Source organism: Phalangium opilio, unplaced genomic scaffold (assembly GCF_054372755.1).
Source record: "Phalangium opilio isolate 3A_F unplaced genomic scaffold, DU_Popi_V2 ptg000077l_1, whole genome shotgun sequence".
NCBI classification, from domain to species: domain Eukaryota; kingdom Metazoa; phylum Arthropoda; class Arachnida; order Opiliones; family Phalangiidae; genus Phalangium; species Phalangium opilio.
In genome coordinates this window covers 1,063,425-1,135,513 of record NW_028324185.1, presented here as the reverse complement: position 1 = coordinate 1,135,513, position 72,089 = coordinate 1,063,425, and the positions used below count along the sequence as shown (strand labels likewise).

The 72,089-nt window shown below is 37.3% G+C and overlaps 3 protein-coding genes across 3 annotated transcripts; 2 read left to right on the top strand and 1 right to left on the bottom strand.

Annotated features, from left to right (window-relative positions):
• Nucleotides 1-1,676: 1,676 nt before the first annotated feature.
• On the bottom strand, nt 1,677-6,592 carry LOC149656703 (uncharacterized). The gene is made up of 5 exons (XM_089844529.1): nt 6,440-6,592; nt 5,465-6,377; nt 3,273-5,423; nt 2,681-3,228; nt 1,677-2,306 (listed from the first exon to the last, which is right to left on the bottom strand). The coding sequence occupies exons 1-5, from the start codon at nt 6,590-6,592 to the stop codon at nt 1,677-1,679; spliced, it is 4,395 nt and encodes a 1,464-aa protein (XP_089700655.1).
• A 27,654-nt stretch (nt 6,593-34,246) lies between these two features.
• LOC149656702 (uncharacterized) lies at nt 34,247-35,710 on the top strand. The gene is made up of 5 exons (XM_089844782.1): nt 34,247-34,450; nt 34,693-34,904; nt 35,022-35,264; nt 35,375-35,461; nt 35,528-35,710. Exons 2-5 carry the CDS (start codon nt 34,847-34,849, stop codon nt 35,641-35,643), a joined length of 504 nt encoding a protein of 167 aa, XP_089700908.1. The 5' UTR covers nt 34,247-34,450; nt 34,693-34,846; the 3' UTR covers nt 35,644-35,710.
• LOC149656701 (uncharacterized) lies at nt 35,652-37,693 on the top strand. Its single transcript, XM_089844526.1, has 8 exons — nt 35,652-35,691; nt 36,176-36,337; nt 36,593-36,670; nt 36,735-36,812; nt 36,873-36,935; nt 37,002-37,231; nt 37,287-37,446; nt 37,535-37,693. The coding sequence occupies exons 1-8, from the start codon at nt 35,652-35,654 to the stop codon at nt 37,654-37,656; spliced, it is 933 nt and encodes a 310-aa protein (XP_089700652.1). The 3' UTR covers nt 37,657-37,693.
• Nucleotides 37,694-72,089: the final 34,396 nt, after the last annotated feature.

The following is a 72,089-nucleotide window of genomic DNA, read 5'->3' as shown; positions in this document are numbered from 1 at the left end:
CCGGTCAAGATCGGGGAATCGCCGTCGCCCTTGGACAGGCATCCCGGAGTTTGTCTTTAGGTAAACGCTCGCGTTCCCTCTATTTTTTGGCTACGTGACTGTTAACACGTCCACAATGTCGAGTAAACGAAAGGATTCGTAGAATCACGCGTGCTTCTTGGAATTGCGCTGATGGTTTAAAGTTCAAGGGATAATGAAACGTTTAAAGGGGGAGTGAAACCAAATAATTTGTTACAGACATTATTGAACTTCTAGTAACAACTCATTGGCTGTCCATCAGTATCCTTCGGTATTGAACTTCTAGTAACAACTCATTGGCTGTCCATCAGTATCCTTCGGTATCTTGTCATAATTAGTCCACAAATCAGATGTAGACCGCTTTTTCCGGGGTTTGGGAAACTGGCCGGTGTTTTGCGGGTGGGAAAAAGGCGAGGAATGATCTTTAAGGGAGTTTTTGAGGACCTCGTTTTCTTGGGGACCGCATGTTCAGTCTTTTCATCTGGTGACTCTTAATATTTTATATATTAACATCACGTTTAGAACGGTTATTTTATTTCATTTATTTATCGTTTTGATGTATTTGATTTAATGTTTCAATATTTATATTCTGAGGTTTCAGAATGCTGCTAACTTTAATTGACAGTGTAAAAATATGCGGCATCGAATATATATTTGGTTACTTAGTTTTAATAATAAATAATAATAATAATAATTTAAGTCGCGTTTTTAGGAATGAAATAAAAAAATCGAAAATTTATTATTCACAATATGTAAAATATTTAAGGTAAGAAATTTAAGGTAAAATAAATTAATAATTTTGAAATTTAAATATTACTTCCCTTTGAGTGATCTCGATCGTCTAATCACTCTTTAAAGGCCGAGAAAACATTGTCAATTTGAATAAATTCAGTATAAATAAAGAATTTATTCAAATCAACATTCTTTGTCCCTCTAAGTTATCTTATACACTCTCGAAAGGCCAACAAAACAGTCAATTTGAATAAATTCAGTATAAATAAAGAATTTATTGAAATCAACATGTTTTGTCCCTCTTAGTGATCTTATACACTCTCGGAAGGCCGAGAAAACATAATCGATTTGAATAAATTCAGTATAATAATTTATTTCAATCAACATGTTTTGTCCCTCTGAGCGTAGCTCTGAGTGATCTTATACACTCTCGAAAGGCCGAGAAAACAGTCGATTTGAATAAATTATGTATAACAATTTATTCCAATCAACTTGTTTTATCCCTCTGAGCGTAGCTCTGAATGATCTTATACACTCTCTTAAGGCCGATAAAACAGTCGATTTTAATAAATTAAGTATAATAATTTATTCCAATCAACATGCTTTGTCCCTCTGAGTGATCTTATACACTTTCGAAAGGCCGAAGAAACATGTTCAATTTGAACAAATTCAGTATAAACAAAGAATTTATTCTAATCACATGTTAATCTCCCTCTGAGTGATCTGGACCTAGTTTATCGAAGGTCATTTCTGGTCGAATTACAGATTTTCCCATGCATTATCGAAGGCTGCCTTTAAGTCTGTTTAAAAATACAAATGGATTTGTGAAATGAATAGGTTGATTCTCTATAATCAGCCCTATATTTCTGGATTGGCAACGGGTTTCCAAAGGCTAAGTCAAGCTGACTCCCTTTATTGGTTGAAACCTAGCGCTTTAACCCGGGCATAAGTTCAATTTCCCATGGTAAAAAGAACATTGTCAATGCCTGTTTTCCTTGTAAATAGTCAACATTAAAATCACCAACAACCATAGTGGGTATGGTTGAATCGTATTTTTCTGGAAATTGCAAAGTCAAATCGTCCAATACCAGTTGTAAGCTGGCTTGCGGTGATTTGTATAACAGTACCACAGCAATTGTTTCGCCCTCAAATTTAAAATCAAGCCCAATTCGTTCAAGACGAGCTATGGGCGATGGCTGACCATTTGGAAGCCAACCTCGAGTGACTGTACTATCCAAAGAATGTTCAGTCACGTTACTTTTTCCGTAAATAGTCGATCCATAGGACCGCCTTTCTGGGGCATCAATCAGGAAGAATATTCCTCCAAAATTCCGAAATTGTGGAATGCTTAAATCATCTTGCTCCTTTGCACGTATTTCCACGAAGAAAAGCAAGTCGGCGCTGAGAATGAAATCATCTCGTCCGATATCCTGCAAATGGCCTCTTAAAGACTCGGGGTTATGAAAAAACATAATCTGTCGTGAGAGCAATGTTGGCACAAAGAGTTGCGCTTCTCTTTCCATTCTCTCCATTTCTATTTTAACGACGTCATCGTCCTTTGGAGGTTCAGGAGATACAAAATTTCCGTCAATATAAGCCCCTGAGCGGAAGTGGCTCGACTGCAAGCGATATATAACATTGGCCGTTGCATTTTCCTGTTTTTGTTAATGTGAACGACCACGCATTTATAGGTATCTCCCTGACTCTTATGAATAGTTATAGCTTCAGCCACTTGTAAAGGAAATTGTCTCCTAGAAACGGCAACATCTTTATTTGAGTGACGAAGCGTGAATGATTTCACTGTTTTCTCAAGGGGTGTCCAAGTTGGTTCGGCTTTAAAAGTGGTAATCAAACTGGCACTTTTAGCTCAAATGTCTTTTCCCACTATTTCGTGGTCAAAAGAAATCCAGACTCTGATAGGAACACGAACCCCGTCAGGACGCACTCCGTAGTCAATTTGACGGATTCTTCCAGTGGCTCCATTAACAATTCCATCTTCAATGTTGTTGGTAACCATGTAGCGAGCATTGATTTGTAAACGAATATTTTCGCTCAAACCGTAAGTGGAACTGCGCTTCAGTTGTTTCGCTTTTTCCAGGATGTTTTTTCGCACACCTCCTTGAAAGTCTCCTTTGACGGTATCGAAAGCCAAAGACTCGCAGAATTCAGTATTGTACTGATTGAGACGCAGCTCATTGAAATCTGCGGCACTTTTGTTCTTGGCGTACAGGTGAATGGCGTGGAGAGGAGGATCACCTTTGACATTTACCTGCTGTTTCTGTATAAGTAATTCGTCATCGATTTGCATTTTCCCAATAGCCATTCGATTCAGAGGGACGGCGAATGCCTTATCTTCCTTTTGACGCATGATCTCGGTCAAGAAGAAAACCTTAAATTCTTTCCAAATCGGATTATTATCCAGTAATCCGGCATAAGGGGTGTCACGAGCTTTAAGTACTTGAAAAGCAAAACTGTCGCCTACTGGTTTTAGTTGATTAAAATCGCCAACACCCCAAAGTGACAGTCCACCGAATGAAGCTCAGACCCCATAATCTCTTGGCACCTGGAATTTACTTTCGTAAGAATTCCAACGCCAGCCATAGAATTCTCGTCCATAATGATCAGTTTGAGGTCCTTCCAGGCAACCCTCATTTTGTTCAGCGTTTCAGATTCCAGTCTCGACATGGGTCCTCCATATTGGCTAACTGGAAGCGAGAAAGCCGTATGTAGAGTGGTTCCCCTAATGTTAAACGCGGCTTTTCCCGTGAAGGCGCACTTTAAGGCAATAACGTTGGAGTTGTCAGCCCCTGGTTGTTTGTGGAAATAGCTCGTGACGCCCTCGTAAACAGCGTTTATCAAAATGCTTTTACCTACTCCGGCTCCTCCAATGACAAAGAGGCGTAGTGGCTGCCCTAGCTTTGTTTTAAAATGTCCCAGAATATGGCCAAAACCCTCTCTCTGCCTTACGTTTAAACTCTGTACCATTTTTCCATACTCAATGTCCTCTACGATACGAACATTTTGCACGATTGTATGGTCTGGTACACTACCATCCGGCATTTCCCGTCCAATGTCTGCATCACCATCTCTTAGAGCCAAAACGACGAATTCTGCGTCATCCATCGTGTATTCACGATCTCTTTCATCTTGATGTTCCAATATTGGTTGAACATTAGATACATCTACCTGGGCTTCGTTTTGAGGGAATTCCACCCTGGCCCTTTCAAAGTCTGCTTCACCAGCTTCATTTATAAATTCTTTTCTATACAGCGAAATAAACTCCAAATTTGCTTCGTAGGCTTCTTTGAAATCTTTATCCAAAATATCAGTGGCCTCATCGCGCCAAGGATAGAACAAGAGAAGCTGCTCCCTGTAGAAATCCAAGGTATCTTTTTCGATGTTGTAATTTCGGTATCGAATGATCTTAGCTTGTGTACGTTTGCGTACAAAACCGCGGCCTTGGTTCAAAGGGATCCCAACCGACGGTAAGGCTGATTGCTCCTCGCTTTCCATTTCTTCATCATCATTTAGGCTTGGAACCCGTTGGCCTCGTCCTTTTTTCTGGTTGAATTCGTACCAAGCTGCAAATTCAGCAAGGCAGATTGAACCCATAGATTCCGACCTTAAAGGATAACGATCGATTAGGCCTTCCGAAAAGATGTCTGTACTCTCTTCCGGTAAATCATCTAGTTGAGACTTTGGCCGGAGAATATGAAGTCTTTTCTCCGGGATATTTGTGTTGATAAAGATGGTTGATCTACTGGACTTCGACACAGTCATCTGCAGGCATAAGTACGCCGCTTCTTGCGCAGAAATTTCTTGACCGCTGAGAAACTTGTTAGCTATAACTTTCAGCCTTTGTTTAACAGTAGAACCCGCTTGTCTGGCCGCTTTCATAGCTTCCATAAGTAACTGGGAAACTCCACGCTGTGATTTTCCAATGTACGCGATGACGTACATAATGCAAGCGTAAGGATCCAAAACAAATTGAATGTCCATATTGGCTCTCCACAATCTGAGAACGTCTTTGTTGTAGGCGTTCACTCTTACTTCCTGGGGAGACCTCTTCAGCAGCATGGTTTTTCTCTTGAGTTTAAACGTAACACAATCAATATACACCTGTTCCGTCATTTGAAGTGGGCTTAAAAATTCTTCAAATGTTTCAGGTGCATTTTCTAGTGTCAAAGCCGCTATTGCTTTTTCAACTTCAAAATATTTGGATTCAATGTGTTTACCGTACTGCTTTGTCCAATCTCTTAAATCAGGGTCGTGAACATACGTTTTTGGCATTGGGGGCCACGGAATTCCAAAACGGCAATGGGTCTCTTCCCCCCGCTTCACCTTGCATGTTTTCGTGTGTTTATGCGTTTGAAGTGGAATCAGGTTAAGCAAATCTTCGTCTTCAGACTTGCAGCAAGAAACGTATTGGTCAACGAAGATCTCAACTTCAACAGCGTTGGAAGCATCCGTTCTCAACTTTGGAGCACCGGAAACCCAAAATAAACTGTGTACATGAGGCAACCCACGGTGTTGAAATTCCACTCGATAATAGTAACCCACCACCGACCCCAGTGGAGCAGCCTTGCTTCTGAAATACTTCAATAGCGCTCGAAACCTGTATTCTAAGTATCTGGCAGATGTAATCGGGTCCTCCTGGATTAACTTTGCTTTATCTTTGAAAGACATATTTTCAATTTCTTCGTTGTCATATTACTTTTGATAGAAGTGACCAAGAAAGCGTTGATTAACTCAGGCCATCGTGTTTCAGCAGCGCTTACGGTCAGGAAAAAGGTGGGAATGCCAAGTAGTCTGGTCATGGCGAGAAGGTCCCTCGACTTTCGCTGCCAAAATGCGGGTGAATTTCGAAGAGGCTCCAATATCCTGAAACCATCATCGTGGTGAATTAGCGATTCAATCCCACCTCCTAATCGTAGTGTTCCCGCTGTTTGTCCTCGGCCGTCAGAAGCCTTAGTTTTGCGTAAGCAGGTTTGAATGGCTTGACTAATTTTCATGGTCTCAGTCTTTAACCATTTGAAAAAGAGATTGGTAATGTCGCTAGCGCATCTTCTGTCAGAGGACAGCAATGCCAATTTTACAAAGTCCTGGTAGCTGCTTTTGATCGTAATTTCCATTTTCTGCCCTCCGTAAACTCGGGGAATTGATAGTTCTTCGCAGTCTTCATCGTATAGCAAAGACACGGGGCGGCTAGCTTCTCCCGGTGTAAACGTTATCGTAACCTTTTTGTCCAATAAATCATCAGCTGACAAAAGCAAGGAATCTCTAGCTCCACAATTGACTCTTTCATCTTCCTTTTCCTCAACCCATTCTTCCTCACTATCAATTTCCTGTTCACCAGCGTTTATATCCGCTGGTGCAACGCCTTGGGCTGAGGTAGCCTCTTTCGGGTGTGATACTTCAGTTAGAGCAATGTTTCGGTCATTTTCAATCACGACGAAATCAACGCTTTCATCCACCAACGTATCCATTAGACCCTCAGAAAGGGTGATGGAATGTTTCTGGTAAAGTGGTGATTGCAGCAACGACCTAAGCGCTGCCAAAATGTTCTTAGGACGTACTGTTTCAAACAAAAATGGGTTATTATACTGCATTCGACGCATTAATTTAACCTGTATTGTATGCGTGTTGTCAAGCAACCTTGGTAAAACAGAACAGGACGTGTCTACGTTACATGGTACGTTAACAACTGTACCCTTCGAACCTTTTTGCAAGTCGCAACCAAGAGATCGTATTTGAATGAATGGAATTCTAGTGCTAACAAGCCGTTGTTCGAGATTAGCCAATCCTGTAATAACCTCGCTTTCGACCGGAAAACGAAAGCCATTAAGGGGACTATATTTGGGAACCAACCCTTTAGATAAGGATGCATAACAAGCCTAGTGGTAACAGTAACGAACTAGATGTTTGGGGTCGAGGTAGTTACTTGACGGCAGCTGACTGAGTAAAAACCAAAGGTCTAGAAATTGTAGCTTCGGTACACTGTCGTCTGCAACGGTAGGCCTAAACCGTTGCAATGGCCACTATCAGTCTTGGAAATAAGGATTTTTTTAAACTAGTCCTCGGGACTACTGACCCCCAGCGTCTACAATATTAAACTGGTTTTTGGGACCAGTGACCCTATCCCTAATTTATTTTTCACTAATCCTATTAAAAATTTAAGTGGGTATTTCGTTGATGCACAGCCCATTCGATCACACTTTGGCTTCACGGGCTATAGAAGCCAATTGGCCTCAAAACGCCAAATACACAAAATTATATCAAAAATCAGAGTTTCCGTCAATGGGAGGAACACCGTTTTATGGTACTAATTTTGAAAATACTGGTTGAAATTTTAATGAGATTTGCAAAATAATGTTTGGTATTTTTGTGCGAAGTTTTTCACTTTCAAAGCTTTTTGTAAGAACATTAAAGCTTAAGTCTCAAACAGTTTAAATTTGTTTCCTTCACTGGTTCGAATTGAAATTTCAGTGAGACACATATTGTTTTAAATTATCGTGCAAAATTTCGAAGTTTTATAACAAATAGTTCTTTTCCTAAAATTTCCCTAAGCGACTAAATAGGTAAAACAAAATTTTAATGAATTTTTTGGAAGTGAATTGTTTGTTTGAAAACTTTGCATCATAATTTAAAACCCTTCAATATGCCTCTCATTAAAATTTCAAGAGAATAGATCAAGTGAAACGAAAGAAATTCATTAAACCGTTCGAAGACCAAGCCCTTTAATTAGGGCTAATTTTCGTTCTAATATTTATACAAAAAACTATAAGAGGGAAACTTTCGAAAATTTGCACAAAGTAGCAAACGTTGTTTTGCACATCTCTTTAAAATTTCAAGAGATTTTAACCAGTAGTTTCAAAATTTGGGGCTAAATAACTGTGTTCCTCCCATAGCCGGTAATGTTAAAAGCTGGCTCTTTGGATTGATCAAGCGAAAAAGCCCAGAACTACCAACACGCGCTTTTACATAGGAAAAACATTGTGTGTAGGGGCTTCCATAGCTTGTTTAGCCAAAGCGTGATCGAGTGGGCTGTGGTTGTAGTAAGGAAGGCAAGAATGAGTACCAGTCAAGTCTAGGAGTCTATATCCGTGGAGTAGAATTTTTAACTGGTCCCTCCTGAATTTTAATAAAAGTTCTCAATTAATAAACTGGTCCCGAAGACTAGTAACCCCCGGATTTCGAATGAAAAACTGGTACGAGCAATTAATAAACTGGTTTTGGATCTGTGGAATATGGACCTGTGCTCTATCCAAGAGTGGTCACTATCCCGAAAATCAATCAAAAACAACTGCTGTAGAATATTAACCACCATTACTGTTTTATGGCTAATCCGTGTATCCCGGGAATCTGTTTAAAAAATTAGACGACACTGGATGCTCTGTAGCTAAGATCTCGTCCTTAAGAACAAGAAAATCCTAAAATTAGAAACTATTGTTCAAGCTTTTACAATAACCCATTGCATAGAATCACTCAATAGTCTGCCTAAGTAAGGCACCTTAAGCCTTGGTCAAAACTGAAATCTAAAAAATAAATTAAAACGGCATCTTAAGTAAATAATTTCAGAGACACATAACTAAACAAAAATTAGTCTCGCCAGTGAAGGTTTTAGTAAATATAGTGCTATATTAACTGAAAAATATCAAGTAAAAGTTTCAAGGCGGTGAAATGGCAAATTAGCGTCGTCTACAGTAGAGTAATGAAAAGTTAGCGTCGGCTGCTGTAGAATTATCTTTTGAGGCACTTACATTTTTAATTAAATTAACATACTTAGACTTAATTGATTTTGATGAAACTTGAAAAAGGCACACCTTGAGTAGTTACATGTTAATTTGAAAGTATTCCGAAACGTAACTTCGCTTTAGTTTTTAAATGATTCGATGTGCTGGAGCACCAAAAACCCCATGTTATTCCTCTGGGAAAAAAAGCTAAAATCTGTGAATTTTCATTTAACATTACACGAAGGTGTGGGTTCTTATCTAGAAGGGCCTACCGGCCCTCTAGAATTAATGCAAAAGTGCCATAACATCTAACAAGCTTTATTACGACAAAGATTCGATACTCGATTAAGAATTATCGCCACTCTAACCAAAGTTGCCATATTTTGAATAAAGGCTGATTACTCGTGACCAATTCATCCGAATTGAATTTGGTGAAAACTTTTCAAATATGAATCGCCCCCGAAGGAATCCGAAAATCAAATTTATAACTTCAAAAATCCAATATTTTCAAAGTTGATAATTTTGACACTTCCAGTTTCCGGTATAAGTACGCGAAGGACAACTGTGAAACGTGTAAAATATGAAAGAGGAATGCAAAACTATTATAGCGCACTTTATTTCAGAGCGCTAGCTTGAATGGTTTTTGAAATATAGCAAAATAATTGAGAAAACTGCAACACGCAAGGACTTTTTTAACAGTCTGTACAAGACGTATCCTTATTGGATGTAAAATGAAGTCTGCTTTATTGTATATTCGCTAGGCTTATAATACTGCTTTAGTAATTCATAAATTTTAACGTCTGCAATTGCTCATCAAAAAAAGAGGAATAATTTTCTTCCTCTCCTTTCCATCCAAGAGAGCAGATTCAGAGAAATCGAGACGAAATTATACACCCGATGTTTTTACTAACCCGACCCGCTCTGTTCTCATTTTACCGTGAAACTTTAGTACTCTCCGTGTCGTCCAAGGTGCACAAAACAGCCGCTTCGGAAAGATTAGAATAGAATTTTCATACCCAATGTTAATTTTCCCTTAGGGTATTATACTCCATGTTATCTCTATAACAAATTTATACCCATCCCGTTCTCTCATTTATATACTACTTATAACAATCGTAGTTTAATGTTATTGAACTATTAAATTACAAATGAATTTTTTCAGTTCATTTATTGAGCTGAATAGTCTGGAGCTGGGAAACTGTTGGAAATGGATCCCGAACAAGAAACAGAAGGCTTCAGTCGGAATTAATTCAGGTTTTGTTGGAACTCCTCCAATAATGGAAAAAAATAACCTACTAATATGTTATCGTTTTTTAATTTGTCACATGTTTTTTATATTGTACATATATACCAAAGTTTAACAATGAAAAAGGGCATTCGGTCCGATGGCGTTCTTATCTTAATAAAGTTGTTTTGGTTGTTACCTCTTGCGTTCTCTCTCTCTTCATGAGCCGTTACAACAGTGGTGTCAGAAGTGGGATCACTTTACGGTCTTCGGGAATAGTCGCGTTACGGTTTTTCGGGTAAAGTCGCGATACTGATTCCGAAAACATGCCGAAGCAGGAAAGCGGATCCTCCGAGGCCTCCTCCTCGTCCGCTCTGGGAGACGTGTTGAACGCGTTTATGCAGCAGCAAATAGCGTCCCAGAAACAGAACCAAAGGATCATCGACCTTCTACTCCAGACAACAGGAACCGCCGGTCCCGCCGGTCCGTCAACCTCGACTCCAGCACCCACATCCACAATAGCTTGCCTTGACATTCCAATCTTCGAGCCTGATGAACACGATGGCGACAAACTGGAACAATGGCTGAAGAGATTTGACTATCTCGTGGATATTAGTGTCCCTAATCTGACCGACGTTGCCAAAGTCAAGTATCTGGTCTCGAAGCTGTCTAACGAAGCCTTCAGCGAGTATTATCGGTCCTGTATGCCCAAAGAGCCAACCGACTACCCGTATGCAACGACAGTAGAGAACCTCAAGAAACTTTTCGGGAAGAAACAGACACTCTTCATAGAAAGATTCAACCTAATGCGAATCCAGCGTCAATTGGATGAAGATTATGGCCCGTATTTCAACCGCGTTAAACTACTTCTAAAGCGCTTCAATTTCTCCGATTTGACCGAAGATCAATTCGGAATTCTGGTTTCCCTATGTGGATTGTCCAGACCAGAAGACGAATCCATACGAACCAGAATCCTGCAACGGTTAAATACCGAGGCCAACATTGAACTCAAGAATGTCATTGACGAAGTCCTGACCATCGTCGCTACGAAGACTGAACAGACGGTTTTCCAAGCAAAGGCCACGCCGATCAACAGCTTCCGTCGTCGGAAGACTTCTGTACGGCATCCTTCCAGATCTTCCGAGAAGCGGAGAGCCAAGTCATCTCAAAGATCTTCGAAACCGCCACCATACGCCTGTTTTCGATGCGGAGAGATGCACTGGGTCAGGGAATGCACGCACGCTAAGACTGAATGCCATAAATGCTCTCGAACAGGTCACCTCGCTAGTCAATGCGAAAATCAGAAACGAGTATCCGGACACCGGAAACCAGACAGAAGCCAGATAAATACAGTCAGTCTGAATTCCATGCGACCTTCGAAACTCATAACGGGGGAATTCTTGGTTAACGACGTTCCCGTAGTTTTCTACTTGGACAGTGGAGCGGAAGGCAACATTATCAATGAGGCGACTTACGAACGAATTGGTAAGCCGAAGTTAACCCCCTGCAGCGAGCAAGGAGTGCTATTCGATGGATCAAGCACCACATTCCTTGGGAAAGCAACGGCAAAATTTAAACTGGGACCAGCAGAAATTCAACACAGCTTCTACTTGGCAAAAGACGGATCCCTAAACCTAGTGGGAGCGGAAACCCTGGATTTCTTCGGTCTGCTGGATAGCTTACGACAATGCTCCCGACTCGGTACTCAAGCCATTAACCTCTGTACTGCCTCACCTGTCGCCGAATGCCTTGCGACGCTGAAGAACGAGTTTCCGGATGTCTTTGAGGACGGTTTGGGGCTGTGTACCAAAGCGAAAGCCCGCCTTACTCTCAAACCCGGAAGCACTCCAGTATACCGTAGAGCCAGGCCAGTTCCGTTTGCCGCCCGCAAAACTATCGAAATGGAGATCAAACGCCTGGAAGAGTCAAATGTCCTGAAAGCCGTCGAGCACACTGATTGGGCAGCACCAATCGTAAGCGTAAGGAAACCTAACGGCACTACCCGTCTTTGCGCAGATTTTTCCACCGGCCTGAATGAGACCATAGAACTCAATCAACACCCATTACCGTTGCCGGAAGACATATTTGCGACCCTCAACGGGGGAAAATTTTTCTCCCAATTGGACCTATCTGAAGCATACTTACAAGTAGAACTGGACGACGATTCTAAACCGCTTTGTACCATTTCCACTCATCTGGGAAACTTCCAATATCAGAGACTTCCGTTTGGGGTGAAATCCGCTCCGGGGATTTTCCAAACCATAATGGACCAAATGCTTGCTGGACTTGAATTCGCAACCGCTTACCTCGATGATATAATCATTGTCAGCCGTAACTTCGAAGATCACCAGCGACACCTCAAAGAAGTACTCTCCCGTATTAAAGACTATGGATTCCGCCTTCGCCTCGAGAAATGTAAACTATTCATGACACAAATAAAATATCTGGGATTTATCATTGATAGCGCTGGTCGACGACCCGACCCCGAGAAGATCAAGGCTATTGTCCACATGCCAGCACCAGTTGACCTGCCAACATTACGTTCATTTTTGGGAATGGTGAACTATTACCAGGTTTTCGTTAATAATATGCGTTTCATGAGACAGCCACTGGACGAATTATTGGAATCCAAACGGACTTGGTCTTGGACACCTAAATGCCAGAACGCCTTCGAGGAACTGAAGATGACGCTTCAATCAGATCTCCTTTTAACGCATTATGATCCTACACTGGACATCATTGTCGCTGCTGATGCCTCCGATTATGGACTTGGGGCGGTCTTCCAACATCGCATGCCAGATGGGTCAATTCAAGCTGTAGCTCATGTATCACGGGCATTGACCCCGGCGGAGAAGAACTATAGTCAAATCGAGAAGGAAGGTCTCGCGCTTACCTTCGCGGTCAAGAAGTTTCATAAAATGCTCTATGGGCGCCGCTTTACTCTGCTCACGGATCATAAACCGCTGTTAGCAATCTTTGGAAGCAAGAAAGGCATACCGGTCCATACGGCTAACCGTCTCCAACGCTGGGCACTCATTCTTATCGCCTATGACTTCAAGATAGAATATCGCAAGACTACCTCTTTCGGGCAGGCCGACGCCCTGTCCAGACTTATCTCGTCACATTCCTCTCCGGACGACGACATCGTACTCGCAAGTCTCCAAGTTCCAGACGATGTGGAGGCCATAGTCCGACAGCTTCCAGTCACTTTCCAAGACATTCAATCCTCTGCTCAGGCGGATCCAGTCTTACAGAAGGTCGTCGGGTATATTCGGAATGGGTGGCCGACATTAAAGAATATCCGAGCGACACCTGAGGCAACCACCCTCGAACAATTCCACAGAAGGAAGGACCTGCTTACTATCGAGCAGGGTTGCGTGCTTCTACAGAATAGAGTGGTAATACCTTACCCATTACGAGCAACCGTCCTGAAACTACTTCACCGAGGACATCCTGGAACCAGTAGGATGAAATCTTTGGCTCGCGCTCACGCCTACTGGCCTTTTCTGGACGCTCAAATTGAAGACTTCGTGAAGAAATGTTCCAAATGTCGCTCTGCAGCAAAGTTCCCTGTCAAGACTCTGTTGCATTCCTGGCCGAAAGCCGTGAAGGCCTGGCAGAGGATACACATCGACTACGCCGGTCCCCATAACGGCCACCAGTATCTTATAGTCGTCGATGCCTATAGCAAGTATCCCGAGATTTTCGACATGAAAACCACCACGTCATCCGCCACCATATCCGTCCTGAACAACCTTTTCGCACGCTATGGTTATCCGGAAGTACTGGTGAGCGATAACGGAACCCAGTTTGCTTCACACGACTTCGCCTCGTTCTGTTCCCGAAAAGGGATCCAGCATATCTTCTCCCCGCCGTACCATCCGCAATCCAATGGGCAGGCGGAACGTTTCGTGGACACCTTCAAGAGGGCATTAGAGAAACTCAAGGGCGAAGGAGATGTCCCTTACATGCTAGACGTCTTCCTGCTGTCCTATCGCTCAACCCCTAACTACAGTATAGACCAGAAAAGCCCTGCAGAACTGTTCTTGGGTCGAAAACTTCGTACCGAGCTAGACCTTCTACATACTCCGGCCTCTCCGTCATCAGAGCGCAATCCAACCATGGAGCGACAATTCAACCGTCATCATGGGGCTCGACGACGCACCTTCAAAGTCGGAGACCTAGTCTATGCTCGGCAACACCAGTCAAAGACATGGTATCCAGGAAGAATTCAAGCGGTCAAAGGCGTAGTTTATGATGTTCTTATGGATGATGCCACTAACAAGAAGTTCCATGCCAACCAACTTTACCACCGTCTGAATAACGATCAAAAGGGCAATCCCTACTCCGTATTCATGGACACATTCGATCTACCCATCCCTGACCGAAGAGTAAATCCCGATCGAGTTCCTGCTGGGACCACAGTGCCCGCTCCCGAACGCCATGTACGGTTCAACATACCAGACTCCGACTCCGAGGATGGGGAAGTACGGCGGTCCGGACGAGTAAAGAAGATACCCGAGCGCCTCAGTCTGGATCCCCGCCAGAAGTCCTACGATTTTACTTAAAAGGGGAGGTGTTGGAACTCCTCCAATAATGGAAAAAAATAACCTACTAATATGTTATCGTTTTTTAATTTGTCACATGTTTTTTATATTGTACATATATACCAAAGTTTAACAATGAAAAAGGGCATTCGGTCCGATGGCGTTCTTATCTTAATAAAGTTGTTTTGGTTGTTACCTCTTGCGTTCTCTCTCTCTTCATGAGCCGTTACAACAGGTTTTAATAAGTTATTTATATTTATTAAGCGTTCGAGTGCCCATATTTAACTACCGTCTTTGTTAATCATTGATTTCTCTTTTTATATTTTCGTTCAGCGTTAACAATCAATTTCGATCTCAAGCGAAGAGAATATCATTTGACCAAATACATTTCAAAGGAATTTGGCATGCGAATTTCAGTCGGAGCTTCTCATCGTTACCTCGATTTAGAAAAAGAGAACAATGTGATTCTAAGGGACCGAACTACCACCGTCATATCAATGAAACAGGTGTGCTTCATCGGTATATTTTGAAACAGTGTAATTTAATACTTATTTATTTTTTTAGACTACAATTCGTCGTTTGAAATCGCCTTACAGAGATGACTGTAGAGACTACAAAGATCAAATGCAAACGGTAGGCTAATACGTCGTTTACAATTTCCCAGTGTAATGAAGATCAACTATTTTTCTTAAACCGTGAATCTATATTACAATATGTTTTAGATTTCTGACACATTTAGACTTGATCTAATTAATTGTATTTTGCAACAACTTAGAGTTTAAAAGTTACGGCCAATCAAAGAATTCTCCTTTAGTATTAGAGGCAGTATCAAGTAGGGTTCGAAAATTACGGTAATTTAGGAAAATGTTACGGTAATTTACGAAAATTAAAAATTAAATTATATTGATCGTTTTTAAGCTAAATAATGAAAAATATCACTTGAACACAGCTATTATTTTTATAGCATAGTACCGTACATTATTTTAACACCGAGATTTGATGTTTGCAGCTCCAAATACCTTTGAACAGCTTCTTCTTACCAATTTTGCGAATTATTGCTATTTCATGAATTTAGAACAAAATTCTAGAGAAGGACCGATATATCGGTTTAGTCAAATTTCGGTGTCGATATATCGGTATGGGCCCACGTCTAGAAATTTCTAACAACTACAGCTTTCCAGCTGACGAAAACGAACTCGACAACAAGAATAGACGAGAAAATCTAATTTCATTTCCTTAATCAAGTTTTCCCACGCTTGCCGTTTGACTTTTTATGACTTACTCATGTCTCATGGGAAGAAATGTGTGCATGCACGGGTAGAGCAAAATATGGAGCTTTTAGACCGTTTTCAAGGTGAAAGAAATGAAAATTCGGTGGTAAACTACCAGCGTAAATTACCACAGTAATTACCAGGGTAATTACCGTTTTCGTAATTTACCCGAGAAAATCGTAAATTACAGTTACCGTGGTAAATTACCGTGTAAATTACCATGGTAATTTACCGATTTAGAACCCTAGGTTTGACCCCTATTAACAGATAAATTAGTGTTGTATATTAAAATGGATATTAGAGGAATGAATTTAGAATAATAATAGCATTGTATTTACGTTTCCTGACTCACGGTTTGAAGAAGATTACTTTGATCGTCTTGAAGATGTATAGGTTGATCGCCTGAAATATTTAGTCATCAATTCCGTTGGTTACGCGGAGAATTATTTTAGGCTGCACATTTAAAGTTATTTGGCGACGAGGATAATTCTTCACGACCGCACATTTTTAATTTAGGTTTACGCCCTGAATTCAGGGTCAGAGTTCTTGACCACCTTCTTCTTTAGCTCCAATCTAACTCTCTTCGTCTGAACTTTTTCCTTCTTCTTCTCCGCTCGTCATGTGCTGAACTTCTCACTCTTCGGAGTTATGTGTGCCTCAAAGGGCCACTCAACGAGTTGATCCTAGGGTTTTTAACTATCTTCGTTTCTTTCGGCTCAGGCACGAGGGTTTCAAGCAGCCAGGTAGATTTCGACAAATATGTGGAAATCCAGTCATAGGGATATTTTGGTGTAAAAGTAGGCTTATACTTAATTTTGCTTCATACACTACCCATAGGGAAAGTTAAATACTTCAAAGATTAAGGACGTCACATGATCATGTGATATACTTTGTCACTCACTCACGCGTGTACCGGCAATCTCATCGTTCATGCAAAATTAAGACGAGTGGGATATAGATTAGTACCCTGAATATTTTTATTATCGACGAATCCTAGAATATCGGCTACTTGTCGACTTAAACTTAGAGGGGACTTCGTCAGAATCCTCAACGTGTTTCATTTCAACATGCCCGCTAATTTCGTCATAATGCAATCTGATATGAGTTGATCTACATATTTCAGTATCGTTAATTTGCAATTAATGAATGATAGATTGATAATATCCATGCAGGTGGAATATCAGACACGTAGTTTTTAAGAACTTTTTTCTTCATCAACTTCCGAATTTTTTTTTTCTTTTTCGCTTCTCTCTCTTTCTTCTCGGAACTAACAACGATTTCTAGGGGTGGAGAGGTGGTGGTGGTGGCAGAACAGCGATTGGAAGGGAGAGGTTTTTAATTTTGTTTCCTTCTTTTGCGCTCTTTTGAATGCATTTCTTTTTCTTCAAAATTTTTCTTCTACATTTTCCTTTAAAACGTTAAAGAAACAGTTTGTATATATAATTTCTACTAAAGGTACTTTTTTATCGAAACTTTCTAAATTAATGGGATTAGTTAATTTTAAAATAAACGAGGAGATTTTGTTCGAAGGGAAAAAATTCATAGAAGAATCAACGACAGCGTCAGGTAAAATCCCGATTTGTTCGACATTTTCGGCTAACACCCAAGAATTTTGAGTTTGGTAAACCTAAAAATTTCACGAATTATTCTATTTTTCCTTTACCTTTTGTTTTCTTGAGAATAGACTTTATTTTGAAGCTACGAGGCTGGGAGCATTTAATGAGTTGTTGACTGTATAAATACCTTTTTATATCTGAACCTTCCAAATCTTGCAATTTACATAAATGAGGAACTCACGATTTTAAAACACCAACAATTTTAAATACTTCGATCGAAAAATTGGCTTCGTATCCTTAAAAGCAAAGGCCAATTTCAGTTTTGACACGCATACATAGTCCCCCAATTGAAATTTACTAGGCTTGACGCTTATTTTCCTCGTTTTCTCGACTTTATATATATATATTTTTATAAACTCTCAAAATATTGGTATTGTTTACGTCTTTTGGAGCCATTTTTAATACTCGAATGATAAGCCGAATTATAGCCGTTAAGAAAATTATCAATTTGATCGATGTCTCTGTAAGGTACAATCTATCTTCTTTTATTTAGGAACATAGATAGTAGTTTTTTCATTCGGGAGAATATTAGTTCTAATTCTACATTCCTCGGGACAATTTTGACTTAAATCGAATAATAGATAAGAATATGGATTTTTGGTAGCGTCTTTGCAACTTTCTTGAATAAATTTCAAATTATATGGATCTATTTGTTTGAATAAAAAATTGACTTGCATTTTATATCTAATTTGTCTAAATAAAATAATAAATTTAGAGTTCAAAGATATTTCTATTATATTTTTATGAAATAAATTTTGTACTAAGAATAAAACCGATATAGATCTATGATGACTATATTTAGTAAATATATCGGCTATTAAAATACTTTTATTTTCGCTCATTAAATCGTCAATTATTATTAATATATTTTTAGAGCCGTCGTAAATAGTAATATCATCCGGTAATCCTCGAATAAAATTAATATTACTACTTTTCATATCGTCATAAAAAGGTTGCCATTCCGAATAATAATAATCAATTTGATCAATTTTAGGTTTAAACATACATTCAAATTTTTTATCAATTCTATAACAGAAAACTGTTTTACAGCTACCGGAGCTACCGGCTAACAATATCGATGCTGGATGTTCCAAAGGTATTATCATACGTCTTACTTCGAACTTTATATTAATACGAATGAATCAAAAATAAGAAATGTTATTAAATAAATAATTAAAGCGTTCGCGTACGAGTGCGCGGAAAAATTAATATTATACGCGACCGGATGGAGGCCAGCCCCACACCCCAAAAATTTTTTTTTTCCATTTTGTAAGAAAACAAAGATATCTGCTTCTTGACTATTTACAAAATTCTTCTTCTTCTGCTCTAACCTTTACCACCAAAGTTATCATTAAGCTGACAAACCTTTCTTGACCTACATATAATGGGGGGGGGGTTGTTACCTCTCCGAGTGACGTATGTCACGGAGAGGTTCTAATTTCGACGTGTCTGTGTGTCTGTGTGTCTGTCTGTCCGTCTGTCCGTTGTTACACCCACGTGACCGCGTTCGCAGTTTGCAAATCGGAGCAAACGTGTATTCAATTTCCAGACCGCATTTACAGTCCCGGAAATTGTATTCCACTTACAGGCTATTACTCCATTGTCTGTCTAACAACTCTGTTCATTTGTCCACCCCACATGGACATCAGTCTGAACTTACTAGCTTCTAAACACCACCATCTTCTAGTCTTTCGCCCATTCCACATGGACACCAGTCTGTATTTACTGGCTTCTAAACACCACCACCTTCTCGTCTTTGTCCATTCCACATGGACACCAGTCTGTACACCTGGCTTCCAACACCACCATCATCCTTAAGGTTAAGACATACGCGGCGATAAGGTTAAGACATACGCGGCGATCGGCTAGGGTTACGAGAAACGTCTAGCCTTCCATTGACGGGGTCTTCCGCCAAGGTTCACGCAATTGCGATGTTCTTATCCATAGCTGCGATTCGAAACCCTTATATACTACCTATTTGAGTAAGGCGAAGCAACCGGCGTATGCTTCATTTCAAACGCCAATATTAGTCAAGTCTCTCAAGAATGTTTAATTGTTCTTTTTTAAAACGATGTAACGTTCAATAAGGCGAATAACTAACGAAGAAAATATTAAATATTAATTATATTTATTTTAATATTTAAGATAATCTTGTTTCTCAATTCAAAATTAATACGGAAAGAGTTAAAAAGCAGTCTATGTTTTTGTCTGTGTGTGTCCGTCCGTTGTTACACTAGTGCACTGCGTTAGAAGTTCGTTTTGTTTTGATGTGTAAAGAAATCCTACAGAACCATAATATTCCCTTTATCCTTAATATAAAGTGAATATGTGCAAATATTTTTCGTAATTATGATGCATTTAGTACTTTTGTAGCTTTAAAGCTCTGTTTCATTTTGATATTCCAAAGAGTTTTTTAATATTATTATTTGAAATGGCTGTTTACATATTACTTAAGCTTCCCACGTGTCATTAACATTTTGTTGAAATAATTTATTATCTGTTGATAATAAAAGATTATTATTATTATTATTTTAAACCATTTTTAAAACTGAAACTACAAATTTACATTATCATTTAAATTTAAAATGTAAAATAATAATTTGAGATCGTCCATTTCGATGTAATTTGTTTCGTCAATCCTTTTAATTTCCGTTTCATTTCTATTCGTCGATAAAAATCCTGAATCGTCGGATTCCCATTTTTGTATCACTCCTGAACACGATAAAATACTTAACCTAAAAACAAGGTTAGTTCAAGTAAAGGCAAAGAAAGTGAAAGTGCAATAAGATCACACCATTTATCGATTTCATCTTTGCACGGTAACGATTTATGAAAAGCGGCGGCAATTTGGTCGACGAATAGATTCTCATTGGCAAAGTGAAAGGCTTCGGGTGGCAATCCCATGTCCAAGATGGTGGATTCCAGAGTGTCTTTCGGCATAATAAAACCGTACGATTTTTGTAAAACTAAATTTAACCCTTCCTTTGGCGTTTTTGGTAATTTGAAATCGCCTTTTTCAGACGAATTAGCGAATAAGTTAAAATAGTCGATGTCGGAAGTCTAAATTTAAAGGGTGATTTGAATTGATAACATACAAGTTTTCCTGCACTCTGCTATATCATACCATAATACTGTACTGCAGAGCGCTGCCTTCTACCGAACTGACAACGTAACCTTGTGATTTGATTAATTGAGAAATTTGTTCGAAGGTGTCAATTGGTAAAGTGACGGGAGACAAACTCGTAGTCGAAGTCAAGTAAGACCCGTAGAAAGATTCCAAAGTTCCGAAAAATAAAATAGTGCTAATGAGAAGGATCAAACTCGTTGATTGCCATTGATCTTAGGTACTTTGAATTCCTTATTTTAAACAGAATGTCAGAGAAAATTTTCGATCCACGGACCTCTGGGTTATGGGCCCAGCACGCTTTCACTGCGTCACTCTGCTTGCATCACTATTTTAGGAACAAACTAACTTTTATCAAAAGAGGAAGTTCTCTTATGAATTAGTTTAGCACAGGGTTGTTGATTTTTTTTATTGATTTAAATCGGATTTTTTTTATTTTAATTGATTTATTTGATTTTTATAGAACTACTAGATAGTAACTTACCAACATGAAAACTTTTGAGTCAAAATTAACCACAAGCAAAATAATCATGACATAAATTTAAGCAGCTATTGGATATATTTCCTATTCAAATGCTTGTATAAAAAGATTAGCTTGACCGCTATTTCATTTCCTAGCCTTTCCAGCAAGACAAACTAGAGTTCTGGGAAAAACTTAAACTGAAATATACCAAAACCATGATTATTTTTAATTTTAGGTCTTTTCTAGTTAAGTTTCTTCTCGAGTTTCTTAAACTACTTCTTGGAATCTTAGAAAACATTTTTTAAAAATAAAAATATATTCTTGATTTTAATCAAATGATTTTTTTTTTTTAAAAATCGCTTGATTTAAATCATGATTTAATTCAGTGATTTAAATCAAACTGATTTAAATCAAACAACCCTGGTTTAGCAGAGCGTGGTTTCGGTCCACGAACCTAAGGGTTATGGGCCCAGCACGCTTCCACTGCGCCACAATGATTGCATCACCATTGTATGAACAAACTATCTGATATCAAAATGGCAAGTTCTCTTTTGCATTACTATAGCAGAGCGTGGTTTCGATCCACGGACCACTGGGTTATGGGCCCAGCACGCTTTCACTGCGCCACTCTGCTTGCATCACTATTTTAGGAGCAAACTATCTTATATGAAAATAGCAAGTTCTCTTATGCATTAATTTAGTAGAGCGTGGTTTCGATCCACGGACCTCTGGGTTATGGGCCCAGCACGCTTCCACTGCGCCACTCTGATTGTATCACTATTGTAGGAAAAAACTAACTTATATCAAAAGAGCAAGTTCTCTTTAGCATTAATTTACCAGAGCGTGGTTTTGATACACGGACCTCAACGTTATGGGCTCAGCACGCTTCCACTGCGCCACACTGCTTACATCACCAATGTATGAACATACTAACTGATATCAAAATGGCAAGTTCTCTTTTGCATTAATTTAGCAGAGCGTGGTTTCGATCCACGGACCTCAAGGTTATTGGCCCAGCACGCTTCCACTGCGCCACTCTGATTGTATCACTATTGTAGGAAAAACTAACTTATATCAAAAGAGCAAGTTCTCTTTTGCATTAATTTACCAGAGCGTGGTTTTGATACACGGACCTCAACGTTATGGGCTCAGCACGCTTCCACTGCGCCACTCTGATTGCATCACTATTGTAGGAACAAACTAACTTATATCAAAAGAGCAAGTTCTCTTTTGGATTAATTTAGCAGAGCGTGGTTTCGATCCACGGACCTCAAGGTTATTGGCCCAGCACGCTTCCACTGCACCACTCTGCTTACATCACCATTGTATGAACAAACTAACTGATATCAAAATGGCAAGTTCTCTTATGAATTAGTTTAGCAGAGCGTGGTTTCGATCCACGAACCTCTGGCTTATGGGCCCAGCACGCTTCCACTTCGCCACTCTGATTGCGTCACCACTGTATGAACAAACTAACTTATATCAAAAGAGCAAGTTCTCTTAAGAATTAGTTTAGCAGAGCGTGGTTTCGATCCACGAACCTCTGGGTTATTGGCCCAGGTCGCTTCCACTGCGCCACTCTGCTTACATCACCACTGTATGAACAAACTAACTTATATCAAAAGAGCAAGTTCTCTTTTGCATTAGTTTAGCAGAGCGTGGTGTCGATCTACGGACCTCTGGGTTATGAGCCCAGCACGCTTTCACTGCGCCACTCTGCTTGCATCACTATTGTAGGAACAAAGTAACTGATATCAAGTTCTATTTTGCATTAGTTTAGCAAATCGTGGTTTCGAACCACGGACCACTGGGTTATGGGCTCAGCACGCTTCCACTGCGCCACTCTGCTTACATCACCATTGTATGAACAAACTAACTGATATCAAAATGGCAAGTTCTCTTTTGCATTAATTTACCTGAGCGTGGTTTTGATACACGGACCTCAAGGGTATGGGCCCAGCACGCTTCCACTGCGCCACTCTGCTCACATCACCATTGTATGAACAAACTAACTTATATCAAAATGGCAAGTTCTCTTTTGCATGAATTTACCTGAGCGTGGTTTCGATCCACGGACCTCTGGGTTATGGGCCCAGCACGCTTCCACTGCGCCACTCTGCTTACATCACCACTGTATGAACAAACTAACTGATATTAAGATAGCAAGTTAAATTTTGCATTAGTTTAGGAGAGCGTGGTTTCGGTCCACGAACCTCTGGGTTATGGGCCCAACACGCTTCCACTGCGGCACTCTGCTTACATTACCATTGTATGAACAAACTAACTGATATCAAAATGGCAAGTTCTCTTTTGCATTAATTTACCAGAGCGTGGTTATGATACACGGACCTCTGGGTTATGAGCCCAGCACGCTTTCACTGCGCCACTCTGCTTGCATCACTATTGTAGGAACAAAGTAACTGATATCAAGTTCTATTTTGCATTAGTTTAGCAAATCGTGGTTTCGAACCACGGACAACTGGGTTATGGGCTCAGCACGCTTTCACTGCGCCACTCTGCTTGCATCACTATTGTAGGAACAAAGGAACTGATATCAAGTTCAATTTTGCATTAGTTTAGGAGAGCGTGGTTTCGATCCACAGACCTCTGGGTTATGGGCTCAGCACGCTTCCACTGCGCCACTCTGCTTACATCACCATTGTATGAACAAACTAACTGATATCAGAAGCGCATGACATACGAAGTGATTTTCTAGACTCTTTGGTAGACCCGTCTTATACGGAAAGATTTTTATTTTAGTCGGCACTAGCCACCTATGGGGGGATACTGACAAAAACTGCATCAATTTATTAGGGTTGCCGTCTGGCGAGAATAAGGGGAACTATTTCTAGGCGGTGACATATGCGTGAAAAATGTATAAGCCAATCACATTCTAAGTTGAAAATTCGTCTGCTATCTAGTCGTCGCCTTACTCAGTCTGTATCGGAACTTCGTAAAATTATATGAAAAATGGATTTGAAAAAGATTACAGATTATATCGAATTAGAAATAAAAAAGGAGTTACACGTCGCTTTTAATGAAAAAAGAACCCAGTGTCATAGATTTATTATTCAATCAGATTATTGGAGTATTTTTATAGAAAGTCTAGGCACGTGTGTTCACGAAGTTAAAGATGTATTCGAGTTCCTAAAATTTGGTACAAAATTAAGAGGTGAATTTAATTTCCAATTCGACGATTACAACAACACAGATTTGCAAGAACTCTTCAATTTTTACTTGTGTAGTGTTTACAGGTATGTTAAACTTTTTTTGTATATGAAGTGGGGATAAATTAAATCTGGTTCTTTTTAAGATTTGTTCATAGCGATAGAGTAGACGAAGAAAACGAAAACATAGACTGTGATATTGAAGATGATTTGATCTGTGATGAGGATAAAACTACAACTAATGTAATAAAAGAGAAAGAAATAAAGGTCAACCCTTCTAATTTCAAGGAAGAAAGCCTAAGTGGCATTTTAAGACTTGGAGGAGGAACATTAGGAGAGTTGTGGAGGGTATCCAAGCGCTTAAAAGAATCAACACGCCACACCATGAAAACCAAAATCCTCTATGGGCAAGTATACAGATTGTGTTTCAAAACCTCATTAGATGACGAAGAGAAGGAAATGCAGTTGCCAGTAGAATTAAAACAACAAGATAGAGGAGGTATGTTTTTTCCGAAAGAGGTTCTACAAGAGTTTGTACGGGAAGTAAACAACACAGTCCGATTGCATGCAAACTCTGAGACTTTGAAGCAACATGGGAAAAATATGATTAAGGTAAGACAACCTGTTTGGTCAAAGAAAATATGTGCCTCTAATTAAATAACATTATTATAAGGTGTGCGCTTCAAAGGTAAAGGAAAACCACAAAATTGAAGAAAAGTTTCAGGAAGGAATAAAGAAAATTCCTGGATTGTTGGAACAGATTAGCGAAGATAGTATTAATCTTTTTTATAAGATCTGGTTGCGAAAAATAACACATGCGAGGATTCAAGAGTTTATCAGTATTAAAAGTGGAAGTATGAGCAAAGGAGGACACAATCTTAGGGACAATTTATACGGACAACTTAAGAAGCTATACGCCAAAACCAAAAATAACAACAAAGAGTCAAAAAAGACGGACATTATTACTGAAAAAGAAAACCCAAACTTGATTAGAACAAAAAGAAAATCTACAGTAGAACAGAAAGATGAACCTAAAAAAAAATCAGCAAAGAAAACCTCAAAGAAAGCTACAGCGGAAACGCAGAAGAAAGTTACTAAAGGAGCGGCAAAGAGAGGCTCAAAAAAAATTACAAAAGAAGGGGCGAAAAAAATTACAAAGAAAGGAGCAAAAAACATAAATACAAAGAATAATACAACAACTAGTCCTTTACCAAGAAATATTTTAAACCAAAAATGTGATACTATCAATTTAAGTCCAAAATCATCTGTGATCTCTGTTAAACGAAAAACTTTGTTTTAATATTAACTAGTCATTACCATTTTAAAACTAAATTTTATTTGAATAATTAATTGAAAGTGCAATAAAGCGTTTTTGTGATGAAGAAGTAAGAATTATTTATTGATTTAACCATAAACATGTTCTGGGTACTTTTCTAACGAGTCCCAGATTTTCCAATATCTAAAATTAATCTAGTTGTCTACAAAATGCAGCTTTTCATCACGATATGAGGTATTTGAAAAATTGCCACTGTGAATGTTTTTAACAATTCTTACAGCCTTTTGGGTAGAACTGTAATTGACTCCGCTAAGCTTGCTACCGCTAGCGTACTTAAGTTGTGAAAAGAGCGACTCCACAGCGCTTCCATTTATTCTCGATGGTGTTATGAAATTATCAGGGTATCTGCTCAAAAATTCTTCTGTAAACTTGAGAAATCCAAAAACTGTTATTCTCAGCAAGTCCCAAGTTTGCCAGGACAGAAATTCTTTCTGTTTTGGTGCACGCAAATTTATATCGGGTTGTTCTGTTAGAATTTCAGTCAGCCAATCCGCAAAATATTGATAACCCTCTTTCACCGATTTCACTTCCTTATCTGCCATGGAGCAAACTTTACCTTTGGATAGAAATCCATTTTCAAAGAGCTGGCTACATGATCGTAAATAGAGATAACATTCGAAAGCGCTTCGACGACTGGGCATAAACTCACTGGGATTCTGAGAATGCGCGTAAAGTTCTGATAGGACTTGAGGCTGCTGCATTATTTTAGCTGGCTTTACGTTCAATTTCGTCCATGCATCTCTGGTTATATAACTTTTGTGCATTTTGGGGACATACCGCAAAAGACCATTTTTCTGCCGTTCAATTTCCCGTTGATTCATATCTATTAGGTTAAGCCAACCAAATTCCACCCCGTTTCTTTGAAAAGATTTAGTCCTTGAAGTGTATGATGAGTATAATGAGTTAATCAGGCTCTTCAATTCATGTGATGGGCAAATCATCCAGTAAATTTTACGTCCTTCCCAGAAAGGATTTTCAAAACTAGGGCAAATTTCGTAACCTTTTGCAGCGTCTTCTATGTTGTATGAAAAAGCTTTCTGGCCACCCATCGTTTTTTTAATAACTGCTAAGTTGGAGCTGGCTCCATCACACATCAGAACTGAAGTACCAAATCCATAAGCATTGAAAGTACGTAGAGTTTCGAGTATACAAGGATGTAGCTTTTCTTGTCTAACAGGAGAACCGAAAGTGTAGTAAGGACCAATTAAATCGAAATTGGAAGTCAAGTCACGCCAGAGAAATTGCAGGACGTATTGAGTTGGTTTTGGTTCTGATGGGACGCTGGAAATATCATTTAGAAGAGGAAAGTCTTTTTCATCCATGGCAAAACCTACGAATTGGTGATTTTTTGAGTTCCAAATAAGTTTCTCAATAACTTTGACTTCATCAAAGATTAAAACCCCATCTCCTTTGGGAATTGGGGAACCCTTCTTTTGTTTTAAGGCCTTAAATTCTTCGTATTTTTGTTGCTGTTCACACAGATATCTGTGATTAATTCCAGGAGTGTTGTCGTAGACTTGGGACCTTTTTTTTAAAGTGCTAGCAGATGGTAATTTAAAAATGTTGAAAGACTTGAGTGCTTTATAAGCTGCAGGACTTCTAGAAAATACAGAGAGAGCTATTCTTATGGTTATAGGGCTCCAACGATTTCCAGTGTTGCTTTCTTCGCATTTTTTTTGATCTGTATAAAAAGCTGTCTTGTCATCTTTTACTTTTTTCTCTGTATCTCTTTGCCACGCCAATTTCAATAACTCGGAATTTTCGCCCGATTCCTCAATAGCCCTCTCTACATCATCTTTAAAATCAGATTTCAAAACTTTTAAAATAGAATCAATTTCATCTGATTGCTCCTCATTTAACAACAAATCCTTATGCGCGAGCTGAGCTTCGAGCTTTGAAATTCTATTTGTCAAATATCTTCTGCTTCTTTTGATGCTCGATAATCTGGTTTTAAGGCTTCGGGGTGAGAGTATAGATATGGGACATTTGCTCTCCACTTTTGTCCTCTTCGCTTTCATAACTGGGTCCTCTTGTAGTTTGCGCTTCTTTTTGTCTGAGAGAGTTTTCGAGCTTCTCAAGCAGAAAGTACACTGCCCAATTTTCGAATGTTTTTGCGAAGTGTGAAATACTTTGCATAGAGTTGACTGAACTCTTTGAAATGGTGCTGCAAAGATTTTGAAATTTGGGCCAGAAGCTAATTCCGAGTTACATTTTATTCCCGGGCAAAATTTTAAATTTAAACCCTTCACAAAATTTAAAGTGTCTTCTACGTCTACCCAGTTAATTGAATTATCTTGACTAATTAACTGTTTCGTTTCAACTGGACGAAAAGGGACTAAAATGGTGCATTTTCCGGTTTCTGTTATAATTAGTTGAACTGGATCAACATCTTCTGGCAAAAGTCCTACATTCTTTCCATTTGTTATTGAAACTGACTTTTCCCGACGGAAATTAAAATAACTCTGAAAATTAAAACAAAAATTATTATAAAACTATATCTCAGTCAAAAGGGGATTAGAATTTTAATTTGCTTATAGTATGGATATGAAACACTTAAACATAGATGTTAAAAGTATAGCATAAAAAATCAATTTACGAAGCCCAAATTAATACGAGCAAAGGCAGGACGTTATGCCAGTGCAAAATTGCGGTATATTTTTATAAATTCCAAATAAATCTTAAATGTTCTTCCCGGCAATTTAAATTGAAGTAAAGAACATCTTTAAATAAAATTATATCTTTTGTTTCTTGACAGACTTACGTTATCGCAGGCTACATAAGAAAAATTTACTTTCACATTAAATGATTAAGTGTTGCTTCAAATTCCTTAGACTATAGCCTTTGTCTTAGATGACACAAAATTATTACTTTTATATTCAATTCCAGGGTTCGGCATTTATCAAAAATTTCCTGCAATAAAAGTGCTCCAATATCCTTTGACGCAAATATTCCTTTTTCTACCGAACAAGTTACTAGGTCGTTGGTCTGTGTGGCGTTATTTGTGTTCAAAGTCATAGTTTGTGACATAAAATCTATAAATTTTTATTTCAATTAAGAACTACCCTCTTTGATGCCCAACAATTTAATTTAAAATTGTTTTTGTAACACTTACTGTTTGTTGATGGTTTGCACTGAATTGCAACGGCAACCTGCTTAGACACCTCCTTAGGCCTTGGCTTTTGGTTATGGTTCGACGGATTTTCTATCTTTGTTTGGGTACTTGCTTGCTTAGTTTTAACATTCTTCTGTTTCGTGGTTTGAGAACCCCTATCTCTAAGGATTTTTGCATTTTGGCTACATTGGGTGGCTACAGTAACTTTATTTAATGAAGATCCATCCATTTCGCCGCTCGCTTTAAAATTAAAAACCTAACGTAGCGCTGTAGCAGACAATTTTTACGTCACGAAACCCGTTGGATCATTATTGGCTGAAATGTTTTGGCTGCTCCTACAAACTCCACCCAAACCCCACCCGCTTGGATTTCTCGGCGCGAGAGGAAAAATAAAGTTGGAAAGGGGGCTGACATTTTCCCCCCCTTGATGGTAAAAGCTTTCCGTATAAGACGGCCGCTATGTTATGCATAATAGAAAATCACTTCGTATGTCATGCGCTTCTGCTGATATCAAAATGGCAAGTTCTCTTTTGCATTAATTTAGCAGAGCGTGGTTTCGTTCCACGGACCTCTGGGTTAAGGGCCCAGCACGCATCCACTGCGCCACTCTGCTTACATCACCACTTTATGAACAAACTAATTGAAATCAAAATAGCAAGTTCTATTTTGCATTATTTTAGCAGAGCGTGGTTTCAATCCACGGACCTCTGGGTTATGGGCCCAGCACGTTTCCACTGTGCCACTCTTCTTACATCACCATTGTATGAACTAACTAACTGACATCAAAATAACAAGCTCTACTTTGTTTGGACAACTAGGGGTTTCAATTTAATTATGAATCTATATAACTATGAATATAGGGCGCTATCATATGCCCCTTCTATCATGGCGATTTGGATTGGGTGTTACCCTCTTAGCCTTTGACGTAGCTCTAATAGCCAATCATAAGACAAGAGGAAGTTACGTTTCGAATTTACACACCCAGGTACTCCCCCTCCCTTCTCCCCAGGGTTGGCAAAAATCCGGATTTTTCTTGAAAAAGCCACTTGTATGGTTTTTTGCTGGTTTAAACCGGATTTTATTAGATTTATCTGGCTATTTTTAAACTACTCTCTAATGCTTAATTTAAGCACTTCTTTTTACATTTAGTGCGCTAGTTGTCTTCTGCTAGGCCGTCTAATAGAGAATCATTTTTATTGTACATAAAAATTGATAAAACTATAGACATTTCCCTTAGACATGAGTAGGGCCCCTGATTTAATCGGATTTTTCAATCCAACCCGACCCATATCGGGTCGGAAAATCCTAGGTCGGGTTGGGTGAGAAAATTACTTAAAATATTTTGCTGGTCGGGTCGGGTAGGGTTATCGTACCTTCTACCCGGGTAGACATTTTTATTATCTTCAATAGGGCAGGGTTGGGCCCAGGTAGGCTTTTTTGTGATCTTCAATAGGGCAGCTAGGGTCGGGCCCGGGTAGGCTTTTTGTGATCTTCAATAGGGCAGCTAGGGTCGGGCCCGGGTAGGCTTTTTGTAATCTTCAATAGGGCAGGGTCTGATAAAGATTTTTCTAAATGCGCGGTCCGACCCAACAATATAGCGTTGCGAAAAATTCAACTCAGTCTCACGAGTTTCGGGTGGGTCAGTGGGAGGAGGGCGCGTCAAACTAACCCACAATGCATGGGAATCGACCATTTCGATGAAATAAAGAGGTAAAGACATGTGGGTCAAACGTTTCCTTCCATCTCACTTTATGGTGTCTGCGCTGTACTCTATTATTATATTTTTTGAAAAATCCACTGGATTTTTCATCGTGGTTAAAACCGGTTTAATCCAGGTGGATAAAACCGGACTGGATACCAGCGTGCCAACCCTGAGTCTGGGTGAAAGATAAGTGTAGTTTCAACTTTAATCTGTTAGTTAAATTTAAACTAATACCAATATATTGGTTTAGCCAAATATCGGTAGCGATGGGCCAATACCAGTTTAAACCAATTCCAATAATAGATCAGTTTAGTCAAGTAAAGGTATCGGCGCATCTCTATTCTTTAGGAAGGCTTTACTTTTTATCACTCGCACACATAGCAACACTATCCTGAATACCATTATAAAACAGTTATAGCAACGGCTGCGGAGCTTCTGAAATTTTGAAATATTTTCAAATAAATTAAAGATAAGTTCTTCAAGTAACAGTTCTTTTTCTAAAACATACCTTCGCTTCGCTATCCTAAAGATCAACAAGCATCACTATTTTTAACATTAACCTAAACTGTGAACCTTCAGTTCAATAAATGAGAGCCTAAGCGAAACTAGACGCTGGACTGGAGGCTCTGAAGCTGGGGGTTCCCGCCGTCTAACGACTACGAGAGTCGAGTAAAACTACGTACGAAATCTAAGCCTTGGTCTTCCAAAAACCAATATCAAATAATATAATGAAATCAATTACCTTTAGTTTTATAACTGGATTGCTTTCTTCAACAAAATTTCGACCTAATAGCAAAGTGTTTCTTAGCAAGGGTGTTACAGAAAATTTATAAAATGAAATAAACATTTTAAGCCGGTAAAATACTAAAAAGCGTCGACTGTTCAAAAACAAGTTCAACCATGGAGGCTGTATCTTCATAAGATACAGGCTCTATGCATAGCCCGCTCGATCACGCGCGTCACGACGCAAGCTGCTCGCGCTATAGCTATACACGAGCAGCGCAGCGTCCGGGAGCGCGGATCGAGTGGGCTATGCTCTATATTTCAACTTAACTTGTTATCAGGCGCAAAGCTAGGCCCTCCCTTGTTCTCAATCAGGTTGAAAATTGAAGAAATGGGTATCAGCGCGCTAACAGGTTAACCTGACGTTTAACTCAAGAGCCATACTTCCGTAATTAACTAAAATTAACATACTTAGACTTAATTGTTTTAGATGACACTTGCAAATGCACACCCTGAATACTTAATTGTTAAATTAAGAGTATTCCGAAAAGTAACTTCGCTCTAGTTTTTCAGTTAGAGGTGGTTAAATATCACGAAAAACCCCATGTTAATCTCCATAGGAAAATTGGTAAAAGCATGTGAATTTTGCTTTAACGTTACAAAAGAGTATCAAGTCATATCTACAAGGGCCTACCGGCCCTGTAGAATATACAATTCTGATTTTTTGACCTCCAGCTCTCTCCTTTTATGCACTTTCGTTTTGGTCCCTTTGTAGGGACAGGAACCAATCATGATCGAGCTTTTTAGGGTATTGGTTCTGACGTCGTGGTTTTTAGTGACGCACGGGGTTTTAAGTTTGAAAGTTTGCGAGAGGAGAGAGGTAGGGTTTACAATGGATGATACGCTTTTATTTACAAGGTGAAAAGATTTTACAGATTGAAAGGATTTATTTTGTATAAAGGTGAATGACTGTTTTGTAAAGAGGTTAAAGTTGAAGCGAAAGGGTTTTAAAGAGTTAATTTTGCATGCCTTATATTTCGTTTACTGACATAGTTTTAATTTTAATTTTATAGGGTGTTTAATTTATTTTATTTATTTTGTAAATTTTTATGTTTAATTTTAAGGGGGTTTTATTTAAAAAAAAATGGATTTAGTGGCTGGTTTCTTAACAGTACGTATTTCAAGCTTTAGCTAGTGCAAGTCGTCCCTTTCTGGTTGCGATTTAAATTTAATTTGAAGAACTGATTACTCAAATTCTGTTGATGGTTTTGTTTTGTAGAAAATGCCCAAAAAAACTACAAAACGTCGTTCATTTTATCAAGTCGTCAAAGGTCTAGAATTATATACTCCAATTTTCACCAAAGACTTCACAGAGCTGATGCACTAATTGATGATGAAACATCTACAAGTTCAGAGTCTAGTGTTTTAATAGCTGGAGAAAGTCAGTGTCATACTCTGCGAGATTACAATGTAATCGTAACAAATACATACCAAGCGAAAGAATCTGTCCTGAACGATACTCAAAACGAATCTAATGAAATTTCTCTTTTCACTTGGAAACTGACGAAACGCGAGAAGGAACGGATCCTGAAGATGATGTAGGAGAAGGAAATTAACAATTAGCGGAGGTTAAGAATGCTGAGCTTAGCTTTCGCCAGAAATTAGCTTATTGGGCTGTAGATTGCAGTGTCACGAAAAATACATTGAACAAGCTTCTAGTAGTGCTTAAGGAAGAGTTCCATGACCATGATTTGCCCAGTGATTAAAGATCACTGCTTAGCACGCCAAGGTTTACTTCTGTAGAGCCAGTGAGCCCCGGGGAATATTTTCATTTTGGTCTTCGAAATGGGATAATATACATATGCAGTGGCTATCCCGAGATAAGAATAGATATTGCAGATGTCTCTATAAATGTTGACGGGATTCATATAGCAAATAGTACACTTAGTCAATTGTGGCCAATTTTGGGCAAGCTTAAATCTATTAAAGGCAGTTGTCCATTTGTTATCGGTATCTACCATGGTTGCGAAAAGCCGTAGGACTGCAATTCCTTTTCAAAATTTTTAGTGGAAGAATAAAAAATATTAATTGATGAAGGGATTGAATTATATAATAGTGGTCCACGAATACCTGTAAAAATTTCCGCATTTATCTGTGACACACCAGCTCGCTCATTTATTTTTCAAACCAAGGGTCACACTGGATTTTATGGTTGTAACAAGTGCACTATTAGAGGAAAGTATCTCATTGGAAGAACTTGTTTCCCTGAATTAAATGCTCCTTTACGAACAAACGAATCTTTTCGTGGTAAAGAACAGAGAAGCCATCACATAGGGTTCAGCATTATAGAAGATATTCCAAACTTGCTCATGGTAAGCGGCGTTCCGCTAGATTATATGCACCTAGTGTGCCTAGGCGTTATGAAAAAGCTTCTGGTTTCCTGGATTGATGGAAAAACTGCGAAATTTAAACTACCACCCGTTCATGTTGAAGAAATGTCGACAATTTTAACATCATCACAAGAAGTAACTTCTCTCGAGTTTGTTCGCAAACCTCGCTCGCTTGTTGATATAAAACGCTTTAAAGCAACGGAATTCAGGCAATTTCTGCTTTATTCAGGACCTCTAGTGTTGAAGAAATTTCTACCCAAAAACTATTACACACATTTTTTTAGTTTACACGTGGCTATTCGTATACTTTGTTGTGATCAGCAACATTTAGAATTGAACCAATATGCTGAAGAGCTTCTAGCTTACTTTACCAAAACCTACAGTGTGCTGTATGGTGAGCATCTTGTCTCATACAATATCCATGGACTAATTCATCTAGCCAAAGACTCTGCAGTGTTTGGACCGTTAGACTCTTTCAGCGCTTTCGAATTTGAAAACTATTTGCAATCATTGAAATTGAAACTAAGTAACTCTGGGCGTCCTTTGAAACAGATAATTAACCAAATTAGTGAAGATACTAACATCAGAAAAAAAAAATGGAGAGATAACACTAAAGAAAATGAAATATCAAATTTTGCATAACAATGGCCCTCTTCTTACCCCAAACAATAGCATTGATAAACAGTATAAGAAATGTACGCTAGATGGATTTGTGATTGGACTCAAATCAAGAGATCATTACTGTTATTTAGCTAACAATTCTTACATCGTTATTGAAAATATAGCAACTTTGACCACAAAAGTTGGCATTGTTATTGGAAGACAATTTCAAAAGATAGAGAACTACTATACACGGCCTTGCAACTCAGATTTGACTGGTGTTGTTAAAGCGAGTAATCTAGCAACAACTTTAAAATCCTTCAACTTAACAGATATTGTTGGCAAGGTTCAGAAGTATCCTATTGGAAGCGACTCGTTTTTACTTATTAAGATATTACACTCAATAAAAAAATATTAATTATGAACTATTTACGACAAAACCGCATGGACTATAGGAAATCATGCAATAAGATACACTATAATTTATAGCAATATAAAAAATTTTATCATTTACTGCCACAAATGCGCGTTTCAAGATATTTTTGCAATTAAATGTAGTCTATGCATGGTTAGGATGTTCAATGAATTTGAGTTTTATTGTATTTGCAATTTTATTCATTCAGACTGTTTCCAGTTATCTTGGTGCACTTGCAGATTGCTGTTTTCTGTACCATTTTCAGTCTCTTCAAATGTACGTATTTTTTGGAGATGCAATTTAATAATGATTTATGATAAGGCATGCCAAAATTTGAAAATCCATACTTTTAATTTTATGAATAAGCACTTGTATGGTCACGTGGATAAAATCATGACTAGTGAGAAGTACGTTACATTAGCTTTAAAGTTGGAGCATATACTCTCATAAATCAAATGATTCAATTATATTAACATATATGCAACTTGTTAAACGTATATAAATTTATTTATTTTCAGAAGAATGACCACAGAGGGATATTATTTAGTGTAATTTGATAGCTCATTCGAGCTTGCCGTTGTTCCGAAAGAATGGGTAGATTGCCATGGCCCTGAAAAAACGCTTTGTTCCTATCCAGGGAAGGAGAAAAATTGTACCAGGCTTGTTAAAAGGATGGTTCAATCTCAAAAAGAATGGGAAAAATTTCCAGTTGAAGTTTTGTTCACATGTGGTGAGTTTTAAGAAATATTTACATGAAGGAAAATGTATATCGCTAGTTTATTTGAAATATTTGATTTTTTAACAAATATGAAGTATTAAGAATCCGCTTGAAATTCTCTATTTGCAGAAACCTATGACGTTGCTGTGAAAAAATTGAGAAGAGAAATAAATGAGTCGAGCAGTGAAAAAGAGCTGGGACGTGGGCGTAGAAATAAACGAAAAACAGATTTTTTAATAAATAAATCCCAAGTCAATGGAGGCTACCATTCAAGTTCTTCAGACGAGACAGATGATGATCCTGAAATCCATTCACCGCTTGCGTCACCACCAAAATTATCATTAAAGCGAAATCTGTCGGATGCTTCTTCAGGTACAGGTTTCTTTGAAATAATGTATAATTGAGATTGCATGCCGGACCTATGATGATAGGAGAGTACAGTATATCTTAAATTTATGCACTACCACATCTTTTTATTACAGGAATTTCAAAAAGTTCTAAGAAAGGGAAGGCATCTGAAATCAGAAGCATATCCAGGGATGCGAGAAATGGTGTTAAAAGTAGATCTCGTAAGTAATTTTGGAATTGAATGCTACTTTGAAACACTTTATTATAATGGGTTTATAAAATTGAAGTATCAAAGACTCGACAAGAAAAAACACGAAATCCAATGGACCAACCAACTCATGGGTTATTTTCTGACTCAGAGGGTAATGTTAAAATATTTTGTATTCGTTACTTAGGGCTTTAGCTAAACGCATGCCCAAGCTACACCCTCCACCAATGTGGTTTAAAGCTAGTGCGATTGAAATCCATGTAATAGCTTGAATGGACTGTTTAACGCCTATGAATCTTGCGAATCAAACCAATTAAAATAGCGAGAAGCAACTCAAAACGAAAGGGCCGTAAAAGAATTGAACGCTGTTATAGTGGAAAATAGAGTTTACGTTAAATATATTCCTTCTTTCAATGGGAAACAGTTTTTTGTATATAACCAAACTAGTAGAGAAATTCAGAAATCTGAAATTTTAAGAAGAATGAATAACTTGACCTAAATTTTCTCACAACGGAAATTCTTAAAAAGAAAGAGGGTTATATGTGTCCAATGTTTCGTAGCCTCCTTTCCTTCACATAGTTTATAATTACATGAAAAATATTGTTGTAAATTCCCGTTTTAATCTGAATATCTTTCTGAGAGTCGAAGCACGAGCAGTCCATCTTAAATAAATCTAGGTTTATTTATAATAAATATTCATGTATTTAATGTTGAAATTTATTCTTAGCATCCTGCATTGAAAGCAATAAGGATGAGACGCATGAAACACAAATTGCCGGGGAAATTCTTAAAAGTATTAAATTTATATTATGTCATGAACTTCAACACAGTAAATATTTTAAAACCATTTTAGGCAAGCCTAGCAACAGTCAACTTGTTGCAGATAAAGGTGATATAATTATTTCCAATGTTTATTTAATTGCACTACAAATAGCTAGATAGGACAACGTATTTTATGAAAGTAGCTCATTTTCCCTCGATAATTGTTATCCGTGTGTTAGATTGCGGAATTAAAGGTCTAAGATTAAAGTTATCTCAAATAAGATAATATCAAAACTCCCATTTATTAATATAGTTAATCATTTTAGCATTGACCTTAGAACTAGTACTTGTAAATTTATTTTGTCCCTGGCTCTTTGTATAGATTCTCATGATGATATCCTCGAAGAAACGGGTAATTCCAGATCACCTCAACCCGAAGCTAATTCTAATGCTAATGAAGGTATGTCTATGATTAGAACGGTTAATAATTATAAATTTAAGTTTGTAATATAAAAATAAATAAGGTTTCCACACGCCGAGAAACAAAGGCAACTCTGTGTCTAAATCATCGTCATCAAGTTTTATTGCGACTAGAACACCTAGTAAGTAGTGACGAATCAAGTATTTTAGTGCCAGTCATCTAGCATTAACTTTTTAAACAGCTTCTCATCACGATGAAGGTGAAAGTCTGATCAGAAAGAACCGGATGGTTATGGTGAAAGAGAGTGAGTTTGAATATCACATAATCTTTTTATAGACTGTTAGTTTTTCGTTTATTTTTCTACACGTAGGCTGGGTAAAAGACGTTACTAGAAGTTTGGAAATTATAAAATATAATCAGAAAGATTTATTGGGCATGATAGAAGTTTTAGTCAAACGAGGATCATCATCAAATCCAGTAATTGATTCTGAACCTGCCAAAGAAAGCGATATTAGTGAATTTGGCCTACCACTATCAGACTTGGATCAATTATCGCAGCTTGAAGAAAATTTAAAGGAAGATGAAAAGAAGCAGAAATTGGTATGAAACAACAATTGGAATATTTATAGCATTCAAACACACCCTTTCATTTCAGCAACGAGGACTTCAACAGATAGGAGGAAGAAATGTCAAAGAGAGTGTGAAGCGTGTTTTTTCTCAAGCATTCTCTGACAAACTCGCTGTTCTTTACAACTGGAATGTTAAGAAAGGAAAACGAAAGCTCAGCGATCTTCGTATCACTAGTGTTATTATGGGTAAGTTGAGAGAAACTGTTTTCAGCATCATTCAACAATGTTTGTACGCCTCAATCCTTAATTCATAAATCTTAATTTTATTTCTCAGATACTGTTATTTCAACTAAAACTTTTGATACTACTGCTTGTGAGATAGAAAGTGAGATTAAGTCAAGGCTAAGGCACGCTTCCGACCACATCAAATCTCAAGAATCAAGTATCAATCGCTAAGAAAACAAACTTTTGCTCATTAAAAGGAGGGTAAAAGCAAAATGAAAAGATTTTTAACTGATGTTCTATAAGGACTCACATGGATAGTGAAACATTGAAGAAATACCTCCAAATATGTGATTGTAAATATTAAAATAGATTTATATTTAATTGATAGTTTTAAATATGAGCTTTTTTCAATTTTTTAAATTAAATTAAATACCTTTCAGAGGTATTGAATTTTGTATTGCACATACTCAAGCAAAACGAGTTTTCATTCTCTCTTTAAAAAATTTCAATACTTTTCATTGCGTCTAAAAATACCTTTCTAACACGATAAAATTTTAAAAACTAACAAAAAATTTAAATAATATTGCAAAGAATGTTTTCAATATGAAGGAACTATTTTTAATGTTAAAAAATGATGATCTAACAAAGGAATTTTCTCGAATGTATCTGCATATTGTTTTTAAGTAATTAACGATAGTCATAAAACTCTTTTGAATTTTGTAGAAAAAAATTAATAGAACTGAAGAACTGAAATCTTTAATAATTAAACTAAATAATTTGAACTAACAAGAAATAAAATCTAATTATTTTGAACTAATAAGAAAAAACTTAATAATTTTAACTAATTGAATGTAAGAACTGAAGATTTAACTGCGAGAAGAATAACTTGAGAACTAAAAATTAAAAAAAAAATAGAAAGTACTTTATAGATCTCAACTTTTAGTTTAAGATAACTCTTTCACTAACTAATGACTTCAATATTGTTTAAATAATATCTGCTTCTCTGTTTCAGTTTGAACATATGTATTTCAATGGAATGTCAGTATACTTTTAAACACTGTTCTTACTCTGCATTAAACCATAAATTATTAAAATTATTTCGTTTCATTTGGGTTTTTTGCCTTGGTAAAGTATGGAATTTCCAGGTAATCTTTAGGATATTTGAAAATGATAAAAACAACATTATCACCGTAATTATTAGAAGGCTCGTCTGAACAAGAGAAAAAACCCCTGAAAAAATAGGCGTTATTATAGAGTCAATTTCCTTGCTCAACTTGTTAAGTGGAACGGGGGAGGGGAAAGCAGCATTGAAGGTAAAACACAACCCCCCTCCTCGCGTCTAGGACCACGCACCACGTAGACTAATGATTCCAATAAACAAATAAATAGTTTCTTTGGTCCTAAAGGCAATGTTTCATCAAGGAGGATTACCGGAAGGGCCGACTCAGTAAGTTTTTAGGAAAGTGACTGGTAGCCCTGCTTACACTAGCGGCCCTTCTAATCGCCTGCATCGCCCGCCATTTTGAATTCCCTCACTCCCCCACTTCCTCCTTCCTTCCAAACTACTAGTTTTCCGTAAATGAACCAGCTGGCAAAAGTACCTAAGTTGTTTCAAAAATTACTTAACACACTCCAAAGAGTCCAATGGCTAAGTCTGCCCTCCCGGTACTCCTCCATGATTTCATTAAAAAAGTTTCCTTATTGATTATCATGGGCTTGTGCCATCTTTCGAAGACACCCCATACTAAGTACGAAATAAGAAAACCGAGGCTCCATCTGGCGCATAATATTTTGAAAAAGAAAATTCCGTTGGACCAAGCCGCCATTACGAGCGTGGGTATAGGAAAATGTGATATTAAATTAGTTTTGCCGCTATTCTACCTCAAATTCATTTATTTAGATATAAAATTCAATATCCAGAATATTTTCACGCTCCTTAACTTGTCTAATAGGACAATATCTCAATATTGGTCTGTTATTTAACATCGTACGTGTAAATTAAATGACTGTATACCAGGATGACTGATAATACTGTAAGTGTGGGCTTTATTAATTAATTCTTGGACTGCAAATTGTTGTTTTAATTATCATATTTTAAACAGCAGCACAATTGGAACACTTCAGTAATTAAGATATGAATAAAATCAAATAGTAATAATTAATCTTCGTTTTTAAAATGTTTCTATAATTATAGTGGAATCATGAGTGAATCATATAGCTCCCTATATATTACTCAGGCCGATAAGAATAATATATCCAGCGATTTCTTCCGAAAAGCTGAACAAGAGGCCGCCGCAACGCGTCTCACAACTCAGGCTCGTATAGGCTTCCGAAGCTTACGGCGCGTAAGAAATCGCTATATATATTCTTATCGGCCTGATCGAGAAACTAGGAGAAGTAAATTCATGGTATCAGAGAGCAAATTCATGTGGAACATACGTGGTATCAAGATTTTTACAGAAATTTACCGAAGAACAAATTATCAAGGTACGATACGAGTTAGCAAATTAATTTGAACAAATTTGAATTCAAATTTCTCTTTGTAAACAGAAATTAATTCATGAATTCGGATGAAAATAATCTAAGAAATACAGCGCACTGCAAATCACCAAGAATTAAACGAGCATATGCGTGCTTAATTTCATATTTCATTAGCTAACGTAAGAAATTTAATATATATAATTGTTGTCAATAATTATGAAGATAGACAATTGGCTTAGTTTGAAAACTTACTAAGAGATAAAGTAACTAATTCAATATTTAGTTTGTACCGATGTTGAAATAATTTCTTCTTAAAAATTAGGTGGATGATTTAATTAGTATGTTTCAATTTGTTCTCAACAAACTAGAATTAATTTCGTCAAATATTTTAGGTATTAAATTTAAAGGAGGATTGGAAATTGAAAATATTATAATATTATATTATAATTTACCTAGTTTGAAAACAATGAAAACTTACTAAGAGATAAAGTAACTAATTCAAAATTGAATTTCTACCCATGTTGAAATAGTTTAGTCTTAAAAATTAAGAGGGTGTTCTCAACAAACTATATTTTGACAAATATAATTGAAAATATTATAATAAGCATAATTGCAAAACAAAAGCAGTATTTGGTCCAAATTTGGATAATAAATTTAGTTTTTAGTAGTTTAAATGTGAAATTCAAAAATATATAGCAATTCAAATTCTTTAAAAAAATATAGTACTTAAATTTATCAAAAATAAATAGCAATTCAAATTCATGCCAATTTTTAAAAATATGTGATGAAAAATGAGGAATGAAAAATGTTAAAAATAATTTTTGCGAATTTAATGTTTTTCCTAGTGTAGCTTTAACTTAAGTATGTAAGAAACTTAAGTGTAACCTTTGTATTAACCTTAAGATGAAATGAAATATACATTTTTCCCAAGGATAGCCAAAGAATATCTGTTTTAAAATCCAGTGAATATCCCGTTATACTAGAAACAGCATCCAACGGATAGTAATATTATATTGTATGGATATCCTTTACATGACCCCCACATATCCCTAGGATGTCATAATGGCCAGCCAAAAGACAAACTAAGGACATAGATTTGAAGACATTTGGATGTCCCTTGAATATCCAGGATACGTCAAGTACTGGATTTGGGACATCCTCAGGATGAGACCTATATCCAGAAACCATATCCAAAGGGTAGCCAATGGACCATATTGTGCTAGCTGGGAATACGAACCAAAGGCAAATTTTTTTTCAGACGCAAAATTTGCGCAACTTAACGCAACTTGCGATCGCTTTCATGAATTTGGCTCTAAATCTTTCACTAACTCTACTGTTACAGTACCTACTTCAGATTCGCCATTCTTTTGTAAGTTCATTTCGACTTGAAGTAAAATGCATCTTTCATCCCGACACTTTCCGGAACAAGTTTATCCTTAGGTTTTGTTTCACAATGATAAGAAGATATTTGTCCAACGGTGAAAATTTCTTAAAATGATCACTGAAAATAGTTTTCTCATTGACTTCATGCACTTTAGTTTCTTCCAGCGGTGTGGGTTCTAGTTTTTGTGACTCTTGAAGATGGTTTTCACTCACGACCACTTTGTCGCAAGACGCTAGATTCGTATTCGCATGGCGGTTTATATCCGTTATAGCAGTGGTAACTGGCGCAACCACGAGTTCATTATCGGGGACTGTGATGGATTTACGTTATTGTTGTTGTTTTCTTCTAAATAGCGCCACTAGGTACAAAAACCTGCACCGCCCCCGAGTTTGATTGAAGTTCAGGACGGGCACTGGATAAGGACTCGGAAGGTGGTCTGTCTATCATGGGGCGACCAGGAGATAACATGTCAGTGCAAAGCGAATCCAAAGATTCTCTCATTAACCTATGTTTTTTAAAGGAGTTACGTAATCTGTATGGCAAATTTATTAGGGAAAACCTTTAATTAAAGAGATCGTTGCGTGAGGTTTAATTTCGACAAAATACCAAAAAAGAAGATATAATAGGGTTGTCATGAAACTTTCAAATTCCTCGAGTTTAACAGGTTTTCCCTTACTTATAAGGTTCAATTGTCATTTTTCTAAATATAACTAAACAATTAATTAGTAACGTAAAACATTGCTGCCATCTTGGATTGTAATCTTTCATCCCGACACTTTCCGGGGCAAGTTTTTCCTTAGTTTTTGTTTCATAATTGTTAATGTATATGCATATGCAGCAATCCAAGTGGTCGCGTTGGTTTACGTTACTATTTTTTAGCTATATTTTACTAAATGACAATTGAACCTTATTATTCTAGCCTGATTTTGTAAATCATTTAATGAGCAATCTTAAATGTATTTTACTGGGAAATGTTTTACACGATTTGGGCCATTAATAGGTTTTGAGGTCTCATACTAACTAATTTTCTGACAACGCTAGTGTGAGAAAATAGCGTTTTTTGACATTTTACAACCTCTGTTCAACTCCAGTTTTCTTTGCCTCGGGAAAATTACAACCTTTTAATTTATCTTTAAAAAGTCCCACAAAAATTAAATGTTTTAATTGCAAGAGTTAATTTTATCTACATCTAGAGTGACTTATCTATTTGTATGTTTGGGCGATTTAAAAATCCGCGGTCTTTAATATTGTTGCTTTTGTTAGTTCAAGGAATTGTTAAAATAACACGAATATTTTAATATAGTCTCTTTGATCAAACTCGAATAACTTTGTCACTCTCCTCACTTCTTTTAAAAATGAACACAAAAGTACAATCTCTTTGCAGGATGTCTATTTTACTAAATTCGTGGCTCATAGCATTTTCTCTATTATTTACCATGTATAACCATCTTAACTCAAAAATCAAATTAAATTAGTCATTAATTTATAACGAAATACCTTAATTTAACATTAAAAAGATAAAACTAGCCCTTTAAACTGAACCTTATCCCTTTAGAATAAACCGGAAAGATATTCACGGCTAATTTAATTTTTTTTCAACTATGATAGCAAAACTTTTGAAAATAATAAAAATTATTTTGCAGGTCTCTTCAAAATTTCATGTAATTTCAACAAGTATTTTTGAGAATTTAGGTTAAAAAATTTAGTTTCTCCCTCAGCAGATTATGTTAAAAGCTGATCGATTTGATTTTTCTAACGAAAATCCACGATACGCTCTTTTGCATAGGAAAATAATTCTTTGAATGGTCGTCTATGGCGCGAGCAGCAGGCTTCGTCCGTGAAGAGCGTGATCTAGGAGGATATGCTTAAACCTAATACAAGGTTAAGACATGGAGCAAGTCAGGAGGGTAGCTGCTTGGTAACCCTGCCAACGCAAAAGTAAAATTCTGTTACTAGCGCCCTCTAGCTATATTACGGAAAGAAATGGCGCCTTTGATTACATGTTTTGACAATTGACAGATGCAGCATGACACAAGCGTTTTTGACAAATGATTTTGAAGTTAAGACAATTTAGTTTCATATTTTAAGATGGCTTCGCGAGGTAGGCCCAAATCAGAATGGAAATCATACGGAGGTTCTTCTTGCACTTTTTAAATTGCAAAAACGGGCAATGTAGAAAAATACTAGGACTAATATATGAACCCTAAAACTCGGTAAATGTCAAAGCATGCTAAAATCCAGGATTATACCATTGTAAAATCACGGACTATTCAATCGCAAAACCATAGCAAAAGTAAAATCAAAAGCATATATCTATAATTGGTTAGGTTTCATTATTTACAAACAGATTAAAGTGGCTCGCAAAGAGAAATCTAAAAATAGTGGTAATATTCAAACTTTGCCAATGGTTAATCCAAATCCAGTCAGTCCTAAATTAGGAACTAGTCTTATTTGTGAAACTGACAATAAATTAAGAGTACTGGCATGGTAGTTCAGACAATGCGTCCCGTCACTAATAATTTCGTTTAGGTCCAATATTAAGTCATACCCCCATGCAGTCAAGTATTAGCCCAATAACAAAGAAACCGTCTGATCTCATGACAGGAAAAGTTGCAAGACATCATACTAATTTCTTTTAGTGGATGCAACTAATAACAAGATCTCATTCACGTAAAGAGAGAACGTTCGAGTTTACCTTCATCTTCGCTACTATCAAGTACTACCTAGGCCCCTCCCTTAAAACAAATTCCCGCCATTTTGTCGATACACTAACACCACCTGGTGGACTTTCCATTCATTATTTATCGAAATTGTCGTTCTCGATCTCGATGTGAGGGAGACTGACTCCAGAATTAGTAGAAATGTTTATTAGAGCAACAGTTGATAGTGCTGGTTATGTCGATATAAATATAGACCGAATAGTCAATAGTAAAATAGACAATAGTTATTCGATTATTATAACGAGGAAAGGCCACTATTATTTTCCTTAAGTGCCAGAACAACCAAGGCTTACGTTTGAAACTTCAGGTAAATAGCCATATTTTAATATAATACCACGTTATTTTTGTCTGTCCCTACCCCAATTGATAAAAAATATATTTTTAATAAGGCCGATCCGATGTTATCAATCTGAATCGTATACTAATACTTAACATTGTCGTCAATAGTTTCTTTCGACTTCTTGCCTAGGCCGACTCTCGAGTCGCTACTGGTGCGTCCATTTAACATTTTATTCAGTAATTTCCGGTTAGTAGGTGGCGCGCTAAACCATACCCACTCGGTGGCGCGCTAAACCATACCCACTCGGTGGCGCGCTAAACCATACCCACTCGGTGGCGCGCTAAACCATACCCACTCGGTGGCGCGCTAAACCATACCCACTCGGTGGCGCGCTAGACCATACCCACTCGGTGGCGCGCTAGACCATACCCACTCGGTGGCGCGCTAAACCATACCCACTCGGTGGCGCGCTAAACCATACCCACTCGGTGGCGCGCTAAACCATACCCACTCGGTGGCGCGCTAAACCATACCCACTCGGTGGCGCGCTAAACCATACCCACTCGGTCACGCGCTAAACCATACCCACTCGGTCACGCGCTAAACCATACCCACTCGGTCACGCGCGTCACGACGCAAGCTGCTCTCGCTATAGCTATGGCGCGAGCAGCGCAGCATCTGGGAGCGCGGATCAAGTGGGCTGTGGCTAAACCGACTTAAACTAGGCCCCTCCCAGAAAAATAGATAACTCTGACTTCATGGAAGCGGATTAGACTGACTCGAACGTTCTCGCTTTACTTGAATGAGATCTTGTCCTAGGTCATAACAACCAGTCAGTCAGAATGTGTCTTTATATAAGCTTTTTCAAGTTTCGTGCAAAGCTAAAATGGTCATAAATACTGTTTTCTTTAGCTAAACGCAAACAATTTTTTCTTTCAGAGCTCTTCTCTTCCACGAAACTAGTCAGGACAACCGTGTACTACGTGAACGGAATTTTAATCGAAGTAAAGTGTTTGAGCAACCAGCGCAAACTGACACTTAGAACCCTCTTGGCATACATATCATTTTTGAAGCATCAAAGCTATACTTTGTAGGACTGGCAGTAGCGACAGTGGCACTCGTAGCTTAAATAATTACTGCATATTTTAAAGATAATCGTCGCCGTTCTCATGTCAGGAAGAAAGTTTTGGGCAAAAAATGGAGGAATAGTTTGCAGGAAACTATGTTTGGGTGACTGAACCCAGTCACTCATTCAAGTCATCACACAAATATTGTATACACTAGTTTTGAGAAGATAAATACTTGGCCATGCTGATCATTCAACAAACAAAACTAATAAAATTACGTGTCTGATTAAAGAGAGATTTAACTAATTTTAGTATATTTTGGTAGGGATAGAAATGATACGTATAATTGCACTAAATCGAGAGATAATAATAAAACACGACTTAATCTTACTCATTTAAGAATGTTGGGGCCGTTGACAAATTACGTATCGCAAAAACCTTCCCATTTTGAAATACCCTCGTAAGAAAAAGAAGACCCCAGGCCTCTTAGTTACGTAAAAAATACTTCTAACCCCCTTGTACAAAGATTAACGAATGGTTCCAGTTTTTTATTTGTAAGAGAATAAAAATTAGCGCCTATTTAAAATTGGATCGATGTGCTGAAGAACCGTAAAAAGTATTTTTTTTTAAAAAACCTAAAAACCCCAAAAAAAATTCAAATAAAAAAAAGCATTCTAGTGAAATTCACTAAATTAGCACTGAAAAATAATTTATGAAATGAGTTTTCATATTATATTTAAATGGAGCCAGGTTCAACAGGCAGGAGCCACGATAAATTCTCGTCCCGAAATTTACTGTTATAAAGAACACTAATTATATACTCACTAATTTTCTTACAGGTTGATGAGAAACGTTTTTGGCCCATTTCAAATTGTCAATTAAATTCAGCTTGTAGATGCAAAAAAACTAACGAAAAAAATAAAAAAGCTATGAAACTGAGCACTGAACACTTTAAACTTAAAAATTGCTTAATAATAATTAATAACAAAATAGACTCAGCCAACAAATCTCTTGAATTTTTATTATGGCTCCGATCTCGAGCTCGGGTTTTGAGGTAAGAAAGGGATAACCTGATTGGTTTGATTTTGCCATGCGCAGAACCCTTTTTACCTTAAACCAATAAGAGATTTATTTTCGTCGCTCAACGACAGATGGTACTACAGTTAACTTTGTTAGTCACGTGATCCGATCTCTTAGATGGAAACTAGACTAGGCCAATTTGTTTATTTGTTGGTTGGGTCTGTAAGTGAAAAAAAACACCTGGTCCCTAACTATTGGCTCTCTCTCCATGCGAAAAAGAGCCCCGATAAAAATAGGTTGACTAACCACCGAATAGAGAGGTCTTTAAGAAGAGAGAAGTTGGAGGCAACCCAAAATAATTTAACAATAATATAATCCTAAATATTGGCGGATTTTATTGCTAATATAGGGGTAAACTGTGGCACTTACTTACTAAATACTTGAGAGTGGCTTAGCTATTTGAGGAAGATCAATTGCGTCTATAATCATGAATCTATCGTTTGCTATACCATTCTCTAGTATATGAATGTCATGGTTCACCCCAATATTAACAATGAAAACGCCAATGGTTTGGGTTGAACCAGTCAGCCAGTTGTTATACTATTGTAAAATGAATTAGCATTAATTGTAACACACTCTTCTTTAAAGCAATTAAAAATCATGATTACGTCTTTTGTGGAAATAATTTGACAATAGGAAATGGTACCAAACACTTGTGTTTGGTGTGCTGCGTGTTTTTACCTATCCTATTTATACAGTATTTCATAATCACTCTTAGTTGGTTTTTAGATTGCATAATTTATTCAAGTTTCACTTTAATGTTATAATAATTAAATTTATTTTATAATTATCGCGTTCCAACCCATATAGTTTCAATGCCTAATAATAAGCCGAACTAGATGAATCATTGCAGATCAATAATAGGCCACACTAGATGAATCGCTGTAAATCAATAATAGGCCAAACTCGATGATCCATTGTAGATCAATAATAGGCCAAACTAGATGAATCGCTGTAGTTCAATAATAGGCCAAACTAGATTAATCGCTGTAGATCAATAATAGGCCAAACTAGATGAATCGCTGTAGATCAATAATAGGCCAAACTAGATGATCCGTTGTAGATCAATAATAGGCCAAACTAGATGAATCGCTGTAGATCAATAATAGCACAAACTAGATGATCCGTTGTAGATCAATAATAGGCCAAACTAGATGAATCGTTGTAGATCAATAATAGGCCAAACTAGATGAATCGCTGTAGATCAATAATAGGCCAAACTAGATGAATCGCTGTAGATCAATAATAGGCCAAACTAGATGAATCGCTGTAGATCAATAATAGGCCAAACTAGATGAATCGCTGTAGATCAATAATAGGCCAAACTAGATGAATCGTTGTAGATCAAAAATAGGTCAAACTAGATGAATCGTTGTAGATCAATAAAAGGCCAAACTAGATGAATCGCTGTAGATCAATAATAGGCCAAACTAGATGATCCGTTGTAGATCAATAATAGGCCAAACTAGATGAATCGCTGTAGATCAATAATAGGCCAAACTAGATGAATCGCTGTAGATCAATAATAGGCCAAACTAGATGAATCGCTGTAGATCAATAATAGGCCAAACTAGATGGTCCGTTGTAGACCAATAATAGGCCAAACTAGATGAATCGTTGTAGATCAATAATAGGCCAAACTAGATGAATCGCTGTAGATCAATAATAGGCCAAACTAGATGAATCGCTGTAGATCAATAATAGGCCAAACTAGATGAATCGCTGTAGATCAATAATAGGCCAAACTAGATGAATCGCTGTAGATCAATAATAGGCCAAACTAGATGAATCGTTGTAGATCAATAATAGGCCAAAACTAGATGAATCGTTGTAGATCAATAAAAGGCCAAACTAGATGAATCGCTGTAGATCAATAATAGGCCAAACTAGATGATCCGTTGTAGATCAATAATAGGCCAAACTAGATGAATCGCTGTAGATCAATAACAGGCCAAACTAGATGATCCGTTGTAGATCAATAATAGGCCAAACTAGATGAATCGCTGTAGATCAATAATAGGCCAAACTAGATGAATCGTTGTAGATCAATAATAGGTCAAACTAGATGAATCGTTGTAGATCAATAAAAGGCCAAACTAGATGAATCGCTGTAGATCAATAATAGGCCAAACTAGATGAATCGCTGTAGATCAATAATAGGCCAAACTAGATGGTCCGTTGTAGACCAATAATAGGCCAAACTAGATGAATCGTTGTAGATCAATAATAGGCCAAACTAGATGAATCGCTGTAGATCAATAATAGGCCAAACTAGATGAATCGCTGTAGATCAATAATAGGCCAAACTAGATGAATCGCTGTAGATCAATAATAGGCCAAACTAGATGAATCGCTGTAGATCAATAATAGGCCAAACTAGATGAATCGTTGTAGATCAATAATAGGCCAAAACTAGATGAATCGTTGTAGATCAATAAAAGGCCAAACTAGATGAATCGCTGTAGATCAATAATAGGCCAAACTAGATGATCCGTTGTAGATCAATAATAGGCCAAACTAGATGAATCGCTGTAGATCAATAACAGGCCAAACTAGATGATCCGTTGTAGATCAATAATAGGCCAAACTAGATGAATCGCTGTAGATCAATAATAGGCCAAACTAGATGAATCGTTGTAGATCAATAATAGGTCAAACTAGATGAATCGTTGTAGATCAATAAAAGGCCAAACTAGATGAATCGCTGTAGATCAATAATAGGCCAAACTAGATGATCCGTTGTAGATCAATAATAGGCCAAACTAGATGAATCGCTGTAGATCAATAATAGGCCAAACTAGATGAATCGCTGTAGATCAATAATAGGCCAAACTAGATGAATCGCTGTAGATCAATAATAGGCCAAACTAGATGAATCGCTGTAGATCAATAATAGGCCAAACTAGATGAATCGTTGTAGATCAATAATAGGCCAAAACTAGATGAATCGTTGTAGATCAATAAAAGGCCAAACTAGATGAATCGCTGTAGATCAATAATAGGCCAAACTAGATGATCCGTTGTAGATCAATAATAGGCCAAACTAGATGAATCGCTGTAGATCAATAACAGGCCAAACTAGATGATCCGTTGTAGATCAATAATAGGCCAAACTAGATGAATCGCTGTAGATCTATAATAGGCCAAACTAGATGAATCGCTGTAGATCAATAATAGGCCAAACTAGATGAATCGCTGTAGATCAATAATAGGCCAAACTAGATGAATCGCTGTTGATCAATAATAGGCCAAACTAGATGAATCGTTGTAGATCAATAATAGGCCAAACTAGATGAATCGTTGTAGATCATTAATAGGCCAAACTAGATGAATCGCTGTAGATCAATAATAGGCCAAACAAGATGATCAGTTGTAGATCAATAATAGGCCAAACTAGATGAATCGCTGTAGATCAATAATAGGCCAAACTAGATGATCCGTTGTAGATCAATAATAGGCCAAACTAGATGAATCGTTGTAGATCAAAAATAGGCCAAACTAGATGAATCGCTGTAGATCAATAATAGGCCAAACTAGATGAATCGCTGTAGATCAATAATAGGCCAAACTAGATGGATCGCTGTAGATCAATAATAGGCCAAACTAGATGAATCGCTGTAGATCAATAATAGGCCAAACTAGATGAATCGCTGTAGATCAATAATAGGCCAAACTAGATGGTCCGTTGTAGACCAATAATAGGCCAAACTAGATGAATCGTTGTAGATCAATAATAGGCCAAACTAGATGAATCGCTGTAGATCAATAATAGGCCAAACTAGATGAATCGCTGTAGATCAATAATAATAAATTTTGATCGTATACATTTATATAACTTCCGTAATAGTGAACCTTTTAATGTAGATAATTATTTATAATCTAAGAAATGTATGATTATTAGAATTCAAATTAAAAATATCTGAATATTTTATGCCGTGATAATTTTCCGCAATATAAAAAAATTAGAATATAAATAATGAGGTATCCTAAAGTGCATTCTCCCACTCCTATCTTTCGTTTTTTAATTTTGAAATTCTGGGCTCTTTATTGATTGTGTAATATTATGTGAGACGTCAATACGTTTGCACGTAAGGAAGAAAACACTTATATGTTATATTTTGACAACATTATGTACATTATACTTACAAATAGTTGATATTTTCAAGTATGTCTCGAGGGACGTGTTTCTTTATGAAATAATGATGATATCTTTGTTCGTAAGATTCTTTTCCAATGTAAATTTTGCTTCTCGATTTCACCAAGTTAGTTTGAACGAAAGATAGTAACTCTGTCAGAAAATATTTCTTATCATGAAAAAGCGCAGATGTGCCACGGAGAAAAATGTCTTTAAGTATATAAGGCGTAATTGTAAAATTGTAAATTAAACCATTTTGATCAATCTTTTTCTGAAGTTTGGCGCTAAATGGCGAGTTTCTCTGAAATGTTGAAAAATAATATTATAGTTTTTAGTTTCGATGGTTGAAGGATGAAAATCGTTTCGTACTACTCGCTAGTATGAGGGGAAAAGAGGCGGGTGACTTACTAACTCGTCACAGCGCTTGCATTCATATACATATACAGTGTGGAAAAGATCAGACTAACACCTTCCTTTGTGGACAGCCCCCAATACTGCCAACGGATGACGTCATTTTATTAAATTATACAGGGGGTAAAAAATGTTTGGAATTCATGTTTTATTGTATGCAAGTGGCAAGGTACAACAGGAATATTAGAGAATACGCCTCAAAGCAAAACATTGTTATAAACCTCAGTCCTACGATTAGTCTTAGAACTTAGGTCTCAAATTACAACCTCTAATCTGTTTGGTAAACACGTCGTTTATGCTTGCGGTACAAGCATAAACTCATGACGTAGGAAGTACGAGTAAATGTCTTCATTCATTTTCTCATCGAGAAGAACGGTCCGAAAACTCGGTTTCTAAGAATGCCCACCCAAAATTTCACCTTGCATCGCAATTGATGGTAATTATGTCGTAACCAATGAGAATTTCCTTGGGTCCACTAATACTTCACCACCGCTTATTTTTTGAGTTATTGACTTATTGACTCTACTCAAATAACCACTTTCCCAAGTGTGGTCCTGTGAGGCTGAAAACGCACACCCAAGCTCCACCGAAAGTATTACGATGTATATGAAAATGGAAGGCGTTACCTTCATCGACAAGTGAATAGGAAAATTTTCCGGTATCATTAAAGTAACGTCTTTCTGCTCACAAATATCGTCAATGGTATTTATGTATTTGGTTTCTGATAATAGCAGTTCTGATTTCAAAGCACCCGAAAAGCATCTGGACAAAACAGTGCACCCGAGTAACCATCCGCACAGTAAGAACTTCGGTGATTCCGAATTGAAGTACTCGAAACTGTTTTCTAAGAAATCCGATAAATATTGCCAAACATACTGATTGAAGTTAATCGTCAAAGCAGGTATCCATCCTAGAAATAAGTGCATTAAATGTGAAAAAAAATTTGTTTGAGAAACGTAAAAATAGCCGACTCTTTAATTTAAAAGTCAACTGTTCACGTTTCGCCTTTTAAGCACGCGTATATACCTATTTGAATTCTGTAACCTTTTGCTAGTGATAAGGATGTAGCCAATGATGATAACATAGACATGAAGAGCAATGCCATTACGATCAGGCACCACGTGGGCGTATCTAATCCATTCACGGATAAACGTGTGTCGTGTTTATTAACTGTGTTGAAGCAAGTTGCAATGCGATTATCACCCATTAAGACGGATGGAGAAACGTGATAAAGAAAAACGTTTTCGGGTTCTACTGAATAACTTAAGACACCCATATCAATAACCTGTAAACATTAATACAAACGTAAAAAAAATAATAAAGGAAGAGCTAGAAAACCGGGATGTGCAATTCGCCGTTTTTAAAAGGGTGTTAAAATGTGCTATATTATGTGTGACGTAGTTTATGGACGGTCCTTTACGTAAAAAAATATGCGTGTCTCAAATTCGCCTTTATTGAAAATTATTTATAGGTAAGTTTTTTGACGGATGGTTGAATCAATGTATGGTGATGGTATGATTATATTTTGTAACCTTAAACGGAATGAACACATTGCCTTTAATAGTCATGAGTTCACTCGAGGCGTTATATAATGATGTGAGTGAATAAACGATCTAAAATGTTATAAATATTTTGATGAACTAGCCTTTCCCTTTATCGCGGTGGCAAACATGTGAGCAAACACATTACTTTGATAACCGTGAACCTTCAAAAGAGTTTCCAAGATGTTAAATCGTGGTATGTATTTTAATCTAATAAAAAAAGCAGAAATGTTCAATTCGTAAATTGTTTTTGATTATATCAGCTACACCAAACAATATAATTTCACTATTAAAATACTTACGATACGTTTTGAATGTTGTTAAGAATATACGCCGGCAGAAAATTCGTGAACGGATACCAGAGAGTAATAAGTCCATTTACAATATCTTGTCCAAAATCATCGGATTCCTGTACGTATTTAAGTCATGAACATTGCAGGGATTATTCACATTAGTGAAGATATCTCGAGGGGTCGGACGTTTTCGAAAAATTGTAACCCAATTTGATTTCTTTGGATTTTGTTTGATTTAGTTGGATTGCATCGGATTTGGTTTGATTTCGTCGAATTTTGTTTGATTTTAGGACTCGATAAATTCCAAAGGATTTCGTCGACTTTTGCTTGATTTCAGAACTCGATAAAATCCAATGGATTTTGTCGAATTTTGAGATTTTTCCCCTGATTCCGTCGGATTTTGCGATATATCCCTTGATTTCATTGGATTTTGAGGTTTTTCGCGTGATTTTCCCCGAGATTTTGTCGGATTTTGTGATTTCTTTGGTTTTTGTAACTGATTTTGTGATATCAATGTTGATTTCGTGATTTCTTTCTTGATTTTGTGACTTCGTTGGTTATTTCGGATTTTTTATTTGATATCGAAATCAGCATTGATTTCGGATTTCTTAAGTTGGATTTCATGGGTAGCGTACGGGATGGACTTCACGGGTAACGTACGGGATTTCATGAACGACAGACCCCTCGAGATATCTTTAATCAAGGACGGGGTATTTTTTTATTCTTACGTATGTTGTTCCAAATTTCAATTCTCGCGAACGATTTCCTTCAGACATCTTGCCTTTATGCAACAACGCTCTAAGCACCAACTGAATTTCAGAGCGATACAAGTTAAACAACTAAATTTCTATAAGGGATTCGCAGCGATCTGAAATTTAAGATATGGTCTTAATATTGTAACGAGTTTTTTTTTCTCCGGACTCCTATGAGTTCTGGCCTTATCCCATCAAAATCTTTTTTCGAATGTAGAGACCTGTGTTAATTTCAGATATATATTACAGTTTTTGTACAAATATCATTCCGAATAATTTAACGTAATACATATATCCTTTTAAATGAGTATTTTTGAAAAAAGAAGAAATTGAGGCCGCGTTTACACTCGACACTTAAAAACCGTTTTGAACAGTTTAAGAAAGTTGTAAATATAACCTTTAGGCGTTAGCCATATATAGCTCTTTCACGAGAAAATGTTCATATTAATTTTTTTTTTAAAAAAGCGAATGAGCATTTTCTTGTGTAGGTTCTACATGGTTGACAGCCAAAGGTTATAATTCAACCTTTCTAAAGTTGATCAAAACGGTTTCAAAATGTCTAGTGTAAACGTGACTGAAGTGCGTTATATGAAACGTTAATTATCATAAACTCATCAGTATTCTTATTGCTTTGACCTCGTAAAATCCTTTCCTCTAATGACTTTCATTTCATAGACTAACTATAAATATGAAAAGGTAGATCTTATGTTAAAGAAATGAAAGGGTTTTGTCGCACTTTTTCCGCGATATTGGTGTTTACCATCACCTTATTTGCCCAAAATAATTTAAATTGTAGAACTACCAGTTACCTTATTATGCTATGCTATGAGACGTTAGCTATATAAATCTTTTTCTGAAATATTTAAGTAATACTTGTCCTGGAAATGTTTTTCCATAAGCTGCTTAGTCTATGACAACACGGTGAATCGATAAAACACGCACTTAAACACTAGCACCACGAACAGATTTTAAACTCATTACGACGTCAAAATTCTCCATATATGCCTAGTTATATTAAAGGACATTGATACAATTTTTGCAAAATGTGTCTAGCATTTTTGACGAATATATTGCGATTGCAGAAAGACCAAGTGCTACTAAAAGGCTTATATATGTGTAAGTTTACTCAAATCATGATTTTTATATTAAAAATGTTTCAAGTAATATATTATGAATATTAAGTTGAAGTAAATATCATTTGTTTTCAGATTAAACAGAGTTTAAAATGCTAAAGATTCGACACGAAAATTTTCCATCGAAACCTGAGAAAATGGTCCAATTTCAGGGTTAGAAAGCATCGCTGGCATTTAGACATCGAAGAAGCATGTCTAATTCTAAAAATAGAGGTCCTTTTGTATGTGTTAGTCCATGTTTATAGTTAAAATTGGGAAGATTTTGTGTTTGCGGTGTTATTAAACATGAAAGTGATGTTAACAGAGGAGGAGGATCCTATTGCCTTGGTCGACACGCTCCTTATAATGAACATTTTAATGAGTTTCCAACGGATTTGGATGTCCAATTTTTGCTGCGACTTCGCCCATTCGAGAACATTGGCGCCACAAGACAAATTAAGTGTACGATTCTGAAAGATCTTGGCAGCTACTTGAGGAAATGTTTCCTATTTGCACTTATGTTTCTTTTCTCATTAAAATACACCAAATATTAAATCTATAACCTTATTTTAAAGTTAAGTGTCTTGGTAGTCCATATCTCTGTTTAACCACATTTGTACGTTTTTCGATCGTTGACATTTTTACGAGGGGTCAGACGTTTTTGAAAAAGTGTACAGGATTTTGAAATCGAATTTTATTTCTTCGGACTTCGTTGGATTTCATTTGATATCGTTGAATTTTTTTTTAAATTCGATGAAATCCAGATTTCGTCGGATTTTGTGATTTCTTTTTTGGATTTTGAATTTCGTCAATTTTGCAATGGGTTTCGCGATTTCTTTACAAATTTTGTGATGTCTTTGTTGATTTAGTCATATCTTTATTGATATGTGATGTCTTTGTTGATTTAGTGATTTCTTTAATGATTTTGTGATGTATTTACTGATTTTCTGATTTCTTTATTGATTTTGAGATTTCTATACTGATTTTTTGATTTCTTTACTGATTTTGAGATTTCTATACTGATTTTTTGATTTCTTTACTGATTTCAGTTTTTTATGAGATTTTGAAATCAGTAAAAATACTTTCCATTTCTTTCCAGATTTCTGATTTTGTTATTAATTTCGCGGGTAGCTCCAGGGAACCCCTCGCATTTTTAACTCAGTCGGACCCAAAGAAAAACAAGTTGGGAAAACCAAAATATTACCTCTCCGTGTCGAGAAAATTATATAACCTTAAGTATCCAATGAAAACGTCGACCTTTTTGCCATCATCCTTTCCCGCGCTTTGCGCTTCCGCATTTCATCCTTACTCGCAACATTATCGTCCTCCGTTTTACATTCAACAAGCTGCCCCAGCAGAAAGGACACTCGTGCGGGATATGTAAGATAATTAAAAAGTAAAAAATAGGGGCTAAAAAAGCGAGCATGTGGTGACAATTTCTTAACTAGACGCCATACCTTCAGTTCTGAGAAAATAAATATTATCTTAACAGTAGAACTCGCAGCAGACAGCGTAACTCTTTAGAAGGAAAGTTATTCTCTAGCTACTAGCACCATGCCCAAACAACCGCGCGCGCCTCGGAGCCGGAGTCTTTATCCTCTTGCACCATCGTTGGCTTGGGAGGAGGCGGAGTCTATTTATCCTTTTTCGTCTCTTCAACTAGAGTTCGTTCTGGTGGAGTCACCAAATAAGTGTTTACTTAAAAAACTCGAAATCGGAATGATAGGGATGAAAAGCCCCAAACACACGGTTTTCCTGTCGCCATGCATTGCCAAAGCTATGCTAGAGAGACCTTGAAAAACCGGGACCAATACCTCGTGCGAGGGGGGATTCTCCCCCGCACGAGTAAAAATCAAATACTCACAAAAAGAAGCGGCCAAAACCTGCTGGCTCTTTACAACCACTTAATTTGACTTAATATCCAACTTCAAAACACAAATAATTACTGCTAGATAAATTGACAACCTACAAGCAAAGCAAAATTCTCAAGAATGGCTCCCGCAAATTTAAAAGGTCTATTTTCAACTAGGTGGGCGTATCTGATTAGATTTAAAATATATATTTTTGAAATTTTTGGTCTGACTGTTATCTACACCTTGATGGTTTGCAGTCAAACAAACAAGGAGCATAAAAACACTAGTGGAAGCTTCAGTCTTACTTAAAACATGTAAAACATTTTTCATCTCTGCAAATAGCTTACACATGTCTTTTTTACCAATGCCTAACCGTTTGGATTTTTCTAAAGCAATCTTAGCACCCAAAAAATATTTTTTGATACAAAATAAATGTTTAGTTTGACAACCTACAAGCAAAGCAAAATTCTCAAGAATGGCTCCCGCAAATTTAAAAGGTCTATTTTCAACTAGGTGGGCGTATCTGATTAGATTTAAAATATATATTTTTGAAATTTTTGGTCTGACTGTTATCTACACCTTGATGGTTTGCAGTCAAACAAACAAGGAGCATAAAAACACTAGTGGAAGCTTCAGTCTTACTTAAAACATGTAAAACAATTTTCATCTCTGCAAATAGCTTACACATGTCTTTTTTACCAATGCCTAACCGTTTGGATTTTTCTAAAGCAATCTTAGCACCCAAAAAATATTTTTTGATACAAAATAAATGTTTTATATTCTTATTAAGAAAAAAAGAAGAGGATAAAAAAGGTCTGTCCTCTCGTAATTTTTTAAGCTTTTATCATGATTACTCTATACAACAGTAACAAGGAGTATAAACCCATTAGTATTTTTTTCCGAAACAATCTCGCTTATGTTTATCCTCTCTAGACTTCGCTAAAAACGTATTACTCCTATGTAAAATATTAATAGACAGGCAAGGATTCATACCATTAAAGAAGGAGCGCAATATTATCCTTATTTTCATCAGAGAAAATAAATTATTATGTTTCTGAGAGGAGCTTCCAATTTTTGTTGTTGTTTTGAAAAATATATCGCAATGCACGGGCCTTGATAGATATAGGAGGCAATGAATGAAATATATCGCAATGCACGGGCCTTGATAGATATAGAAGGCAATGAATGAAATATATCACAATGCACGGGCCTTGATAGATATAGGAGGCAATGAATGAAATATATCGCAATGCACGGGCCTTGATAGATATAGGAGGCAATGCATGCTCTGGCCTTGGTAGACATAGGAGGCAATGATAATCTCTCTCTTTGCACGAGAGGTTTATCTTTAATATTTAAATAAATATAACTATTTTTAATTATTTTAATCTTCAATAATTAACATTAATAATAGTTAAATCGTTTAAAATAAAGTTGTACCTATTATCTTCTCAAACTTTGCTAATATTGACGTTTAATTTGAAGCGTACCCCTCTTAGCCGATTCTTTTAAAATTTTGGTATATATGTATGGAAATCGTTTCCCTTATAATAGTAAGGAAAAGGCGCAATTGCGAAAACCTTTGGTGGTCGATCCCACCTTAGGGAGGCTAGACGTTTCTCGTAACCCTAACTGATCGCCGCGTATATCCTGAAACCAAACGATGATAATGGAGTAGAAGCCAATGATATGTGGGATAGACGGAAGACCAGTGGATGGTGGTGTTTAGAAGCCAGTGTAAGTTCAAACTGGTGTCAATGTGGGATTGACAATGAACAGAAGATGGTGGTGTTGGAAGCCAGAAAAGTACCAGACTGGTGTTCATGTGGGATGGACGAAGACCAAACATGGTGGTGTGAGAACTCAAGTATATAGTAGCCAACGGAGAGAAATTCAATTTCCCAAATTTCTGTGAACTGTCAATGCGGTCCGGAAATTGGGAACACGTTTGCTCCGATACGCAAACTGCGAACGCGGTCACGTGGGTGTAACAACGGACAGACAGACACACAGACACGGTTGTTACAGAACCTCTCCTGGACTACGTCACACGGAGAGGTAAAAACCTTTGATTTATTGCAGACTTATCAGAAACACCCAGTATATATTTTGTTTAAAAGCGTAAGTTTATTTGTCAGAAATAATTGTACACAGGTTAGTGCAAATTTTTAACTTTTTTTTAAATGGTTTTAGGAAATAAAACATCAATTGCGGTAAATTTTCAACAATATCTGAGTAAAAAACTGAATGTTGAGTGAGTTTTATGTTGCTTAAAATGTTACTCGAGCAATTGAACAATATTTCGCATTCGAATATAATTAAAGTCAGTGTATTTGACGTTTTATATGAAATGTTTGGACAATAAAATGGTACCCGGTATTTGGACAGAACATCGATTTCTTTTTATTGTGACAAATAGATATTCAATAATTGAACAAATTAAGTGGAATTTAATCAATAGATTTGTTTAAAAGAGTTTTAAGGGTATTTCCAAATATTGATTAATCGAAATTATGATAGATTTCGATTTACACAATTATTGAAAGGCCTATAAGATGATAAATTTCATACATATCGCCAATTTAATTTGTGCTATAAATTGAGCCTGTAGAGGCCGCATTATACTCACAATACTATCGAATTTCTATTTAAATTTTAATATTTTATCATTTTATCATTGTTATTTTAATTATTTATATCATTTTTAAAGAACATTTCTCATTGATAAAAGTAAAATTTATCGTAAATGTTAAAAGCCATTTTTAAGTCTCTTGGACAAACCCTTTTAGGACATTTATCGATTAAGTTTTATAATTGTGGGATATTTTCAATTTGAGTACAACAGTTTATCGAACAGTTCACAAACTATTTGATGAAAATATTTGAGACAAACTCTATTTTAACAAAGCTTCGATTATTAACATTTCTTTATTATATTTTTTATATTTGGAGTATATTTTCTCAAAATAAAACAAAACTTTCAATACATTAAACAAGTACAAAGACTTATATGAAGTATAAGAATCTAAACCTAACTGAAAAATTATTTTTAGAACCTTTTTTAAATACAGTATCATAGTAACCTTTTTTTAAACAAAATATTGCAAATATGTCGAAAAAAGGTATTCTTATTAAGTTTTTTCTAACCTTTGCGATAGTATTCAATTTAGTTTCGGTTTAGGTTATGTTTTGCAGCCGACTATTGGCATCCATTGCTACGAAGAAAAAATCCAATATAAAAAAAACAACACAGAAATACCAGAGTGAAATGATACTCAGAAATCTCCATTTGACGCTTCGCAAATTCAAGCAATTATATACGTAAGTGGAATATTAATTAGCATATCGAAACCAATTGATTTCTACTAATATTAAACATTTTATGTACACATTAAACATAGTTCGACCTAGTGGTTTTAAATTATGATTTGAATTTTATGAACATTTCGTACTATGTTGACGCGTTCAATTTAGCGTGTATGGGTTCCTTAAAATTTGCTTGATTATTTTAAGTGTCATTGGTTATCAATTTGAAATTGGGATCAATTAAAATTTAATATAATCTTCGAAACTATCATAAACAAGTTGAAACTAAGTTTCTTTCACTTGAAAAGGTACAAATGAAAAATATTCGTAATTATCGTTATTATTTCAATTTCTAGATCTTGAACAATATATCCATTTAAGTTATATGAATACTAATTTTTAATTTATTATTCAAAACGACGGGTTTTAGTTAACTAAAAATTGAAAAAATTCAATCTATCGATTTTCAATGCATTTCAACACTGCATGCGCTATGAAAAAGGCTCTAGTACTATTGTTTCGGACCTGTGAACACCAAGAGTGTTCCTCCCTGATTTAAAAGGGATTATTTTTCAAAAAGATCAATAAATCATTCATTCATTCATTCATGGCTAATGAAATACAAAATGAAAAATATGGATGTTTCATTATGATGTTTCTAATGTCTCCAGGGAACAAAAGTAAATTATTTTATTTTTTTGAAGTACAAGCATTTTAAGAAGCTTTATGTTCAATTATATTGAACAATGGTTTGCTTAATAATACTAATAGAGAGTCCGGTTATTTAATCAAATTTCGGGGCAGACTAACGTGAATAACAACTTAAGTGCAATCGCAATTTTACTGCGAATCATTAATATATTGTCAAAATTAACTTTGGTGCGTAATCAATTTTTAATGAAATAAATTCAACTTCTTCAAAATGAATAATATCTCAAAAATGGCGACCACAGTGGCGATTGAAATTCCGTAAGAGTATATGGTGAAAACGGGACTGAGAAACCCAAGAGACGTCTCTTGCAGTTGATTGATCTCCGTCAAAAAAATTCCCGAGATATAAAGTTTTCCCAATTTTCTCTTGGAGTTCCTTGACTAGTCTCCGAAAACATCAGTGTTCTGAATAATAAAAAAATAAAATTCATCATTTGGCATCAAAACAAATAGTATAGTGTTAGTGTGGACAGCCCTTCGTAGACATAAGCTTCTTTAATTGTAATTATTTGAAGTCAAAAGACACTTTTGCGTGTGAACACGAAAACATGGCCAGTGCGAGCCCTCTATTAAAAACTTTTGACACACTCGAGAAGTTTTCGAGCCTTGGGAAAAAGCTCGGGACCATGAAATCTTACTTCCGTTAAGCTCATTGTGAGAAACGAGCTATGTTTTGACTTCATCAAAGATCTCCTTTGCAGTTAGACGTCTTTGGTTTTGTTGGCCACGACCAACTTCAACCTAATTAAGTTAAATATCTACCTGCCTTGAGTCCCTTGACTATGTTTGTGTCACTTGTATTTTGATAACCGCAAAGGCTTAACATACGTCTGCAATTTCTTCCACTTTACGTATTTTTTCCGGTAACTCCAGATCTATAACCATCTTGACACGAAAATCAAATTAAATTAAACCTTTAAATTAATAACGAAGTGCCTTAAATTACCCCTATAAAGATAATATTAGCCCTTTAAACTTAAACCTATCCCTTTAAAACAAACTGAAAAGAAATTCACGGTTTCCAAAAATAACTACAATGAAAGAGGAAATAGCCCATCAAAATTGACAGCGAACTTTCTAGAACTATCCTATACCACAGTATCCACAGTGCAAAATGAAACACCTAGCAACGAAAACATTTTCCAAGAAACCAGAGAAATACTACGCTTATTTAGACCACCAAGCAACAAGACCTTGAGTCACTATCCTGGTCCCTGGCCCGAGAAACTTCTAGAACATTTTTTTTTAACCCTTAAACTGACCAATCCGTATTTGGTCCCAAAACAAAAAGTTTTGCCCATTCGCTGTTAACATGAATCCGCCCGGCTACGTCATAAATATGGTCCACTATTCGCCAAACTGAAGTCAATCAACAAACGTCATTGTCCCAGAAATCCTTGCGAAAAACTAGAAGTTATATATACGAAGTCCCTCCTGTCCCATAGTCAGTTGATACCTGAACTGTCTAAACGAGACCCTGTCGGCTCACCCTCAAGAAATCTCTAAACGGACGGAGATTATTTTTTAAATCGAAACCTTGATTTTTATTCGATGTTTTTATTTTTATTCATTTGATACCTTTATTTTTCATCAAGTTGAATATTTTAACCCCTAGAAGAAGAGAGTGCGCGAATTATTAAATCGCGAGAGAAAAAAAACCTAATTAACCCTTAAATCGCGTAATCAGAGAAAAAAAAGATCCTGAAGAAAAACCCTTAAATCGAGGAAGAAGAAAAACAAAGATCATGAACCCCTATGAAGAATATGGAAGAGGAGCTACTTGGCGTAAGAAATTAAAAAAAAACTTGAAATTATTGATTAACTGGCTTGAAACTATTGTTAAAGAACTTGGATTATGGTTGACGGAATGATTCATTTTAAAAATCTTAACATTCTATTTTTTTGAACATTTTTTTAGTGCATAACTGCACTATCTTAACACAAACACCCCAAAAATTAAATTTGAAACTTAAAGGAGACATTCCATAGAGGTTATAAAGTACAAACCTCCCTTAGATATAAGTTTGATTTTTTGTTTAATTTCTTTATTTTGACCCCTATAAAAGTGTGTGAACATTTATGAACAAGATTGAATATTATGTTGAATATTAAAAATTGGATTAGAATCTATTTTGACTCTCACTTGACATATACCAACAAACGCGGTCACTTTTGATTCAAAAATTTTATAAGCCCCTCGTTTCCGCTAAAAAGGCCTTAACTCCCCACAACTGACTGCATTCTAACATCTAGTCTAGCGTTTGCGAGGATGAATCATTAGTGAAAAAAGTGATAGGTGTTTGTCTTATACTTTAACCCCTCTAATAAGAATCGAACACTCCACCTCAACCCCATAAAATCTTAAAGAGCATAAAGAAAAGGCTTATAGATCTTTCATGTCATTGGCGATGCATCCGTGACTTCTTTTCTCTTTTTTTCCTAATTTCAACACCGTTTGAACTAATTTATTAGCGGTATCTTTTACCGTAAAATCACACTGAGTTTGAGCATTCATCATCGTCGCCATTTTATTATCCTTCCGAATTGCGCCAAAAAATAGTAACATTCCGGTTCATAAAAATACAGACTAACGATTAAGGTACAAGTTTTCAAGTCCCACTATATTATATAGTCAGCAGAAGAACCTTGTTGGCCGCGGTATTTAACATTGATAGTCTAGCCGCTTTCATACTTTCCACCCGAAGGGGGGTTTTTATAGACTTTTGTTAATATTAGTTCTAAATATTATGATATTACGGGCTCATGGCCCAAATAACAATATTTTCAAACCGCTTCTCCTCTTCAAAAGACGCGAGTTTTCTCTTAAAGGGAGTGGGAAGTGCAAAATAAAGTGATTTTTTATTGATTCTTCTACTAATCATGAGACCAGTATGCATAATGAAAAATTTAGCAAATACCTCCCATTGATTTTAATATTCAAATTAGGTTAAGATTTTAAGAATAATTTTAAATAAGGACCTCCGACCAATCGCGTAACGCCGTGCCTTTTCGTTAACAAAATTTTCGTGGCACACTCCAGGTCTCGCGCCACAATTGTCAAATCGTGCAAATTTTTTCAAGGCAAATTTATTCAACACGGAGCGTGCCAAAAGAAAATTGTTGGTAAAAAGGCGGGGCGCTACGCGATTGTTCGGAGATTCCTATTTAAAATTTTTAATGAAATTTCAAACTAATTGTCGTTTAAAAATCGTTCGGTGTTATTACCTGGATGTTTCACGATGCAGATTGGTCTTATAGAAGAATTAATAAAAAATGACTTTATTTTCCACTTCACCATCCCTTTAATGAACGTCTGATTTGTTTCAAAGTATTGCGCCACAAGACCAATCATATATATATGCATAAAGTTTCATAACATCTAACAAGCATTATTACGACAATGATTCGATACTCGATTATGAATTATCGCCACTCTAACCAAGTTTGCCAGATTTTGAATAAAGGCTGATTACTCGTGACCTATTCATCCGAATTGATTTTGGTGAACACGTTTCAATTATGAATCGTCCCCAAGGAATCCGAAAATCGCATTTATGTCTTCGAGAATCCAATATTTTCAAAGTTGATGATTTTGACATTTCCGGTTTCCGGTATAAGTATGCAAAGGACAACTTTGGAACGGGTAAAATATGAAAGAGGAATGCAGAACTTTTATAACGCACTTTATTCCAGAGCGCTAGCTTGAATAATTTTTGAAATATAGTAAAATATGTGCGAAAAACGCAACGCGCAAAGACTTTTTTAACAGTCTGTACAATACTTCAATGAGGCGAAAAATCTAAGGTCCAATTTCACTAGTCAAAACAGTAGTCATGATGAAGCTATGCTTTTCAAGCTCATTTTCTACAAAGGCATAGCCTCTTTGCTGCCCGAATCTTTATTTTTAAGAGCAATTTCTCCTATTTTACACGTCACCGCTTTATTTTTAGTTGCCACTTTGGAAAATAAATTAAAATTACATTGCGTATTCACGTTTTTAGTTCTTACAAGTTCATTCAGCCAGCTTTCGTTACCAGCTGTTGAACAAACCCCACCTATGAAAACTGCCATTTTAATTCACTCAAGCAGACTCTAATCTAAACTCTCTCGACCGTTCGAGGGCTCCCTTTAAAAACGGCGCGATGGAAAGACGTCACGAAAAGCGCGAAAGAGGGTCGGGGTGGGGAGGGCGTAATGGGAAATTGCCCTTAACATTAAAACAATAGAAGTTTAACAACTTCGGTTCATTTACTTCTAGCCACTTCGTATGATGAACATGTACGATGTGGGTTTTAGTTTGGCCTGTCCAGTTGTCGGCGGCGGCGGCGGCGTTGTGAATGACTACTGCCCTTGTCAGTGTAACATGTATCGTTCGTCATTGAAAGGAGAGTGAATAAAAGAAAATTGGGATCTTTCCTATTTACGAGGCCGCCTTCGATAGTGGGATTTTTTTAGTAGGATAGTAGTAAAAATAGTAGTATTTTTCCTAGATCAAAAAGCTAGACCGATGACGGAGAAAATGCTATGAACAGCTCTATTTGAATACTCATTAGGCATATTTCAGAAGCAACGTTTTCGTATGATTTTACTGTTTTAACAGTTTTTGATTATTTAACCTAATGTTCTCAGCGAAATTTCCCAAAAGAAATTCATATTGTACTATTAATGCGCTCAAAATAACGAAACATATGTCACCAAAGTGAACTTCCCCACATCTTGGCCTCTCAACTAGGTGTCTATAGTCGCCCTATTGTGAGGCCACTCCTAATCTCGTCTGTCTCTACACGGAAATCAGTAAACCCCATCTCTACTGGCCTCTCAAGTAGGCCACTACTGACGCATAGTTGAGCGGCCAGTGTAATAGTCCATGGTTCCATTTTGCTTGTTTATTCTCTACTGGCCTCTCAAGTAGGCCACTACTGACGCCTAGTTGAGAGGCCAGTGTAATAGTCCATGGTTCCATTTTGCTTGTTTATTCTCTACTGGCCTCTCAAGTAGGCCACTACTGACGCCTAGTTGAGAGGCCAGTGTAATAGTCCATGGTTCCATTTTGCTTGTTTGTTCTCTACTGGCCTCTCAAGTAGGCCACTACTGACGCCTAGTTGAGCGGCCAGTGTAATAGTCCATGGTTCCATTTTGCTTGTTTATTCTCTACTGGCCTCTCAAGTAGGCCACTACTGACGCCTAGTTGAGCGGCCAGTGTAATAGTCCATGGTTCCACTTCGCTTGTTTATTCTCTACTGGCCTCTCAAGTAGGCCACTACTGACGCCTAGTTGAGCGGCCAGTTCTTGTTTATTCTCAACTGGCCTCTCAAGTAGGCCACTACTGACGCCTAGTTTAGCGGCCAGTGTAATAGTCCATGGTTCCATTTAGCTTGTTTATTCTCTACTGGCCTCTCAAGTAGGCCACTACTGACGCCTAGTTGAGCGGCCAGTGTAATAGTCCATGGTTCCATTTTGCTTGTTTATTCTCTACTGGCCTCTCAAGTAGGCCACTACTGACGCCTAGTTGAGCGGCCAGTGTAATAGTCCATGGTTCCATTTAGCTTGTTTATTCTCTACTGGCCTCTCAAGTAGGCCACTACTGACGCCTAGTTGAGAGGCCAGTGTAATAGTCCATGGTTCCATTTAGCTTGTTTATTCTCTACTGGCCTCTCAAGTAGGCCACTACTGACGCCTACTTGAGCGGCCAGTGTAATAGTCCATGGTTCCATTTAGCTTGTTTATTCTCTACTGGCCTCTCAAGTAGACCACTACTGACGCCTAGTTTAGCGGCCAGTGTAATAGTCCATGGTTCCATTTTGCTTGTTTATTCTCTACTGGCCTCTCAAGTAGGCCACTACTGACGCCTAGTTGAGCGGCCAGTGTAATAGTCCATGGTTCCACTTCGCTTGTTTATTCTCTACTGGCCTCTCAAGTAGGCCACTACTGACGCCTAGTTGAGCGGCCAGTTCTTGTTTATTCTCTACTGGCCTCTCAAGTAGGCCACTACTGACGCCTAGTTGAGAGGCCAGTGTAATAGTCCATGGTTCCATTTTGCTTGTTTATTCTCTACTGGCCTCTCAAGTAGGCCACTACTGACGCCTAGTTGAGAGGCCAGTGTAATAGTCCATGGTTCCATTTTGCTTGTTTATTCTCTACTGGCCTCTCAAGTAGGCCACTACTGACGCCTAGTTGAGCGGCCAGTGTAATAGTCCATGGTTCCATTTTGCTTGTTTATTCTCTACTGGCCTCTCAAGTAGGCCACTACTGACGCCTAGTTGAGCGGCCAGTGTAATAGTCCATGGTTCCATTTAGCTTGTTTATTCTCTACTGGCCTCTCAAGTAGGCCACTACTGACGCCTAGTTGAGAGGCCAGTGTAATAGTCCATGGTTCCATTTAGCTTGTTTATTCTCTACTGGCCTCTCAAGTAGGCCACTACTGACGCCTAGTTGAGCGGCCAGTGTAATAGTCCATGGTTCCATTTTGCTTGTTTATTCTCTACTGGCCTCTCAAGTAGGCCACTACTGACGCCTAGTTGAGCGGCCAGTGTAATAGTCCATGGTTCCATTTAGCTTGTTTATTCTCTACTGGCCTCTCAAGTAGGCCACTACTGACGCCTAGTTTAGCGGCCAGTGTAATAGTCCATGGTTCCATTTAGCTTGTTTATTCTCTACTGGCCTCTCAAGTAGGCCACTACTGACGCCTAGTTGAGCGGCCAGTGTAATAGTCCATGGTTCCATTTTGCTTGTTTATTCTCTACTGGCCTCTCAAGTAGGCCACTACTGACGCCTAGTTGAGCGGCCAGTGTAATAGTCCATGGTTCCATTTAGCTTGTTTATTCTCTACTGGCCTCTCAAGTAGGCCACTACTGACGCCTAGTTGAGAGGCCAGTGTAATAGTCCATGGTTCCATTTAGCTTGTTTATTCTCTACTGGCCTCTCAAGTAGGCCACTACTGACGCCTTCTTGAGCGGCCAGTGTAATAGTCCATGGTTCCATTTAGCTTGTTTATTCTCTACTGGCCTCTCAAGTAGACCACTACTGACGCCTAGTTTAGCGGCCAGTGTAATAGTCCATGGTTCCATTTTGCTTGTTTATTCTCTACTGGCCTCTCAAGTAGGCCACTACTGACGCCTAGTTGAGCGGCCAGTGTAATAGTCCATGGTTCCACTTCGCTTGTTTATTCTCTACTGGCCTCTCAAGTAGGCCACTACTGACGCCTAGTTGAGCGGCCAGTTCTTGTTTATTCTCTACTGGCCTCTCAAGTAGGCCACTACTGACGCCTAGTTGAGAGGCCAGTGTAATAGTCCATGGTTCCATTTTGCTTGTTTATTCTCTACTGGCCTCTCAAGTAGGCCACTACTGACGCCTAGTTGAGAGGCCAGTGTAATAGTCCATGGTTCCATTTTGCTTGTTTATTCTCTACTGGCCTCTCAAGTAGGCCACTACTGACGCCTAGTTGAGCGGCCAGTGTAATAGTCCATGGTTCCATTTAGCTTGTTTATTCTCTACTGGCCTCTCAAGTAGGCCACTACTGACGCCTAGTTGAGAGGCCAGTGTAATAGTCCATGGTTCCATTTAGCTTGTTTATTCTCTACTGGCCTCTCAAGTAGGCCACTACTGACGCCTAGTTGAGCGGCCAGTGTAATAGTCCATGGTTCCATTTAGCTTGTTTATTCTCTACTGGCCTCTCAAGTAGGCCACTACTGACGCCTACTTGAGCGGCCAGTGTAATAGTCCATGGTTCCATTTAGCTTGTTTATTCTCTACTGGCCTCTCAAGTAGGCCACTACTGACGCCTAGTTTAGCGGCCAGTGTAATAGTCCATGGTTCCATTTAGCTTGTTTATTCTCTACTGGCCTCTCAAGTAGGCCACTACTGACGTCTACTTGAGCGGCCAGTGTAATAGTCCATGGTTCCATATAGCTTGTTTATTCTCTACTGGCCTCTCAAGTAGGCCACTACTGACGCCTAGTTTAGCGGCCAGTGTAATAGTCCATGGTTCCATTTAGCTTGTTTATTCTCTACTGGCCTCTCAAGTAGGCCACTACTGACGCCTAGTTGAGCGGCCAGTGTAATAGTCCATGGTTCCATTTAGCTTGTTTATTCTCTACTGGCCTCTCAAGTAGACCACTACTGACGCCTAGTTGAGAGGCCAGTGTAATAGTCCATGATTCCATTTTGCTTGTTTATTCTCTACTGGCCTCTCAAGTAGGCCACTACTGACGCCAAGATGAGCGGCCCGACACCTAACCTAACCCAACCCAACCCAACCCAACCTAACCTAACCTAACCTAACCTAACCTAACCTATACTTATCTAGTTTGAACGTTAGGACATATCTGTACTGGCCTCGCAATTAGGCCACTTAGGACACCTAGTTTAAAGGCCAATGTGATGCTTCCATTTCGTTTTTAATATTTATTCACGAACGGCAAAGTAGCCGACGATAAAAACATAGATAAGAGACCCATGTATTGTCCCTAGTTTAATTTTGCGTGTTTATTCTCTACTGGCCTCTCAAGTAGGCCACTACAAACGCTTAGTTCAGAGGCGCGTGTAATTGTACACGGTTCCGTTTTGCATGTTTATTTTCTAATGGCCTCTCAAGTAGGCCACTACCAACGCCACCTTGAGATGCCCGACATGGAATTTCACCCGCCTCGCCTAAACCTAACCTAACCTAACCTGGTCTAATCTCGTTTGAACGTAAGGGCATATCTGTACTGGCCTCGCAATTAGGTTAAAGGCCAATGTATTATTCCAACATTTCGTTTTGCATGTTCATTCTGTATTGGCCTCGCAATTAGAACATTTAAAACGCCTTGTTAAAAGGCCAGTGCATTACCCCATTTCATTTTTCCTGTTTATTCACGAAAGGCTAAGTATGCGCCTCTTTACACGGAAAAAGACAGTAATATAGCAATGTTTTGGAAAAGGCGGCAATTTATGGTTAGTGAGAAATAATTTGGAAAAGGCGGCAATTTATGGTTAGTCAGCAATATTTTGGAAAAGGCGGCAATTTATGGTTAGTCAGCAATATTTGGAAAAGGCGGAAATTTATGGTTAGTCAGCAATATTTTGGAAAAGGCGGCAATTTATGGTTAGTCGGCACAATGTAGCAATTGGCCATATGTCTAATCAGCGCCACTAGCGGATGGTCTGAGAACTACTCCCATAAAGACTAGGTATATTTAAGAGGGTTTACAGAATCATAGCCAGGTGGCTCGAACGCCGCGCCATCTGACGGAAATTCTGCAAACCTGCTTAAATATACCTAGACTCTATGGGAGTAGTTTTCAGACCATCCGCTAGTGGCGCTGATTAGACATATGGCCAATTCATACTATTTTCTCCATCATAGGTTCCGCTTTTCCTCGTAGGGGAAATACTACTATTTTTACTACCATCCTACTAAAAATTTTACCACTATGGAAAACGGCCTCTAAAATAGGAATGACCCGAAAATTGTGATGAGGTGATATTTTTTTGTTCGTGAATTTTAAAAGGATGGGTATTATAATAGTAAGTTTAAGCATTGCATTTAATTGCTCTAGAAAGAATATGCATTTTGAATTGCTTTTTATATATGTTTGATATATTTAAAGCCAGAGAGATGATTATGTTATTGCCTTAATTTAAATGGAAAGTTTAATACTCCCTTTAAAATTCCTGTCACCCGTCGACAATAAAAAAGGGTTTCACGCTTTCAACTCCGCTCTCCTTATTTCAAAATTCTAAGAAATCGATGGGAAATTGATGGGACTTTTTAAAAAAGTAAAAGCAAGTATATATCGACGATGTATTTAGGATTATCTTAAGGCGGTGTTTATTAGTAAAAGTAACGTGTATTTCTCCACAAATCGAGAACAGTTTTAAAAGAAAATACTAGCTTGTGGCCCCGGATATTACAATTATTGCCTAAGTAAATTTATTCAAGTAAGGATTAAGGGTAATAATTTTTTGTAAGGCCATTTAGGAGCTCTTCAGTCTGATCTTCAGTACTTCTTTTAATGCGTATATAGTTTTACCAATGTCGAAGGATGCTCATTGTGAGGGTACTCACTCTAGTTTTACGTTCGTGTCATAGTATTATAATTCTAGTAAAATAGAATTGAAATAATCTTTTTAAAACAGTTAAAGGTAGCTCATCGAGGGGCTATTCACTGAATTTTTCAGTATGCCTGTTTAGTACGGTACGATGTGGCTACTATTACCAGGCCAGCTCTAGGGTCGTCTTATTTTTTGTAAAATCTATATCTATATAAATCGAAGTCCTGACTGACTGATTGATAATCAACGCCCAGCCCAAACCGATGCCCTAGAAGGCTGAAAACTCGCAGGAACGTTACTCATAAGTAGTAGGCGCGTACTACGAAAGATTTAAAAAGAATCCGCCTTCATCTTAAAAAAATGTCCCCCAGAAAAATCATCTCTATGCAACAAAGTCGGCACGTTTCGACCGATTTCAAAAATATTTAGTACACTGGTTTCCTTTAACCTGGGCTGAATGGTCTTTTGGGTTCGATTTTTTTGCCATCTTTTTAAATGGCGGCCAAAAACTTAAAACCCTTCTTTATAGAATAATGTCCGTGTCAAAAGTAATAAAAAATGTCCCGACGGGCTGACGGGCAACGCCGAGTGCCTTCGCTCCTAGGGTGCTACAAAAAATGTTAGTCATCAGTAAAATCTACCCATTCTTTATATCCTTTTGATGGAAGTTCTTATTACAAGCGAGCGACGCCGCGGGTAACAGCTAGTGTATTATAAAACCAGAATAAAAACTTACGCTTTGTTTCGTTCAAGAACGCCCAAAACTATTATATCTATTTGGGGCACCTGTCGAGCTCCAGTCTGGTTTCTTCTCGAATTTATGTCATCTAGAACCTGACTACTTTATGCAAAATGACAGTAAATGTTCTATGTCTTCAGCGTTGCCAGATTTTGAAACCGGAATTATAGTACCGGGACTCAAAAATTATGGTTTTTTCGTTAAAATTCTGGTACGCACTATTTTGGGCGGGAAATTTGAAATTTTGGGCGTGGAATGTGAATTTTTGGGCTGGAAATGTTAAATTTTAGGCGGGAAATTTGAATTAACGTCTTTTCAAGCAAAGTTTACGGCTAATACGATTTTATATCTTTTAAATACATAAATTTTAATATATATAAAATATATTTAAATTTCTTTATAATTTTTTTAAGTTTTATATATATAATAAATATTTTAAATCATATTAGTTAAATATAAACGTAATATAAAACACGAAATTAATAATGTAAACTTGGACGTACTAGTTCCCCTTTTCCCGCCATTGCGGCCATTCCAACACGTTGCAGTAACGAACGCTGTGCCTACCCACGCGGCAGCGCCAGTATTCCCGCCACACCCACTCACTCGATCATGCAAAGACGAAAACTACCCCAAGGCGCGCGCCCGTATAATTTATACGTTTGAGTGAGGCAGTGAGCTGTGCTTAAGTGCTCGTTCAGCTTTCTTCATCGCAAAAACCGAAAAGATGAAAATAAGAAAGCCATGATGATTTTTCAGTAGTC

Bases quoted from the DNA above. Each gene is read 5' to 3' on its own strand.
- LOC149656703 (XM_089844529.1), bottom strand. From the start codon at position 6,592: ATGGCTTTCGTTTTCCGGTCGAAAGCGAGGTTATTACAGGATTGGCTA. The intron at 5,424-5,464 runs GTAATATGACAA...TGTCTTTCAAAG, and splicing joins CTTGGTCACTTCTATCAAAA to ATAAAGCAAAGTTAATCCAG. The intron at 2,307-2,680 runs GTTCGTGTTCCT...GAACCTCCAAAG, and splicing joins ACGGAGTGCGTCCTGACGGG to GACGATGACGTCGTTAAAAT.
- LOC149656702 (XM_089844782.1), top strand. From the start codon at position 34,847: ATGGTTCAATCTCAAAAAGAATGGGAAAAATTTCCAGTTGAAGTTTTG. The intron at 35,265-35,374 runs GTACAGGTTTCT...TTTTTATTACAG, and splicing joins TCTGTCGGATGCTTCTTCAG to GAATTTCAAAAAGTTCTAAG. The intron at 35,462-35,527 runs GTAAGTAATTTT...ATAAAATTGAAG, and splicing joins TGGTGTTAAAAGTAGATCTC to TATCAAAGACTCGACAAGAA.
- LOC149656701 (XM_089844526.1), top strand. From the start codon at position 35,652: ATGCCCAAGCTACACCCTCCACCAATGTGGTTTAAAGCTA. The intron at 35,692-36,175 runs GTGCGATTGAAA...ATTTATTCTTAG, and splicing joins ACCAATGTGGTTTAAAGCTA to CATCCTGCATTGAAAGCAAT. The intron at 36,671-36,734 runs GTATGTCTATGA...AAAATAAATAAG, and splicing joins TAATTCTAATGCTAATGAAG to GTTTCCACACGCCGAGAAAC.